At 40.1% G+C, this 72,089-nt stretch overlaps 3 protein-coding genes across 6 annotated transcripts; 1 reads left to right on the top strand and 2 right to left on the bottom strand.

The window, feature by feature from the left end:
• Positions 1 to 29,478: 29,478 nt before the first annotated feature.
• Positions 29,479 to 55,420, bottom strand: heatr4 (HEAT repeat containing 4). Of its 4 annotated transcripts, none has more exons than XM_039787000.1 (11): positions 55,362 to 55,420; positions 50,743 to 51,246; positions 48,928 to 49,026; positions 46,779 to 46,963; positions 41,385 to 41,489; positions 40,208 to 40,326; positions 39,391 to 39,574; positions 37,010 to 37,079; positions 35,723 to 35,912; positions 30,433 to 30,511; positions 29,479 to 29,663 (listed from the first exon to the last, which is right to left on the bottom strand). In XM_039787000.1, the coding sequence occupies exons 2-11, from the start codon at positions 51,179 to 51,181 to the stop codon at positions 29,502 to 29,504; spliced, it is 1,632 nt and encodes a 543-aa protein (XP_039642934.1). In that variant the 5' UTR covers positions 51,182 to 51,246; positions 55,362 to 55,420; the 3' UTR covers positions 29,479 to 29,501. The 4 variants fall into 4 exon arrangements, with proteins under 4 accessions (XP_039642934.1, XP_039642932.1, XP_039642931.1 ...); XM_039786998.1 differs by having other exon boundaries at positions 55,347 to 55,373; XM_039786997.1 differs by lacking the exon at positions 55,362 to 55,420 and adding an exon at positions 55,056 to 55,340.
• A 2,025-nt stretch (positions 55,421 to 57,445) lies between these two features.
• On the bottom strand, positions 57,446 to 58,367 carry LOC120549831 (high choriolytic enzyme 1-like). Its single transcript, XM_039787003.1, has one exon. It carries the CDS (start codon positions 58,319 to 58,321, stop codon positions 57,569 to 57,571), a length of 753 nt encoding a protein of 250 aa, XP_039642937.1. The 5' UTR covers positions 58,322 to 58,367; the 3' UTR covers positions 57,446 to 57,568.
• Positions 58,368 to 60,056: 1,689 nt separating this feature from the next.
• LOC120549830 (high choriolytic enzyme 1-like) lies at positions 60,057 to 60,965 on the top strand. Its single transcript, XM_039787002.1, has one exon. It carries the CDS (start codon positions 60,207 to 60,209, stop codon positions 60,963 to 60,965), a length of 759 nt encoding a protein of 252 aa, XP_039642936.1. The 5' UTR covers positions 60,057 to 60,206.
• Positions 60,966 to 72,089: the final 11,124 nt, after the last annotated feature.

The following is a 72,089-nucleotide window of genomic DNA, read 5'->3' as shown; positions in this document are numbered from 1 at the left end:
CCAATTATCAGTACAAGTAGAGTCAAAAGGGTTGGTGAGTTCCTCCACGTAAGTTTTTGCAACTAGAGTCTATAAAGGCAACCCAGAAACTGTAAGACCCAGTTAGAGTTGTTTATTTAGCCTTTAACCAAGCCCGCTGCAGGGTTTTGCTTTGATGGTCGAGATATGAACAGATGAACGGACTTGGTTAACCATAGCCGGAGGTATACCGTCGCGTGTCAGTGACCTTTTGGAGCAATACCTCCAGCGATATCCTCCAGATCCCGAGGCAAAGAGTTACAGTATGCAGTGGAGGATATATGTTGGTGTTTTGCTTTGTTTTCGGCAGCCAAAGGGTTGGGGCTGCGGGATTTAACAACAGCAGGCTGAATTCAGCTGGCGTAACGGCTAATGTTGACTAAAGCTAAAAGGAGCACAAACTTAGCAGCTTAGAGAGTAGGTTAACTTTGGACCGGTTTTGGCGTTTGCCTCTAGTTAGTGGATGGATGCAGTAAACTAGTTAGCGGTTGACTTTGCCCCAGGCAGGCAGTAATTTATGCCATTAATGTTCAACACATTTATCCACGGTTTTATCCATTGCGGGGCACGCTCCGCGTTGGCCCTCATTTGTAGAACTGAACTTTCTCTTAGGCGATTAACGATTTATTTGTACCATTGACCAGGGATTATTTCGGCTTGTTGTTTTAGCCACCTCTGCTGTGGAGACGGTCAGGTGGTGGTCCAACATGGAGGCCCGGACGCAGCTCCCTCAACTGTTGCCTCGTTCTGACTCATGAAAAACACGAGGTAAAATAAAATGCATACGCGGCTCAGCTACTGTGTGTTTATTTCGTATAAATACCGCTGGAAGCCTAAGAGATTGCAATATAAGCCTGTATATTACTTCTTCTGGGACTATAGAATACGTAATGTCAGGTCTTAGGCTATAAACTGCGATTCCGGATTTATTACGGCTTAACACTGTTGGCGCATGATCTCTTTTCATTCCGCATTCTTTCTACAGCGCTGGCCACCAGTTTTCAGACTTTTGAATACGTGACTGCGTTGGTGCAAATCTCAGACCAATCTCTCCGGAATTACATCTGAAGATTGTGGGTTACAAGCGCCCGGTAAAACACCGCTTCACCATCTTGCTTGTTTGCGGACCTGCTCCATGATAGCGGTTGCTGGGTATTGATTGGACGTGGCAGGTTTGGGAGGGCGGCGAGAGGTCAATTACCCGCTTTTTACAGCGATCAGGGAACGACTTTGAAGTGTCGAGCAGGGACATATGAAGTAAATAAAACAGGCAGGTGATCACAGAAATACATGTGGCATATCTCACTAATTGGCAACATCTAAGCCACATATGACAGCCGCGAGGTCAAAGTGCGTCCTTTTCAGCATCAGACCGGTGACGAGACTGCGTGTGAGATTAAAGGGATTCTCAGTAAGATTAAGAAAATCATAGACATGGGTCTGGATTAAGCTACACACATATATTAAAATCATTGGCGTTAAAGCAATGATATTTTAATGCAATCCAGCCACAAAGTCTGCAATGTCCTGAATAAAATCCTTGTTTAACATTGGAGCAATACACCACACTTGCTTACGGAATAAACGGTTGATTTGTCTCTAACAGCTGCAGCTCAGGTATTGGAGCAGCATCAAACTATACGAATCTACGACACTGCGAAAAGCACCGCAAACCACATGGCGGCTAGTCCTCCACCTCTACCTACCTGGCGGTCCGACGGAAGAACTAAGGAAATACAACAGGAGGGAGGCGTTGAGGAGAAAGGCATGAGCTCGCTATCAGCGAAGCCATGTTTCTGTTAGAGAACGACCCTCCCAACAATTTAACCCGATTACCTTCACAGCAGTAAGGGCAGCATAATTGTTGTGGTGGCGAAGCTCTCACAGCAAAGAAGGTTCTGGCTTCAAGTAGGGCTGTTCCGGTCCTTTCTGTGGCCAGGTTGAATGTTCTCCATGTTTGCGTGGGTTTCCTCGATGCTCGGTTTACACTACCATCAAAACCATACCAGCTTTTCACCAGTCGGTGCCCTTACAGGCAGGCACTGACTCAGATCTGAGTTGGTCCACAGGTGTTTGGCTGCCGCTGCAGGGGATGGGTTAAATACAGAGATGAATTTTTGTATTATGTGAAAAATGGTACCTTTACCTTTTTGAGCTGCGCTTAGCAGAATGTACAGATGCCATTGTTTTATCGCGACCTACGCTGGCTAAACCTCTGCATTCTCATCTTACGCATCACCTTCCACCAAGATGGAAGCTGTTTCAGATAAGATTTGCTACTTGGCGACGTGAAACGGCCAAAACATAGAACAATTGCGTTTACTGCATTACTTCAAATGCCGTTTACTCCTCTGACAAACTGGTATTCACATGAAATAAAAAATAAAACATCTAGACCATTCAACAAAGAACATTGGGTAATACAAAGAAATTCAACTTGGACAATTGGTTTGCTATGGATTTCGTTACTAGGCTTCCTTAATTCGCGCTGTATATTTTGACATATAGATAAAGAAGCTGCGGAGAGCTTATTTATTATCAAACTTCCGAACAGCAGGCGGTCAATGCTTTGGGAGCTTGCATTTGCTGCCGCCTTCCTTCTCAAAATGCTTTGAAAGGGCTGTTGTTTGCACAATTTAAAATGAAATACATGAAAGAGTTATCATTTATGAATTCTTGGCGTATGCACGCAAAGGAAACCAGACTTTGAAATGTGCATCAAACCTTAACTGAAATTGTGAATTTGGATACCCTAAAACGCACACTGTGCATGCCGGGCGGCTTTCATAATGGCAGCTTAGATGCGTTAAAATCGACCCAGAAGGGTTTCTTCCCTGTAAGGCCTATTTCAAAGATGTTAAATGTGTGGTTTTGATTTAATCTATCTGGGAGGACTAGTAAACTGGGGATCTACTTTATAATTTCGTCTAACCTGAGGAGACAAGTGATGATAATTAGTAGGTTTTACGGTTCCACAGCATATGGAACTTCTAAAACCCTTTATTTCTCATGTTCGAATGGATAATTTGGGGATTTTTTAAGAGTTCTCTGAAACACCCAGTTCCTGTAACTCTTTCAGCTCCCCTACTTCAGAGCAGGATGCTTTTCCATACTCGCGCGGTACTTCTTAGATGGCTGTGTTTTTAAACTAACAAAGGGTCAGTTCCTATGGCCCACTTGGCCAGTGTGAATCTGAAATGGAAACGCCGGTTTTACTGGGGAGAGTAGTTAGTAGAGACTATTTAAGGCCGTTTTATGCTTCTGCCTTTACCAGCTAAATTACAAGACCCTAATGGCTTCACTAGCTACATCATGGGGAATTCGCTTCTTTGCACTCCTTATTTTGCTGTACAAAGAAAAATATCCAGCACACCATAGTGGGTTTTCACTACGTCGTTGAACCGACTGCCCATTCACGCCATGAGACTCTATGAACCGAAGATAATCACCTTCTCTCACTTCTCCCTCTCTCTATCACCCTCCCCACACACACACACACACACGCTGGCTCGACACCTTCACACCAGCGCACAACATATAAACACCAGGCCCTTACGAACTATAGCGAGAGCTCTGCGTGGAGCCTCCACAGAACTCATAAGTAAGCCTTTAGAAGTGGACTGTTCCTATAACTACGTTCTTGTAACTACTTGGACGGAAAGAGGCTTAATCTATACACAGAGTGAGAATACACAACACAAGAAGGTTAAAATAAAGTCCAGCATTTGGACTCAGAGCTCCCCTTCAATAAAAGACGGAGCCACAAAATGAGCAAATACGAGACCGGACTCACTTTTTGTCGTATGTTTAATGGTTCAAATTCCTTTTTGCAAATTTGCAATTAATGTGTTGATTATAATCAAAGACTTTAGTGGTAGAAGGGAAAGTTCAACTCTTGTTTATTCTGTGAGACAATTGGTCTTATTTTTCCATTTTTAAATGGTTTTAAAAAAGTTCTCACGAGAACTCTAACTAAAGCGTTCCTCGCGCTTTCGGAATAGAATTAGCGTCCTCTGATTGTTTAAATGTCCTCCCTGACTGAGTTGCTGTACATGTAGAAACACATCTCTCACATATACCGAAAGTTTTCCTCCACCATCAGTTCCGTTTCAGCTGTTTTGTGCATATTTCTAATAGTTTCTGTCAGTTCTAAAAGTGTAATCATCTGCTCTGCAGAATGGGAACTCACCGGTGATGATGACGTGTCCCGTGTAACTTTGCAGCACTTTTACATCGTGGCAGCTTGAGAAAAGTCAATGTGGAGAATGAAAAGAAGCGGCGGCCTCCGACTAGCAGAGCAGCAACACCTGCATCTTGTATCATTACCTGCCTGCAGACACAAAACATTCAGACACGAGTGAAGGAAACGTGTGGTGTGTGTGTGATTATGATGTTTTATTATTGTGGACTCTAGCTTATGCAACAGTTTATCAGCGGTTCCAAACACGCAAACGTTCCAGACACTTAGTGAAGGTGTGAACATCAGGAACTACTGCCGCGACCTAACGCGACACACACAGAACAGAACTGGAAGGTTTGTTGTTTTTGATTCCCAGCATGTGGTTGTTTGCCAGAAGACAATGTTCTGATTTCAAAGAAGCGAGGGGGCAGCAAAAAAAAACCAGCTAGCTAAACTGTTGTTTAAAAACAGCGAGTTTTATAGACCCCCATCTGTCACTTACAGTAGTGATGCAGTGATCAGTGACGATTCTCCGACCAATTCAGTAGTCTCGCACTGGGGTTTTCATGTCACCTTTTGGTTTGCGCCTTAGCTTCGCTTAGAGAACCTCAACGGAGTGATAACTAAACAAAGTACCTGTTAGCAGGTACACCAGGGGACTTTATCAGAATGGAAACAAAAGGCAATTAAGAGAGCGAGGGAGAGTCGAGGCAGGTACCATGTAATGGAAAAGGACATTATATTCAACTATATTCAGCATCACCCCCACCACGAGAGGTTGTCAGTAAGTTGAAAAAAGACGTCCAAAGAAGGGATGATTCGGCTGCCGACCACTGTAATAGCCACGCTAGCCATTGGCTCGCTAGTGGAACACAGGGCCTTCGCTTTTAACTGAGTTCAGGTCTTTCTTCCAACCCAAATTCATACGCCAATCTCTTTCGAAAGAGCAAGACTAGAAAATACTATGACTTTGGCATACTATACTGTCTTTTTTCAACATACTATAATATGACTTTTTGGACATAATATACTATTACTTTTTCGATATACTATACTGTTTTTCTACATTACTATACTATGACATGGGTAGGTGTGAAAACACCTAAAATAATCTGACAATTTCACATTCATGAGACTATTGGAATATAATTGCATGTTTTGTATATTAGTTGTTAAACATTACAACAACGCACATCAAGTAAAACAAATATGAATAAGTTGCTGTGACTTATGTTGCATATTCTGTGTGTTTTCTCCACGTTCTGCAGTCAGACCACTTGCAACAGCAGCGCCCTCTCCACACCGGTCTTACACTGACATCTGGTGGTGAGGTTCAGTACAACTGTGGATTTATTATTAAATTATTTTTTGTAGGTTTTAAATGTTAATTACAGGAAATCTGAGCATTTCTACCATCGTAATGGTCAATGCCATACATTTACTGACCACAAATATATATATAAAATTTTTTTAAATGTAAACAGGAAGTAGAAAGCAGGAAGGAACAACAAGGACAACAGTAATAAATTCAATATATTTCAATGGTTATGATACTATACTGTCTTTTTGATACAACTATACTATGACTTTTTTCAACATACATACTATTACTTTTTGACATACTATACTTTTTTAACATGCAAAATACTATGACGTTGTTTGAGAATACAATACTATGTTTTTGACACAATACTATGACTTATGACACAATACTGTCTTTATTTCGACATACTATGATTTTTCAACATACTATACTGTCTTTTGTCGAAATACAATGCTATGACTTTTGCACATACTATACTAAACATTTCAACTTACAATAATATGTCTATTGTCTACATACTATAGTTTGGTTAGGATCAAACTGAAAAGTCTGAAAGTCCAGACCAAATGAGGGTAGGTGTGAAAACACCCTAAAATAATCTGAACAATTTCACAATCTGCTGTGAGACCGTGTTGAATATAATTGCATGTTTTGTATATTAGTTGTTAAACATTACAACAATGCACATCAAGGACACATAAATATGAATAAGTTGCTGTGACTTATGTTGCATATTCTGTGTGTTTTCTCCACGTTCTGCAGTCAGCGCACTGCAACAGCAGCGCCCCTACCAAAGTTCTACTACTGACATCTGGTGGTGAGTTCATGCAACTGCATTGGATTTATTATTAAATTATTTTTAGTAGGTTTTAAATGTTAATTACAGGATCAAAGCGTTCTCCAAATTGTTAATGCACCACTACTTTACTTACTAATAATATATATAAATTCTTTTAAATAGTAAACGAGAGTAGAAAGAGGGAAGGTACGACAAGGACAACAGTAATAAATTCAATATATTTCAATGGTTTTAAATGCCTTTTTGCGAACTATAGTATGACTTTTATCGACATACAATACTGTCTTTTTTTCAACATATACTATACTATTACTTTTGACATACTATATTGTATTTTTTGACAAAATACTATGACGTTTGGAATCCAATACTGTGACTTATGTAATACATAGTTTTTTTTTCGACAATACAATGACTTTTCAACATACAATTCTATGACTTTTTTTGACATACTATACTATGACTTAAAAATTTCAACATGTTTTTTGACACACAATACTATGACTTTTTGACATACAGTGTGCTGCGGATTTGCATATTGCATATTGTGTGTTTCTCCATGTTCCGCAGTCAGACCACTGCAACAGCAGCGCCCTCTCTCCACACCGGTCTTACACTGACATCTGGTGGTGAGTTCATGCAACTTGCACTGGATTTATTTTTAAATTATTTTTTAGTAGTTTTTAAATGTTAATTTTAGGAAATCTGAGCATTTCTACGATCATAATGGTCAAAGCCACACATTTACTGACACACACACACACACATACTCCATATTGTTTCCTCTCCATCTGCTCTTGCTCGGTTTCCCTCCTAAACACACACACACACACACACACACACACACACACACACACACACACACACACACACACACACACAGAGAGACACACACACAAACACACACAAACACTGAATTGCCTCTCAGGCTTGATTTAACAGCAGAAACGAGCTTTAGGAATCCACAACGTATCCGGCTAGCGGAGGGAAGCTGTTGCTTGTGCTGTGAACGCGTGTTACAGCCTGTGTGTTTCCGGTATCTCCCCCCGTTGTTAGTTACACAGCCTACATTCCTCCCCTCCCCTGTCTCTCTCTACACACACACACACACACACACACACACACACACACACACACACACACACACACACACACAGCCATACATACACACACACACACACACACACACACAGTAACACAGCTTCTGTTTACATGCTTGTTTCGTGCCGTGAGCGAAACAATGCAGCCTGTGTGTCTCCTTATCTCTCTCTTTGTTAGTTACAGACTAAAGTGCTTCCCCCACCCCCATCCTCTCTCTATCCCAGCCGGGGGGTTTCTGGGGGGCGAAAGTACCTCCACTGTGAGCAGGATGGTGAGTACGTCTTTTGTTCTCATGCCTTCAGCACACCAATCCCTGGCTCCCTGACGTAAGCTACTTTGCATAGTTTTCCCATCAGCCCCTGTGAGTTCCTCAGCGGGCACACAGGACATAAAATGTCAGATATGGGTCACATCTGCTCCTTTGGGTCACTAAACATCCAGAGGTCCGCACAGCTGACCCATACCTCTGCTTACTGTTGCTATATGTCCAGATACAGCCAGGGTTTTGGTCCACTTTTACTGCCTATGTTTCCAGTAAAGTGGACGAAACGTCTGGATATAGCAACAGTCTTTTTGAAAATAGTCAGTGAAGCGTATGTAAAAAAGTCATAGTATCGTATGTCGAATAAAAGTCATGTATGTATGTTGAAAAAGTCATAGTATTGTATGTCGAAAAAAGTCATAGTATGTCGAAAAAAATATGTAAAAAGTCATTGTATTTCGAAAAAGTCATAGTATTTTGGGTCAAAAAGTCATAGTATTGTATGTCAAATATATGACGGTAAGAAAGCTTAGATTTCCTAAAATTAACATTTAAAAACTAGGTAAAAAATAATTAAAAAATAAATCCAGTGCGTTGCATAAACTCACCACCAGATGTCAGTGTAAGACCGTGTGTGGAGAGGAGACGGTGCTGTTGCAGTGGTCTGACTGCAGAACGTGGAGAAAACACAAAGAAACTATAACAGTCACAGCAACGTATTCTATTTATGTGTAGGCCTACTTGATGTACGTTGTTGTAATGTTTAACCACTAATATACAAAACATGTGTTATTATATTCAACACGTTCTCACAGCAGTTTGTGAAATTGTCATGTTATTTTGGGGCGTTTTAACCCTACCTTATTTGGTCATAGTATAGTATGTTGAAAAAGTCATAGTATTGTGTTGAAAAAGTCATAGTCTTGTGTGTTGAAAAAGACAGTATAGTATGTCGAAAAAAAGTCATAGTATAGTATGTGGAAAAAAGTGATAGTGCGGTATGTGGAAAAAGAGTGATAGTGTGGTATGTCGAAAAAAAGTCATAGTATTGTGTTGAAAAAAGTCATAGTATAGTACGTTGAAGAGGGTTCATAGTATGTCGAAAAAGTCATGTATTGTGTTGAAAGAGTCATAGTATGTCAAAAAAGTCATAGTTATTGTGTTGAGAAAAGTATTGTATGGCCAAAAAAAGTCATAGTATTATGGTCGAGAAAAAGTCATACTATAGAATGTCGAAAAAAGACAGTATAATGTCAATAGACAAGAATGTATTGTGTGTTGAAAAAAGTCATGAGTATGGTATGTCGAAAAAGTCATAGTATAGTTTTTCGAAAAAAGACGTATGTGTATGGTCGAGAAAAAGAGTCTAGTATTGTGTTGAAAAAGTCAGTATAGTGTCGAAAAAAGTCATAGTATTGTGTGTTGAAAAAGTCATAGTATAGTATGTTGAAAAAAGATATAGTATAGTATGTTGAAAAAAGTCATAGTATAGTATGTCCAAAAAGAGTCATAGTATAGTATGCGTTGAAAGAAGTCATAGTATGGTATGTCAGAAAAAACCAGTATAGTATGTCAAAATAGTCATATATAGTATGTCAAAAAAGTCATAGTATGGTATGTCGAAAAAAGTCATAGTGTGTTGAAAGAAAAGTAGTATTGTGTTGAAAAAAGTCATAGTATATATGTTGAAAAAGTCATAGTATTGTATGTCGAAAAAAGACATAGTATGTTGAAAAAAGGTCATAGTATAGTATGTCGAAAAAAGTCATAGTATTGTATGTTGAAAAAGTCATAGTATTGTATGTCAAAAAAAGTCATAGTATGTTGAAAAAAGTCATAGTATTGTATGTCGAAAAAAAGTCATAGTATGTTGAAAAAAGTCATAGTATAGTATGTCAGAAAAAGTCATAGTATTGTGTGTTGAAAAAAGTCATGAGTATAGTATGACCGAAGAAAAAGTCATAGTATAGTATGTCGAAAAAAGTCATAGTATGTTGAAAAAAGTCATAGTATTGTATGTCAAAAAAAGTCATAGTATGTTGAAAAAAGTCATAGTATTGTATGTCAAAAAAAGTCATAGTATTGTGTGTTGAAAAAGAGTCATGCGTATGGTATGAAAAAAAGTCATAGTATTGTATGTCGAAAAAAGTCATAGTATGTTGAAAAAGTCATAGTATAGTATGTCGAAAAAAGTCATAGTATGTTGAAAAAAGTCATAGTATGTTGAAAAAAAGTCATAGTATTGTATGTCGTAAAAAAGTCATAGTATAGTATGTCGAAAAAAGTCATAGTATGTTGAAAAAGTCATAGTACTTGTATGTCAAAAAAAGTCATAGTATGTTGAAAAAGTCATAGTATTGTATGTCGAAAAAGTCATACTATTGTGTGTTGAAAAAAGTCATAGTATAGTATGCGGAAAAAAAGTCATAGTATTGTATGTCCGAAAAAAGTCATAGTATAGTATGACGAAAAAGTCATAAGTATTGTATGCCCAAAAAAGTCATAGTATAGTATTGTAAAAAAAGTCATAGTATAGTTAATGGAAAAAAAGTCATAGTATAGGTGTACCCACTCACTGATAGTATGTTGAAAAAAAGTCAGTATTGTATGTCGAAAAAAGTCATAGGTATAGTATGTCGAAAAAAAAGTCATAGTATTGTATGTCGAAAAAAAAGTCATAGGTATAGTGTATGAAAAAAAGTCATAGTATAGTATGTGAAAAAAAGTCATAGTATTGTATGTCGAGAAAAAAAAAGTCATGAGTATAGGTGTCCCCACTGCACCACACACACACCACACACCCACACCCCCACCCCCACACACACCCTCAAGTGGTATAGGTGTGTGTGGGTTGCGGGTGTGTGGGTGTGGTGTGTGGGTGTAGGTGTTGTTATGTGGGTGGTGGTGTGTGGGTGGGGGTGCTTGGTGTGTTAGTGTGGGTGCGGGTGTTTGGGTGGGTGTGGGGTCTGAGGGTGTGTGGGTGTATGTAGGTGTTGGTGTGGGGGTGTGGGTGTGTGTGGGTGAGGGTGTGTGGGTGTGAAGTGTGAGTGTGCGTAGGGGTGTCCACCCACCACCCACACTGCTACACCCACCCCCACCCACACACACTAGTGGTATAGGTGTGTGTGTGAGGGTGTGTGGGTGTGGTGTGTGTGTGGAGTGGGGTGTGTGTGGGTGCTTGGTGTGTGGGTGGGTGTGGGTGGGAGGCGTGTGTGTGTGTGTGTGGGGTGGGGTGGGTGTGTGTGTGGTGGGGGTGTGGTGTGTTAGTGTGGGTAGGTGGGTACACCCACACACCACCACACCCCACCACACACCCTCCCCCCACACCACACACCACTACCACACATGGGTTGTTGGATGTGTGTGGGGTGTGGTGGTAGTGAATGAGGTGGGTGTGTTGAGATGGTGGGTGTGGGTGTGGGGTGTGGGTGTAGAGGGTGTTTTTTTTTTTTTTTTTTTTTTTTTTTTTTTTTTTTATTTTTTTTTTTTTTTTTTTTTTTTTTTAGATTAATTTTTTGGGTGTGGTGTGTGTGTGGTGTGGGGGTGTGTCTTTTTTTTCTTTCCCCTTTTTTTGTGTGTGGGTGTATGTAGGTGTTGGTGTGGGGTGTGGGTGTGTGTGTAAGAGTGATGGGTGTGTTACACCCCCCACACCCACACCCACTCCTAACCACCCACAACAACCCCCTCAACCCCACACTGCAGTGTGGTGTGGGTGTGTGTGGGTGTGTGGGGTGCCTCCACCACCCCACCCACCACACACCCCACAGCTCCCACCCACCACACACTACCACCCCAAACCTTGACCATGGGTGTGGTATGTGTGATGGTTTTTGGTGGTTTGTTTTTTTTTTTTGTGTGTTGTTGTGGTGTGGTTTGTGTTGTTTTTTGTTGTGGTTTTTGGTTTTGGGTATCCACCCCCCCCCCCTTTCATATTCTTCCATGTCATTCCATTCATGTGCATTATATACCATTATGTTCTATGTGGTGTAGTGTGTGTGTGTGTGGGCTCCACCACTCAGTGTGGTGTGTGTGTGTGTGTGTGTGTGTGTGTGTGTGTGTGTGTGTGTTGTGTGTTGCTGTGTGTATATGTGTGTGTATATGCATATATGTGTGTGTGTGTGTGTGTGTGTGTATATGTGTGTGTGTATATATATATATGTGTGTGTATATGTGTATATGTATATGTATTATGTATATGTGTGTATATATGTGTGTATATATATGTGTATATGTATATGTGTATATATGTGTGTATATATATATGTGTTATATATATGTGTGTGTATATTATATGTATATATGTGTATATGTGTGTATATATATGTTTATGTGTGTATATATTGTATATGTATATATAAGTATATGTGTGTATATATGTGTGTATATGTATATATATGTATATATGTGTGTATATGTGTGTATATATATGTATATGTGTGTATATATGTGTGTATATATATGTATATGTGTATGTGTGTATATATATGTATATATATGTGTATATATATTATGTGTGTATATATATGTATATATGTGTGAATATGTGTGTATATATGTATATATGTGTATATATATGTATATATATTTGTGTATATATATGTGTATGTATATATGTTATATATATATATGTGTATATGTGTATGTATGTATGTATATATATATGTATATATATGTGTATGTATATGTGTATATGTGTGTGTGTATCTCTATCCAAACACATATGACAAAACCACATACTAACATTCATGACCAAAATATAAAAATATAACCAAATATATATATAATCAAACACATATAAACAAATACACACACACACACACACACACACATGCCACACACGCCTGCACACGCCTTACACGGCACACGCACACACGCACCCGCACACTATATATATCTCCAAACACATATGACCAAAACCAGACTTTCATGACCAAAAACAGACACACCACAGACCAACATATATAATCAAAACCACACACCAACATATTTGACCAAAACCACATACTAACATTCATGACCAAAACATATACCCAAATATATATAACCAAACACATATAACCATATATATATATATAACCATATATATTATATATATATATATATATATATATATATATATATATATAAAATAAAACCAAACACACCCTTAAAATGCTGGGTTATTTCATCTACCCAACCACTGGGTTATGAAATGTTTTACCCATTATGGGTTATTTATATGGAGTTGGGTTATTTTGTGCAACTGCATGTGTTGAGTCAAAATCCATCAACCCAACATGACATCGGTGACCCAGCACTTGGGTTGTTTGTGCTTCGAACGTCATCAGATCATCACCAGAGTCCACACACCGAGCTTGTCACATCAGAGAACCAGTCTGGTCATCCACACGGGCAAATAAATGATAAAAGGTTTGTGTACACTAGCTACATGTCTAATTCACATTGTTGGTGTGTTGCGTACCTATTAAAGTACTATCTTTATATTGTGAGGCTAGTTAGTTGGTTTGGCTAACAACGTTAGCTAGCTAACGTTAGCCATTTAGCCGTTATCATGGAAGCATGGATAGCCTACAGCTTATCCGTTTGGTCTGAATTATATTAATGAATTAATGAAACAAGTTCATAATGCCCATGGGCATATGGTCATGTTTAGTGAGTTCACCAGGCTAATTTGCTAGCTAGTTTCAAGCTAGCCAGGTGACCTCGCCAGTTAACTATCTAGCTAGATAGTTTACTACCCAACAGGCTGTCAGTTAGTTGCTTTGCTAGCTATATTATTTTAACTGGCTATAGATGAACCGCGCTTGTTTTTCCTGAAGCTTTTAATGTGAAATGTGAAGGTATAACAGTGTTTGACTGATTGTAAAAACAGTGAGATAACGTGATATGTCTGACTAAATGCATTTATGTGCATTTATTTAGTAATGTGGTAGCCCCCACAATAGATAAGAACAAATGCTTATTTAAAATGGCCCCCGCTGGCAAACAACAAGGGCCACTTGAGTGAAGGGTTAAGAAATGTTTAATAACAAGTTTGGGAACCACTGCTGTAGACTGTTGTACTGACAGTCGTGCCCTGAAGGCTATGCTGTGAGCAGCCACAAATATTCTTGTAAAAATTTTAAAAAGTAAAAACAATTTACATGCATGCAATTTGTCATATGAATTGTATAGGTAGAGAGGGAGGATTGTGATGCTAAATAAAATGGCTGTTATCTTCACATTGGATTACATTCTTCTGTTAGTCTGCATTGCTTTTACATGGTGATATCCGAATAGTTAATACAATAGCAATTGTATCTTTGCTTGAAGCTCTTTTTGTGTTTGTTTCAGATCAATGGATAGCTTTGTCATTAACACTTTGACAGAGTGCCAGACCTTGTCGAAAGATTTAAAGGTAAGAAATATTTGTTTTCCCATCCACAGCATATCAAGTCTGCATTGCTACTCAAGCCCTTTTCAGACATTAATTCTTATGAAATATAATTTCCCTCTTTTTCTCAATAGCTTCCATGTAATGTGTCAAAGTGACTCCAATAGATGAATGGAGCCAGCCACTGGATTCCTGGAGGAAAGGCTGGAACGCCAGGAAGCGGCTGAGATGAGATCAACCAGCAGGTCGTGAGCACGGCACAGACACCACCACAAACGCCAGATGATGGCGCTCTTGCAAGGGCTCTCATACCAGGTAATTATTAAACTGAAAAATTATTTGATGAAGCAAAACATCCATATTTCAGTGAATGACAACTTTCTTGTTCTTTTTACAGAATGTACCATGTCAGATCGAACGTGAGTCACAGCTTAAAGAATGGTTGAGAAACAGTTCTCAGCCCCTCAGCCAGATAGAGACCTACATGCAGAACACGGAGCTCCAGGGCCAAGTGGATTAGGAACAACAATTGGACCATCGATCAGATCCTCGAAGAGTTCCCTCGATAATGACCAAAGGCATGGTAGGTATAGGGAAATATGATCTTACATATGAGGATGCATTGTTTATAATGTTTTATTAGTGTGCCACATTGAATTGGTTTTAAAAATGTGTTTTCCATTTTATAGATTGCGACAGGCTTGTCCTGCATGGGGATGCAGCATCAAAGTTGTTTGAAACTTGGTCATATGAAATGCCAGGAGGGGAGTCTAAAATGTTAAAAGTTTATTCAAAGTAGCATACTTGCTTGCAAGTAGAGCTAATGGCTCTTAATAGCAGCTTTTTAATAGGAATTTGAATTTGTTCACTATAGACCTGTTGACTGTTGGCCTGTTGAATGTTCAGCCAGTTCATTCGGAATTGTTGTTTTGCTCTGAATGTTTTCCTACCTGAGTGATATGAACTGCACCAGTTCCACTATATTGTTGATATAATAAAAAATTTCAAAGATTCCATTGTTGTTTTGTTTTTGTATTGTTTAAGTGTTTATTGCAATAATATATGCATAAATCTAGCATGTATTCTGTTCTAGGTTTGTAGTTTAACAGTTTTATTGCAATTTATTTTCTTAAATTGTACTGTAATGTGTTAGAATTAATCTGGCATATGGGTTAATTTTGCCCAGCATTCGGGTACACTATATAACAAATATGTAGTTGAATCAACCCAGAATTGTAATTAATTTGATCCAGCATTTGGGTACACTATATAACAAATATGTAGTTGAATCAACCCAGAATTGTAATTAATTTGACCCAGCATTTGGGTAGAATATTTAACTCATCTGTTGGGTTAAAATGACCAACCCATCGTGCTGGGTCAAATTAACTACTGTTGGTCTGGTGCAATAGTGATCCAGCGGTTGGGTTATAAAACAAGCCAAGTTGGGTTATTTTTAACCCATCATTTTTAAGTGTGCATGTAACCAAATATACATAACCAAACATACATAACCAAACACATACAACCAAATATATATAACCAAACACATATAACCAATATATATATAGCCAAATATATGTATATAACCAAACCCATATAACCAAATATATATAACCAATCAAATATAACCTATATATATATATATATAAGCCAAATATAATATATATATATATATATATATATATATATATATATAACCAAACACATATATAACCCAAACACATATAAACAAAATATATATAACCAGATATGACAAAAACCACAGACTAACATTCATGACCAAAACATATAAACAAATATATATAACCAAACACATAAATATAACCAAGCACACATAACCAAATATATATATATATATATATATATATATATATATATATATATATATATATATATATATATAGCCAAATATATGTATATATAGCCAAATATATGTATATAACTAAATGTATAAAAAATATATATATAACCAAAGACCTATAAACAAATATATATATATATATATATATAATATATATATATATATATATATATATATATATATATAACCACATATGACAAAACCACAAACCTTCATGACCAAAACATATATATAACATATACACATATAACCAAATATATATAACCAAGCACATATAACCAAACATATATAACCAAGCACATATAACCAAATATATATAACCAAGCACATATAACCATATATATATATATATATATATATATATATATATATATATATATATATATATATATATATATATATATAAAAAACATCTATAACCAAGGGTGCGGGGGTTGGTGGGGTGTGGTGTGGGTGAGTGAGGGTGTGGGGGTGGGGAGGTGTGTGTGTGTGTGTGTGTGTACCCACACCCTCGGCTCCCACACACCCACACCCTCGCGACCCACACACCGCACACACCCTTGCACCCACCCACACCCACACACACATCCCCACACCCACAACCACACACCCACACATACTATACTGTCTTTATATCAACATACTGTCTTTTTCCACTTTTTCAACATACTATATTGTCTCTTTTTCTGACGTACTATACCATGGGTTCAGTGTCTAGTGTGTGTATTGCATACGTTTCTTGCTTCCTTGCCTTTGTCTTTTGAATTGTTTTCGTGTGTGCCTGCCTACCTCTGGGCACTTTTAGTTCTAAGTTTCGTTCAATAAATTCCTCAACTCTGCATTTTAGGTCCAAGCCCTGCAATATTTCTGACAATAAGTCAAAATTCCAGGAGATTATGTTGTAGTTTTTCAAGAGACAAAGATGTTTTTAGTGGAGGTAACAAGTTTTAAAGAGATATTTAGAGTTTTGAACATAGTTTTAGTGGCTCCCACTCTGCTGCTCCTGCAGTAGCCCCAAATGGCCACAGAGGCGCTCTATTCTGCTCAATAGAGCTTCACACCCACACACACACACACACACACACACACTCATACACACACGCACCATTGCCAGACACATACACACACACGCACGCCACACATATACATTTTCTTTTTTTTTTAAGTTGATTCCCAAAAATAAATTCAACAAACCCACACACATCCACCCACACCCCCACCCACACACACACACATCACCCACACACACACACACACACCCATGTGTGTGTGTGTGTGTGGTGAGTGTGTGTGATGTGTGGGGTACAGTGGCTGGGTGTGTACCCGCCAGCACCCACACTCACACACCCATACCGCAACATTCAAGACACACACACACACACAAAACATCAGGGGTGTGGGTGCGAGGGGTGGTGGGAGTGCGGTGTGTGGTGCGTGAGTGTGCGGTGAGTGCTAAGGTGTTTGGTGTGAGTGTGAGTGTGTAGGTCTTTTTTTTCAAAATACTATACTATGACTTTGACATACTATACTATGACTTATTTCGACATACCATACTATGACTTTAACACACTATATTATGACTTTTTCAAAATACTATACTAAGACTTTTTTGACATACTATACTATGATTGACATACTATACCTATGACTTTTTTCAAAATACTATACTATGACTTTGACATACTATACTATGACTTTTTTGACATACTATACGATGACTTTTTTTGACATACTATACTATGACTGACATACTATGACTTTTTTTCAAAATACTATACTATGACTTTGACATACTATACTATGACTTTTTTACATACTATACTATGACTTCTTTTCGACATACTATACTATGACTTTGACATACTATACTATGACTTTTTTCCACATACTACATACTATGACTTTTTTCAAAATACTATACTATGACTTTTTTCAACATACTATACTATGACTTTATTCAACGTAATATACTATGACTTTTTTCGACATACTATGACTTTTTTTCAACACACAATACTATGACGTTTGCTTCAACATACTATACTATGACTTTTTTCAACATACAATACTATGATTTTTTTCAACATACTATACTATGACTTTTTTAGACATACGCACCTCGCAGTATACTATCGATGACACCGACATACTATTACCGCAAACGCCACTATGAATTTTTAACACCTACATACTATGACTTTTTCCCGACATACTATACTATGACTTTTTTCAGAATACTATACTAAGACGTTTTTGACATACTATACTTGTCTTTTTTCAAAACTACTATACTATGACTTTGACATACTATACTATGACTTTTTTCGACATACTATACTATGACTTTTGTTACTATATTATGACTTTTTCAAAATACTATACTATGACTGACATTACTATACTATGTCTTTAACATGCTATACTAAGACTTTGACATACTATACTAGAACTTTTTCGACATACTATACTATGACTTTTTTGACATACTATACTATGACTTTTTGACACACCCTATAATGACTTTTATGACACACTATACTATGGCTCTTTCTACATACTATACTAAGACTTTTTTGGACATACTATGCTATGACTTTTTCGAAATACTATACTATGACTTTTTTTTAAAATACTATACTATGACTTTGACATACTATATATAATACTTTTTTGGACATATTTACTGATGACTTTTTGGACATACCATACTATGACTTTTTGACATACTATACTATGACTTAAACACCTATACATGACTTTTTCAAAATACTATACTAAGACTTTTTTGACAACCATACTACTGACTTTTTTCAAAATACTAACTTTGCCATTATGACACATTTTTCGACATACTATACTATGACTTTTTTTAAAATATACTTATGACTTTTCGACTACTATACTATGACTTTGACACACTATACTAGACTTTGACACTATACTATGACTTTTTCAAATACTATACTATGACTTTTTTTCAAAATACTATACTTTGACTTTGACAAACTATACTATTACTTTTTCGACATTCTATACTATGACATTTTTGGACATACTATACTTTGACTTTTTTCAAAACTATACTATGACTTTTTTTCAAAATACTATACTATGACTTTGACATACTATATATAATACTTTTTGGACATATTTTACTATGACTTTTTTGGACACACTATACTATGTCTTTTTGGACATACTTATACTATGACTTTCTTGACATACTATACTATGACTTTAACACACTATACTATGACTTTTTTCAAAATACTATACTAAGACTTTTTTTGACATACTATACTATGACTGACATACTATACTATGACTTTTTTTTCAAACTACTACTATGACTTTGACATACTATACTATGACTTTTTTGACATACTAACGATTACTTTTTGGCCTTTTCATACTATTACTATACTATGACTTTTTTCAAAATACTATACTATGACTTTGACATACTATACTATGACTTTTTCATACTATACAGACTTCTTTACGTACTATACTATGACTTTGACATACTATACTATGACTTTTTTGACATACTACATACTGTCTTTTTTTCAAAATACTATACTATGACTTTTTTTCAAAATACTATACTATGACTTTTTTCACATACTATACTATGACTTTTTTTCAAAATACTATACTATGACTTTTTTCGACATACTATACTATGACTTTTATTCAACGTACTATACTATGACTTTTTCGACATACTATGGGCTTTTTCGACCCTTCATTCCTATGACTTTTTTGACATACTGTACTATGACTTTTTTCAACACACAATACTATGACGTTTTTCAACATACTAACTATGACTTTTTTTGAACATACCGCTATGATTTTTTTTTCAACATACTATACTATGACTTTTTTCGACATACTGCACTATCACTTTTTTCGACATACTATAACGATGACTTTTTTTGACATACTATACTATGACTTTTTTTCGACATACTACTATGACTTTTTTGACATAAAATACTATGAATTCACCATACTCGACACTGTCTTTTCTTCGACATACTATACTATGACTTTTTCAAAATACTATACTAAGACTTTTTTGACATACTATACTATGTCTTTTTTTTCAAAATACTATACTATGACTTTGACATACTATACTATGACTTTTTTGACACATACTATACTATGACTTTGCCACACTATATTATGACTTTTTCAAAATACTATACTAAGACTGACATACTATACTATGACTTTTTTTCAAAATATTATACTATGACTTTTTTTCGACATACTATACTATGACTGACATACTATACTATGTCTTTAACATGCTATACTAAGACTTTGACACACTATACTATGACTTTTTTCGACATACTATACTATGACTTTTTTGACATACTATACTATGACTTTTTGACATACCATACTATGACTTTTTTGACATACTATACTATGACTGTTGTTGACATACTATACTATGACTTTTTTCGACATACTATGTCTTTTTTTCGACATACTATACTATGACTTTTTTTGACATACTATACTATGACTGTTTTCGCATACTATACTATACTTTTTATTCAAAATACTATACTATGACTTTTTGACATACTATACTATGACTTTGACACACTTTTACTATGACTTTTTTTAAATACTATACTATGACTTTTTTTTCAAAATACTATACTTTGACTTTGACAAACTATACTATGACTTTTTCTATACTTTCATGACATTTTTTGACATACTATACTATGATTCTTTTTCAAATACTATATGACTAAAATACTATGACTTTGACATACTCATATATATAATACTTTTTGATATATTTACTTATGACTGTTTTTTGGACATACTTAATTATGACTTTGACATACTTTATACTATGACTTTAACACACTATACTATGACTTTTTCTAAAATACTATACTAAGATCTTTTTGACATACTATACTATGACTGACATATACTATACTATGATTCTTTTTCAAAATACTATACTTATGACTTTGACATACTATACTCATGAGAGACTTTTTGACATAATTTTATATTTTATTATTTTTTGACATACTTTATACTATGACTGGGATATTTTTTTTTTACTATACTATGATTTTTTTTTTCAAAAAATACTATACTTTATGACTTTTGACATACTATACTATGACTTTTTTTTACATACTATACTATGATTCTTTTCGACATACTATACTAAGTGACTTTGACATACTATACTATGACTTTTTTCGGCTATACTACGTATTTGTTGCTCCAACCGCAATACGTAATCTCTCGGAACGAAGCGCATACCAACGGTTGTTGCAGCCAGCTGCTTTATTTTGAAAAACTTGGAATATTACAGGAATAAGAGTCGAATCATTTTACAAAAAGATGGAATGTTACAGAAAAAAAAGGATCAATACTATAAATAAAGTTGGGGAAAAAGTTAGAATATTATGGGAAAAAGAACCGCAAGAACATTTTACCAAAGAGTTGAGACATTTTACTGGCTTTTTTTTTCACTTTAACTTTTAGCAAGAAAAAAGAAATTCTACTTGCCCAAATAATTTTTACGTAGCCCCAAGGAAAAACACCAAAGGTTTTGGGAAAAATGTGAAAAAAGACTTAAAATACAACAAAACAACAACTTTAAAATAAAAAAGAGCCAAAAATGTGAAAAAAAGCATCGGCCAACTCAGATCTTGATTGGGCTATGACACATTCACATCAAATGGCCGCCTGATGGTAGGCTGAGTGGAGTTGTGTCCCTTTTACTCGCGATGTGGCGTTTAGCTTACCCGGGGCCTCCCGGGCTGCACTTACTGTTTTTTAGAAAAAAGGTTGCAATATTTTTGCAGCGTATCCTAGTCCACACCCCTGTCAATCAGGATGTTTTATTACGTTGTTATATAGCGTCAAATAACTGATAAAACCCAAAATGAACTGTGAACCAACATCAACCTGATCAAGCTGAGCTGCAGGTCAGTCTGACTTATAAAGTCAGTTTCTTTTTATTTTCATGACTATTTACATTGTGAGATTCTCACAGAGGCATCAAACTATGAATGAACACATATGGGATTATGTATTTAACAAAAGTGTGAAATAACTGAAAACTATGTCTTATATTTTAGATTCTTCAGTAGCCACCCACTTTGCTTTTTGATAACTCTCCGCAAACCCTTGGATTGTTCTCTCAATGAGCTTCATGAGGTAGTCACCTGAAATGGTTTACCTTCACCTTTTTTTATTAATAAGGAAAAACTTCCACTAATGAACCCTGACAAGCACACCTGTGAAGGGTAAACCATTTCAGGTGACTACCTCATGAAGCTCGTGAGAGAACACCAGGGTTTTGAGGTTATCAAAAAAGAAGAGTACTACTAAATCTAAATCTAAAGGTATCATTTTCTGTATAAGTCATAATTCCCTAATCTCATGAAATAAAAAAACTGAATGAAGGTGTGTAAGCTTTTGGCCTGTACTGATATGGTGATTTCATGGTGGTCCAGCCTACATTAACTGACAGCAGAGTTCTATGAGTTACAGTTCTCAAGGATGCACGCCTGGGGAAGATAACAAGTTTACTTATGAACACCTGCAGGGAGACAGCAGGGGCGTGGAGGGACACACCAGAACCAGAACCACATCTCTCTGTAGTGGGATATTAGATGTGAGAAGGAAGGAAATGGTTCTAAGCGTTGCTCTTTAAATGTGTGTGGATGTCCCACACCAGGGGGTCATTATATAGATCTATTATATGGTGATCCATTATCTGGTCAACTCATGTGTCTATTGAAGAAAAGATAGAAAATACATATTTGTGGGTGCTGTAAAGTGGTTAGAAAATATGATCGAATCCGGCTAAAGTCGGTGTCGGCCTAGAAAGTTGTATCCGGTTGCATCTCTATTTGTTACGTGTTTGGGTTTCTGTGTGTCAGGTTGCGTTGGTGAATGGTAGCGCTGCTGCTGGACTTCATCCGAGACTCTGGAGGAGAAGATGGATTTCGGTCCACTTTCACTGCTCCACCGCCAAACCCCCCTCCTCAACTGTCAGTCACAGCTCTACAGTAGTTATATCTCACACTCACACACACACCCACACACCACACACACACACTCCACACACCACAACAACACACACACACACACACACACACACACACACACACACCACACACACACACACACACACACACACCATTTTGTGCACTATCTTTGTAAGGGGACCACGTCATTCGACATAATGCATTCCTTAGCCCCTTATCCTAACCTTAACCACTACCTAATTCTATCCCTAATCCTACAAACCAAGTCTTAACCCTCAATCACCTTTAAAGGGTTGTAGGGTCCAGCATTTTGGTCCCAAAACTGTCCGGGACCCACAAGTATACCTGACTCCGGTTGTTGGACTAGAATAAGTTAAACACGGAGCCACTTCACACACCCACACACACAACACACACACACACACACACACACACACACACACACACACACACACACACACAGAGACTTTACCCCCACACACACACACACGGCCACACACAACACACTACACACACACACACGCCACACCTCAACGGGCAACCACATACTCTACACTACACACACCCTATATGCAGGGCACCACACACACAATACGTACGTACACACACACACGTCTACACTGCCCCACACACGTATACGCCACACACATACATACACACACACACACACACAACTCCCACACAAGACCCTTACTACCGGGACGCACAAACCCACACACACACACCACACAAACACACTACACACACACAACTACACACACAACGGGACACACACATGTCATACGTACACGTACACCATATATACAGGGAACCCCACCACACACATACTCACGGCCACACACACACACACACAAACGACGACACACACTGCTGCATACACACACCACATATACGGGAGACCACCTACATACACACACACACACACACGGGGGCACACACACAAACACACACACACACACGAGAGACACGACAACCACACATACATACGACCCACACCAATAAAATGTAGTTTAGCCACAGTCTTAGCATTGCTAGCGGCTCTGTCCTGATTGTCCTTATCTATCGATCTGTTTTTAAAAGTAATGGAGACGGGGACTTTATTTCCTCAACCAGAGATTTATCTCTCTCTCTCCCTCTCTCTCTCCCTCCTCTCTCTCATCCCTCTCCCTCTCTTCCTCTCCTCTCCCTCCCTCAATATATGTCATGTATGTATATGTATAATGCGTAAATAAAATATGATATGTGTGGTGTGTGTGTGTGAGTGTGTGTGTAAAGTAAGAATGTGTGTGTATGTGTAAATAGTAAAGTAAGTAAAATATTGTGTGTGTGTGTGTATGTGTATGTAAATAAAATATGTAAAATAAAATATGTATGTAAAATAATATGTATGTTTGTGTGAATATGTGTAAATATGTATGTGTAAAATATGTGCTGTAAATAAATTGTGTGTAAAATAAATGTGTAGTAAAAATGTGTGTGTGTTGTGTATGTGAATAAATAAATATGTGTGTGTAAATATGTAAAGTAAGTAAAAATAGTAAAAGTAAAATAGTAAAAATGTGTGTATGTGGTGTGTGTATGTGTGATGTGTAAAGTAAAGTATGTAAATAAAATGTAAAATAAAATAGTATATGTGTGTGGGTGTGTGTGTGGGTGTGTGTGAAAATGAAGTAAATGTAAAAATGTGTAAAGTAATATGTGTAAAATATTGTGTGTGATTAGTATGTGTGTGTGTAAATAAAATAAAATGTAAAGTAAAATAATGAAATAATAATATGTGTGTGGGTGTGTATGTAAGTAAAATATGTGTTGTAGGTGTGTGTGTGTGTGTATGTGTGAATGTAATAATGTGTTGTAAATGTAAGTAATAAAAATATGTAAATAAATATGTGTAAATGAATGTGTGTGATATGTGTGTGTGATGTGTGTAATTAAAATAGTAATAATGTAAATAAAAATGTAATATGTAAATATGTGTGTATATGTCAGGATGGGTTTGGCGTTGTGGGTTGGTTTGTGGATGGATTTGTGATGGGTTGAGGGAGTCCAGGCAGTGACACGACAAATTGACCTCTCTGCATGGCCAATGGACCAGTCTTCAGCTGGTTCCGTTGTTGGTTTCTGTTTCCATGTTCTTTTTTGTGTGTGTTGTGTTGTTTTTTTGTTTGTTTTGGTCGGTTTTGGGATTCTGTTTTGTCAAAGCTCTTCCACTCCTTCCTGCCTTCCTACTCTTCATTTCTTTACTTCCTTTTCTCCCTTCCATACTTTTCTGCAGCTGGGATGGGATCGAGTCACCTTTTTCCTCATTATCTATTTCAGTCTGGGTCCATAGTTTCTGATTGCGGTGTGTGGGTCAGCTTGTTAATATATATATATATATATATATATATATATATATATATTTATATATATATATTATATATATATATATATATATATATATATATATATTATATATATATATATATATATTAATATATATATATATATATATTAATATATAATATATATATATATATTAATATATATATATATATATATATATTTATATATATATATTTATTAATATATATATATATATTATATATATTTATATATATATATTATATATATTAATATATATATATTATTAATATATATATATATTAATATATATATTAATATATATATTAATATATATTTATTAATATATATATATATATTAATATATATATATTATTAATATATATATATATATATATATTTATATATATATATTATATATATTAATATATATATGTTATTAATATATATATATAATAATATATATATATATTAATATATATATATTAATATATATATATATATATTAATATATATATATATTTCTTTTTAACACATCGGTATCGGTTCGATGTCAAATTATATATAATTATATAAATATTAATTTTTTCTTCTGAAACTCTGATGATCATATTTTGCACACAGGTAAAGGTGCCCAATATCAGTCATTTTGGAAAATAAATCACAAAAGTATAAAAAAAAAAAAAAAAAAAAAAGTTTTGGAAAATAGTTCTTTATTTGATTATTATAACAATTTGTTTTCTATACAGAGATATCGACATAGGTAAAGATCGGTATCGGCCGTAACAGCAATATTAATATTGGTTATCGGTATCGGCCACAACATTTTCTCATCGGTGCATCACTAATAAGGACACAGGTCAGATATGCTGCCATGGATATAAATATTGTGTGTGTCCTTTACTTTAGTTATAAGACACGACAAAAAAATTGGGACACTACCAAACAATATTTAATGGGTCATGGTCAGCCTTGACAGAGTAACCTGAGACTCCACAGGGAGCCAGCTGAGATCAACAAATTGTGACCTCCCTACATGAGACCTATGGCCCAAGCTCAGGATTACTCGTATTAATGTATTCTGTGCTGTTTGCAGCCTCCCTTTAAGTTAAGATCAATCAATCCGTAATGAGAATAGATAGATATATAGATAAGTTTGGGATGATATGAATCCATGAATGATCATCTCAAGCTCAGAATGCAAAACAACAGCTCCAAGTTTGGCAATATTTCTTAATTGAAAGAAACATGTGCGGGTCAGTGATTTGATATAATATATCAAATATATGTTAATATCAAATATAAACCCCAAGATTCCTCAGTGTGGACTGTACCGCTGAAGAAAGGGACACCAAGAGCTGAGTAACCTTGGAAGCTGTAGTGTCTGGAGCAACAATAAGGACTTCGGTCTTATCATTCTATACACAGAGTTTAACCGATTATGTTCTGAACGAATGGATTGGTTGTCTGGTCTCTTCTATAGAATGAGGGGAATAACTTGTTGAGCGATCTGAATGCAATCTGGAGTTGATTGACTTGATAAACTGTGAGGATGCCTTATCTTATATTATATTATTATTTTGATATAAAAAAGTAGGAATATTTTGATATAAAAAAGTAGGAATATTTTGATATAAAAAGTTGGAATATTTTGATATAAAAAAGTAGGAATATTTTGATATAAAAAGTTGGAATATTTTGATATAAAAAAGTAGGAATATTTTGATATAAAAAAGTAGGAATATTTTGATATAAAAAAGTAGGAATATTTTGATATAAAAAGTCGGAATATTTTGATATAAAAAGTCGGAATATTTTGATATAAAAAGTCGGAATATTTTAATATAAAAAGTCGGAATATTTTAATATAAAAAGTCAGAATATTTTGATATAAAAAGTCGGAATATTTTAATATAAAAAGTCGGAATATTTTTGATTAAAAAAGTCAGAATATTTTAGTAGATCACTCGTAAAGGTGAGCTACCCTGGCACCAAAAAGTCGGGATATTTTGATTTAAAAAGTCGGGATATTTTAATATAAAAAGTCTGAGTATTTTGATATAAAAAGTCAGAATATTTTAATATAAAAAGTCGGAATATTTTTGATTAAAAAAGTCGGGATATTTTAATATAAAAAGTCTGAGTATTTTTATATAAAAAGTTGGAATATTTTAATATAAAAAGTCGGAATATTTTTGATTAAAAAAGTCGGAATATTTTAGTAGATCACTCATAAAGGTGAGCTACCCAGGCACCAAAAAGTCGGAATGTTTTGATATAAAAAGTCAGAACACAAATAGACAAATAGGTGGGTTTCAGTCACGTGATTATGATGACTCGCAAAGTCGGCGCGATTTTCAGCTGGAGGTCAGGAAGTAAACATGGAGAATACATATATGGAGGAAACCGTTGCAGAGAGTCCGTATTGTACTGATTTAGATCCAGTTTCAAGACACAGACACAAGGAGTTAATTAACAGATATGTTAATTAATAAAGTTTTCGGTAGAACTTAAAGATTTGCCGACAGTCTAGGCTGTTGACATCACCAACGATCTGGTCCTTCAGACATCGTACTACACCAGACAGCAAATGAAGGCCTATAAAAGTCTGGAGACATACAACTTGTTTTTGTCAGCGGGTGGGTCCACAACCTCGGTACCAAACGGCTCCAAGATGATCATCGTTTGGTCTTCGCCAGGGTGAGTGTTTGTTCTTATATTGTTATATTGTGTTAAGATGCTAGCAGTAGCGGCTATAATGTCAACAAACATGCAACGCAACACAACTCAACGACAACGTTAGCCGTTAGACTAGGGCTGGGCGATATGGAGAAAATCAAATATCACGATATGTTTGACCAAATACCTCGATATCGATACCGCAACGATATCGTAGTGTTGACTATCGGTGCTTTCCCTAAATAGTTAGACACTGAGAGTTTAGATCAATAATCGTCAGTAATGTGGATATAATGACTAAGTGGGTAAAGGTGAATAATAGAAGAGCTACTGTGGTGGCAAATTTTATTTTAACCATTTGTTTAATGATATTAACCATTCGTTTAAAGATTGTTTTAAACCTCCACATAATCCTTCTCCTTCCTGTAGACTTTTAAAGCACCAGAGAGGGAAACAGCTACAGCCGTCAACTATAGCCCAGTAAAATTATTTAGTTTTACTAGTTTGAAGCTTCTCACATTGTTGTGTTTTGCTTAGATAGAAGTGGAAAAGGCCGATGACTGTTTACGACAGTGAGAACTACGTAGGTTTCTGTCTCCTGAGATAAAAGTGTTGTTTAGGCTAATGAAAAGAACAGAGAGCAGAGGGCAAGGTGAGACAATGGTGTGTCTGTTAATGATGTCCTCTTTTCAACTATGGCCATGCTAAGAGATAGGTTTAGAGGGGTGGCTTAACAGAGGTTTTCACTATATGATGTGTGGATGTTTAGACTTTAGGTTAGAAGACTTTTTCAGACGTGCTGCATTACTTGTGAAACTTTATTTTCTCCATTTGCAAATGTAAATAAATACTCAAAGACCAAACTTTGGTTTAATTCTCAAACAGTCGTTATTCGTTTTGATTTTATCATGAATATCACTAACTCTGCAGCTTCATCGGAAAACTTCCACCACACTACAACAGTCTGGTAAGTTCAGGACATGACATCACTTTACTGTAATGCAGCCTTTAGAACCAGGAAAAGACACTTATGTCATATTACGGTATCCAAAATCTAAGACCATATCACGATATTGATATAATATCCATATATTGCCCAGCTCTACGTTAGACGTCCACTTTTTACGGCGTTGTTCTGGGAGCTTTTTACATTTCTCACCTTCACGAATGACAATCTTCGGTACTCTATAAAACGCCTTTCCCTTTTCTCGGTTAGAACGATTGGAGCAGCCGTAAACTACACAAAACACGGGCATTTTTTCAGACGGCCGATCCTCAGCTTCTTCACTTCCTGCCCTCTATCTGAATTTCGCGCTCTTGCGAAGCAGCAATGTGACGTCATGTGAAACCAACCAATTGTAGTAAAATAAATGTTTTCCTTCCCCTCGTCTCAAGAAGACATGTTCTGGACGATAAAGAGAGTTAAAGCTCTAAACTGAAACGGGTGTCTTGTTGAGTTAAGTGAGCAGACAGAACAGAGTTAGCGTGGAGGAACCTGAACCTTTATTTATCCCGATCAGCTGTCTCGTGGGAACCGATCTTGTATTGCTGACTCAGCAGCCGCGCTAACGTCCCGCGGCCGAGGCGCCGCTTTCCTCCGGCCTGCAGCTTCTCCAGCAGCAGCAGCTTCTCCGTGATCACTCTCTTCTCACACAGACGCTTCACCTGCAGCCACAACAACCAAAAACATTCGGAATGAGCCTCAAACACCTCAAAAAGAAATGGAAACCTCGAAAAAGTGACAAAAATGTTGAAAAAAGCAACAGAAAAACTAAAAAAAAATGACAAAAACGTAAAATAAAGTTAAATGAAGTTGAAAAAAGCAACAATCACTTACAAATACTTGAAAAAACATTCTAAATGAGCCACAAAACCTCTAAAAAAATCTATTTTTTTTTGAAAAAAAGCACTAAAAATCGAAAATAATTGCAGAAATATTGAACAAAAGCAACAAAAGATTTGTTAAAACTGACAAAAACGTTGAAAAAGCGACCGAAATCTCAAACATTTACAGAAACATCGAAAAAAAGGCGAAATAAATCTAAAAATGGGACAAAAACCTCAACAAATTTGACAAAAATGTCAAAAAATTACAGAAATATTTAACAAACAACAAAGAACTTGATAAAAGTGACAAAACCCTCGAAAAGTGACCAAAAAAACAAAAACTAAAATGTTTAAAAAAAAAACGACAACAAACCCCGAAAAAAAGTGACAAAAATTTTGAAAAAAAGCACCAAAAATCTAAAACAATTACAGAAATATTGAACAAAAGCGACAAAAGATTTGTTAAAACTGACAAAAACATTGAAAAAGTGACAGAAAACTCAAACATTTACAGAAACATTGAAAAAACTAAACAGAAATGTTTTAAAAAAGCGACCCAACCGTGGAACAGAAGGAGAGTTTAATGCGTCAGAAGGAGAAGTGTTACCTGCAGGCTGACTGAGTGCAGCGGGCAGAGATCTTCCTGCTGGCCGCCGTCACACAGACGCAGCATTTCCTTCATCGTCCTGAACACACGATATTAAAATATTAAAATATTAAAGCGCCCATATTCTGCTCATTTTCTGGTTCATAATTGTATTTTAAGGTTGTACCAGAATAGGTTTACATGGTTTAATTTTCAAAAAACACCATATTTTAGTTGTACTGCACATTGCTGAAGCTCCTCTTTTCACCCTGTGTTCAGGTCTCTGTTTTAGCTACAGAGTGAGACCTCTCTTCTTCTTCTGTACTATCTTTGATTGCACTCGCACATGCTCAGTAGCTCAGATGGTAGATCATGTCAGCTAGCTCCATAGACAGTAAAAGAAAGGCTGTTTCTCCAACTTCAGTCAGTTCCAAGGCAGGATCAGCTGGGAGACTTCTTCTAAACCAGGGAGCACATGGAAGTAGTTCTTCTGGAGATTATGGTGAACTAGTGTGTGTCGCAGCAGTGCTTCGCTATTGAGAACGAGCTAGCATGCTAGCGCTAGGATGCTAACGGTTGCGGTTAGCCAGCTCGTTTCGGCTAGTGATGTCACAAGCCGTGCAGATGTTGACCAGCTCACCAGGAGACTGAAGGCAGGACACATTCAGAAACCGGATCTCACTCAGAACACCATGGATGGATGTTTTTCAAAGTGTGTATGTGTGTGGAAGCACCAGAGACACAAAATAACACCCCAAATCACCAGAAAAAGTGTTTTTTTTCATAATATGGGCACTTTAATACCGGATCTTATTATTTGGTTATACAACAGGGCTGGGCGTATTATAGGCAGGATAGGGGAACGCTCGGGGCGCCAGCCGGCGGTCTGAATGACGGAAGTTAAAAGATAATGAGAGAAAAAACGTCCGAAAAACAAAAACATCAGAAAAACATCCAAAATGTAAAGGAAATATTGGAAGTCGAAAAAGCGACAAACGTCAAAAAAATGTTGTCAATCCCAAAATATTTTACAGAAATGAAAGCGACAAAAACCTCAACAAAAATATAACAGCAAAAGAAACGTTGACATCTTGCCTATGATCATCCCGGACCGAACCGTATATTGCCTTGGTTATACATGTCTCCATCATATAGCATGCCTATGGTATATATAACGTGGTATATATGCCTTTGTGTGCCTATGTCATACAGTTGTGTGCGTTGGTCATACTGCCTAGTACATAACGCCTGTCATATACCTTCATACATGTGTGTGGCTCTGTTACATTGTGTGTGTCTCGATCATATTCTGTTACATATGTCTTGTCATATGTGTGCGCCTGTTATATACATGTCTTATCATAGTGTGTCTGAGACACTACAGGTCATATGTGTCTGTCATATGTCTGGTCACCATCAGTGTGTGCTCATACACACATGTGCCTTGAGACATGATCACATATGTACCATAGGCCCCATACATATGTGTGGTCCACATATCAGGCGCCATGACATGTGGTCTCATAGTGCAGATACATCAGGTGGTCAGAATCAAGAGAGAGAGAGAGAGAGCAGAGAGAGACAGAGAGAGAGAGAGAGAGACAGAGACAGACACAGGAGAGAGAGAGAGACAGAGAGAGGAGAGAGAGAGAGCAGACAGAGACAGAGAGAGAGAGACGGAGAGAGAAGAGAGAGAGAAGAGAGAGACAAGAGAGAGAGAGAGACAGAGGAGACAGACAAGAGAGAGGCACACAGGCAGAGACAGCCAGAGAGAGACAGACAGACAGACAGAGCAGCCAGAGGAAGACAAGAAAGAGAGAGGCACAGAGCGGGAGAGACAGAGCGCAGCATGGACACAGGAGGAGGCAAAGAGGAGTTGACCCAGAAAGATAAGGAAACGACATCCAAATGGAGACACTTGAGGAAGGAAGGAAGAACGCAGATCCATAGAAAGAAATAGCATATATGGTAGCCCAGCCCCAGAAATAAAAGCATAATCTTAGTGAGCCCCTGAGGTGCCGAAGGAGGAATATCCTGAGCAGAAGAAATGAAAGAGTTTAATGTAGCCTTGTAATAAAAAGCAGTGCTTGAAGCCTCCTGTAGGCACATCTTAGTTGAAATGGAGCATGGACAGATTGAAATGACAGACTTATGACTGCACTGGAATAGAAGACACAAGGCAGCGTTTGTCTGAAACCTAGGAAAGCCCTTAGGGGAGCTGCCATGACAAATGATAAGGAAATGGAGGGAATGGAATGAAAGAGAGGGGAATGAGACTGATGGAGCCCAGGTAAGGATGGATAAATGGAATGGAATAAAGAATGGACATAGGAAGGAGAGATAGGGAAGGAAAGAGATAGGAAAGGAAAGAGAGAGAGAAGGAAAGGAGGGGAAGGAGAGAAGGAAAGAGAGATAGGCAGGACAGGGAAGGAAAGAGAGATAGGGAAGGAGAGATAGGAGAGAGAGAAGGAAAGCAGGTATAGGAAAGAGACAGGAAAGAGAGAAAGGAGTAGGAAGAGAGATAGGGAAAGGAAAGAGAGTATAGGGAAGGAAAGAGAGATAGGAAGAGAGGGGAAGGAAAGAGAGAACTGTGTGTCCTGGTTACATATGTGCATACATACACTGTGTACTCACATACACTGTGCCTTTGGTCATACATGTGCATACATACATACACATACATTGTGTGCTCCATTACATTAAAGTGCCTATTACATATGCATATACATATTGTGTAAGCCTAATATATATGTGTATATATATATTGTGTGTTCTATATATATATTGTGTGTTGTTATATATGTGTATATATATATATTGTGTGTTTGGTTATATATTGTGTGGTTAATATATATGTGTATATATATATATATATTGTGTGTTTGGTTATATATGTGTGTGTGTGTGTGTTTGGTTATATATGTGTGTATATATATATATATATATATATATTGTGTGTTTGGTTATATATGTGTGTGTATATATATATTGTGTGTTTGGTTATATATGTGTGTGTGTGTTTGGTTATATATGTGTGTATATATATGTTTGGTTATATAGTGTGTGTGTTTGGTTATATATTGTGTGTTTGGTTATATGTGTGTGTGTATATATATTGTGTGTTTGGTAATATATATGTGTGTATATATATATTGTGTGTATATTATATTGTGTGTATATATATTGTGTGTTTATTATATATTGTGTGTTTGGTTATATATGTGTATATATATATTGTGTGTTTGGTTATATATGTGTGTATATATATATTGTGTTTGGTTATATATGTGTGTATATATATATATTGTGTGTTTAGTTATATATGTGTGTATATATATATTGTGTGTTTAGTTATATATTGTGTGTGTTATATATATGTGTACATATATATTGTGTGTCTTATTATATTGTGTGCGTATTATATATGTGTGTATATATATATATTGTGTTTATTATATATTGTGTCTATTATATATGTGTGTATATATATTGTGTGTTTATATATATTGTGTGTTAATATATGTGTGTATATATATTGTGTGTTTAGTTATATATGTGTTATATATATATTGTGTGTTTGTTATATATTGTGTGTTTTATTATATATGTGTGTATATATATATTGTGTGTTTATTATATATTGTGTGTTTGGTTATATATGTGTGTATATATATATATTGTGTGTCTATATATATTGTGTGTTTGGTTATGTTGTATATACATTGTGTGTTTGATTATATATGTGTGTATAATATATTGTGTGTTTATATATATATTGTGTGTTATATATGTGTATATATATTGTGTGTCTTAGTTATATATGTGTTATATATATATTGTGTGTTCTTTATATATGTGTGTATATATATATTGTGTGCTTTATATATTGTGTGTTTATTATATATGTGCGTATATATATATTGTGTGTTTGGTTATATATGTGTATATATATATTGTGTGTTTAGTTATATATTGTGTGCGTATTATATATGTGTATATATATATTGTGTGCCTTGGTTTATATGTGTATATATTGTGTGTTATTATATATTGTGTGTTATTATATATGTGTATATATATATTGTGTGTTATATATATTGTGTGTTGGTTATATATGTGTGTATATATATATTGTGTGTTTATATATTGTGTGTCTATTATATATGTGTATATATATATTGTGTGTTTGGTATATATTATGTGTTTGGTTATATATGTGTATATATATATATTGTGTGTTTATTATATATGTGTGTATATATATATTGTGTGTTTTTATATATTGTGTGTTTGGTTATATATGTGTGTATATATATATTGTGTGTTTGGTTATTGTGTGTTTATATATGTGTGTATATATATATATTGTGTGTTGGTTATATATTGTGTGTTTGGTTATATATGTGTGTATATATATATTGTGTGTTTGTTATATATGTGTTATATATATATATATATATTGTGTTTGGTTATATATGTGTGTATATATATATTGTGTGTTTGGTTATATATGTGTATATATATATTGTGTGTTTGGTTATATATGTGTGTATATATATATATGTTGTTTTGTTATATATTGTGTGTTTGGTTATATATGTGTGTATATATATATTGTGTGTTTGGTTATATATGTGTGTATATATATATTGTGTGTTTGGTTATATATGTGTGTATATATATATATTGTGTGTTTGGTTATATATTGTGTGTATATATATTGTGTGTTTGGTTATATATTGTGTGTTTGGTTATATATGTGTGTATATATATATTGTGTGTTTGGTTATATATGTGTGTATATATATATTGTGTGTTTGGTTATATATTGTGTGTTTGGTTATATATGTGTGTATATATATATTGTGTGTTTGGTTATATATGTGTGTATATATATATTGTGTGTTTGGTTATATATTGTGTGTTTGGTTATATATGTGTGTATATATATATTGTGTGTTTGGTTATATATGTGTGTATATATATATTGTGTGTTGGTTATATATTGTGTGTTTGGTTATATATGTGTGTATATATATATTGTGTGTTTGGTTATATATGTGTGTATATATATATTGTGTTTGGTTATATATTGTGTGTTTGGTTATATATGTGTGTATATATATATTGTGTGTTTGGTTATATATTGTGTGTTTGGTTATATATGTGTGTATATATATATATATTGTGTGTTTGGTTATATATTGTGTGTTTGGTTATATATGTGTGTATATATATATATATTGTGTGTTTGGTTATATATTGTGTGTTTGGTTATATATGTGTGTATATATATATATTGTGTGTTTACCTGCAGACCAGCCAGTCAGACTCGACGTTGACGCGCTGCAGCAGGAAGTCCTGCAGCCTGGCGGAGGGCACGCCGGCGCTGAGCAGCAGGCGGCAGGCAGCCAGACGAAGCTCCGCCTCCTCCTCCGTCTCCACACAGCGTAGCAGCGTCTCCTGCACGTCCAGGGAGGACAAACCCAACGCATCCACTGCTGCAGCCACAACAACAACAACAACAACAACAACAGGTTCATCAGCTGAGATTCTGTTAGCACAACAGACACATTCATACTGCTACACTTTCATTGTTTTAATCCAATTATTCAATACTGCCATGGTATCCTCTTCCACTACTTTGTGGAATATGGACCAAAATAAAGAAACTGGATAGACTTTGGGGGTTAGAGGTGCAACTGATGGTTTTGAGTGTGTGTGTGTGTGTGTGTGTGTGTGTGTGTGTGTGTGTGTGTGTGTGTGTGTAGCTAGGCGGAACGAGGGAGAGACTTCCATGGTTGTATTGAATAATTGGAGCTCAGACGCAATTTAGTAATTTTCTAAATTTCTGATCCTCGGAATAAAAAACTGAAAATTTAAAAACAGTTTAAAGATCAAATTTTTTAATTTGTCAAGGCGGAAAAAAGTTTCCCCCTCTCGTTCCCCCTGCTCTGGTGTTTCCCTCTCTCATTCCCCCTGCTCTGGTGTTTCCCTCTCTCATTCCCCCCTGCTCTGGTGTTTCCCCTTCATTCCCCCTGCTCTGGTGTTCCCCCTCTTCCCCCCCTGCTCTGGTGTTTCCCCTCATTCCCCTGCTCTGGTGTTCCCCCCCTCATTCCCCTGTCTGGTGTTTCCCCCTCTCATTCCCCCCTGCTCTGGTGTTTCCCTCTCATTCCCCTGCCCTGGTGTTTCCTCCTCATTCCCCCTGCTCTGGTGTTTCCTCTCATTCCTGCTCTGGTGTTTCCTCTCATTCCCCCTGCTCTGGTGTTCCCCCTCTTTCCCCGCTCTTGCCTGGTGTCCCCCTCATTCCCCCTGCTCTGGTGTTTCCCCTCTCATTCCCCCTGCTCTGGCGTTTCCCCTCTCATTCCCCCTGCTCTGGTGTTTTCCCCTCTCATTCCCTCCTGGTTCCCTCCCCTCTCTGCCCATTCCCTGCCTGGGTTCCCTTTCCCCTGCTCTGGGTTCCCTTCATTCCCCCTGCTCTGGCGTTTCCTCCTCTCATTCCCTCATTCTCATTTGAAGCCTTTAAGAAACTGAATTTAAGAAGACTATGTGTTTTGCAACTTCTTTCCATTTGTGTTGTATTTGGCAGAATATTCACCTCTGATGGCCGACAGTCGAACATCTCGAGCTGCGTCGTTCTCCACCACCTGCAGCAGACGCTTCACCACCTGTCAGCCAGAAAACACCTTCATTCATTCTCACAACAAACTACAGTACAGCTGCTGAGATTAATCAATTTGTTGTCAAATATTACTGATAATCATATACATAGGGTTGGGCATCGTTTGGATATTAACGATTCTGATTCTGATTCTTCCTTTTGATTCCGGTTCTTATTGATTCTCGATTCTGATTCTTTGAGGGGTGGAGTTGAAACGGGTCATCACAAATAAGAGGAAAGTTTTATTTTGATTCAAGGGTGGGTTGCAGTTTGACGGGGCTTTTTCAACGTAAAGTTAAAATTTTTTTTCCTATCATTCAAAAATTTTTTTTTGCACATTGCAAGCGTCTTCTTTCGAATTTTTTTTTTTGTTTTTTGTGACGGGTAGTATTTTAAAATAAAGCCCCCGCAGAGCGCTACTGCACACCTGTCAAGTATCCCGTATTTTAGTCTTCTTTCCTGCCGTCCTCCCGTATTAGTATTTTCCCGTAAATCTCCCGTATTTTAACCTGCGTTATTAAAAAATAATAATACCCCGGGCCAGAGCGGAGTAAAAAACAAAAAACATTCCCAATCTGAGCTCTGTCACTAGCCTCGCGATAACTGCCACCTGCAGTAGCCTACTACAGGTACGTAGTACTGCCTACTACAGGTGCTGTAGGTGGCAGTTGTGGCGAGGTCAGTGTGTGAGGTCAGATGATGATGGACGCTACGACAGAGACGGTGCGCTGCCAAAACTTCTGAAGGCTTTACTCTGCATTCCCCACAGCAATGAGAGTTCAGAAAGGGTGTTTAGCATGGTACGTAAGATTGTTCCAGAGAATAGGAGGACGTTAGACAACAGAACTGTTTGCGCTCTACTCTCAGGTAACATGAACCGCTCTGGCCCCGCCCACTAATACACTCCTTCCTAAAACAGTCTTAAAGAATGCAAAGTCTGCAACACATTTGTACAATAACTCACTAAAAGAGTAAAGAAAAGTTATGTGAAATGAAAAGAAAAACTGTAAAAGAAAAGCAATATGAAATGAAAAGAATGTGTGGAATGAAAATAAAATGTAAATCTAAAGACAAGCAATATTATAAATTGTAAATGTTTTCAGCATTCTGCATCAAGTGGTGATTTTAGCTTTCTTGTGCACCTGTCTTAAAATGTAAGGGATACTGGAGCCTGGTTGGGGGACTGCTCGCGGTGGGCGCCGGAAAATGTCCCTTATTTTCAAATCCAAAACTTGACAGGTATGGCTTACTGTGCTCCATGGCTGCAACACAACAAGTGCCTGGTCGCTACGGAAACCCAAACTTGCGCATGTTAAATTAGGAACCCGTGATCAGATTTGAAACCAAATCCTCCAAATGATTCAAATGATTCCAATAAAGAAACGATTCCAAGTAGGAATCGTTTCTCGATGCCCAACCCTACATATATATATAATTTCCAGGGATGCACCGAATCCAGATTTGGGCTTCTGATTGGGCTGAATATTGGGCTTTTTGACTGGGTTGGGTTTCTGCTGAACCTTAGAATTTTTTCCCAGGGAACCAAACCCTACGCTTGCACTCGGCGCGCTACGCTGGTCGCCGTAGTGACGGCGCCGTTGATTACGGGAAGGTGTTTACGTAGGTGGAGCGTTCAATGCAGCAGGCTGTGAGGAAGTGGACATGGAACTGGTGAGCAGAACAAGTTGTAGTTTGGCAGAACTTTCAGTCAAAAGAAGGCCGTTCAAGTCCAGCTACATGTTCAGTCTGTTCAATGCTGATTGGTCTGGTGGTGGCGAGGACCCTAAACTATACACAACATGGCCGCTGTTACAACATCTGGTCTGAAACATCTGAAAGAATACGAGTTGTGCACGAAGGAATCTCCAGACAGCAGCCAGAATGCAGCAACTTCAGGTACGGCAAAGGAAGGACAGTCCCTGTTTACTTCATTCATGTGTTTACTGGGTTCATGGACTGAGGATGGGAGGAGGAGTCAGCACCATCTCAACCAGGGGGTTCAGGATTCGGCCGAAACCCCAAAAAATCTGGATTCGGTGCATCCCTATTAATTTATGATAGAACAGGTAAACTTGTGTGATGTCAGCGTGTTAAATGATGAATATATTCTAGTGTCTTCTCTCCTCTGGGACAGGAAACTGAATATCTTTGAGTTGTGGACAAGACAAGACATGTGAGGACGTCATCTTGGGCTTTTTGGGAAACACTGATCCACATTTTAGAGACCCAACTACTCATCCATGAAAACTGCTCGGTAGCTGCAGCCCTTCTCTACGGACATTATACGTAACCCAATAACTATCTTGCTCCTCTCTCACCGTGTCGTCCTTCAGCAGCAGAGAAGCCGCTGTCAGACAGGCTTGTTTACGGACGGCAGTGAACTCATCACCGAGGCAGCTGACGAGCGGCTCCAGCAGCGTCGCTGTCGTTAACTTCAGATGGCTGATTAGACCCAGAGCCTCCATCCGGCCCTGGAGACCCTGCCCCTCCTCAAACTTTAACCTAGGTAGGTAGATAGGTAGGTAGGTAGGTAGGTAGGTAGATAGATAGGGAGATAGATATATAGATAGATAGATATATGGGTAGATAGGAGGGTGGATAGATGATAGATCGATAGATATATGGGTAGACAGGAAGGTGGGTAGATAGACAGATAGATAGATAGATAGATATATATATGGGTAGATAGGAAGGTGGATAGATGATAGATCGATAGATATATGGGTAGACAGGAAGGTGGGTAGATAGACAGATAGATAGATAGATAGATATGTATATGGGTAGATAGGAGGGTGGATAGATGATAGATCGATAGATATATGGGTAGACAGGAAGGTGGGTAGATAGACAGATAGATAGATAGATAGATATATGGGTAGATAGATAGATATATGGGTAGATAGGAAGGTGGGTAGATGGATGGATGGATAGATGATTAGATAGATAGAGATAGAGAGATAGAGAGAGAGATAGATAAATATGAAGGTAGGAAGGTGGGTAGATATGTAGATAGATAAATGAAATAAGATAACAAAAGATACTGTTTTTTTGTGTGTAAAATAAAACTAATCAGAGCAGAAGCTGCCTCCTTTATGGTAGTTAGCATGTAGTGCTAACTGTAGTTTCCTGCAGCACCTGAGCTCAGTGTGGACTTGGTGCATCTTCCCCAGCTTCATGAGCGTCTCGGCAGCAGCGAGGCGGACTGTGTCACTGTGGTCGCTACACATCAGGTCGCTCAGCTTCTGCACCACATCCTGAAACAGAACCGTAACTCAGAGTCAAAGGCTAACTTTGGTTTGTTTTTTTTATAATCTGGACCCTATTTTCCCATGTTTTTGTGTCTGATGTGAACAACAATCTGTGAAACTGGTCCAGTATTAAACCAGAACCAAGCTGTAATTTAACCCTACAGGACTAATGTTCAGCAGCAGTTAGAGTCACTAAAGGTTCTGTTGTTGCTGCTGACAGACTCACATTATTATTCTAAGTGTCTGACAACATTATGGGATGGATCCCTACAGAGACAGACCTTTTAGTTAAAGAGTAAGATCCTTTTAGTTTAACATGAAACAGCCCCGAAATCACCATCACCAAACTCCACCAGACTCCATGTAAATAATCAGGACTTTTATCATCGTAAAACACACTTCATTCAAAGTGGACAGAAACTAAATAAAACTATCAAAAGCCGTCTTGGTTCATCTTTCCACTGTTCCAACAATCACCACTCTGGTTTGGTTGAAATAAACCCTTAATTCACCCATTTACATGTGGAGATATGCTGGCTCTATACACGCTAAAAGTCCTGATTATTTACATGGAGTCTGGTGGAGATATGCTGGCTCTAATACGCTTAAAAGTCCTGATTATTTACATGGAGTCTGGTGGAGATATGCTGGCTCTATACACACTAAAAGTCCTGATTATTTACATGGAGTCTGGTGGAGATATGCTGGCTCTATACACGCTAAAAGTCCTGATTATTTACATGGAGTCTGGTGGAGTTTGGTGATGGTGATTTCGGGGCTGTTTCATGTTAAACTAAAAGGATCTTACTCTTTAACTAAAAGGTCTATCTCTGTAGGGATCCATCCCATAATGTTGTCAGACACTTAGAATAATAATCTGAGTCTGTCAGCGGCAAAAACAGAACTTTTAGTGGACGCTGACTGATGCTGAACATCTGTCCTGTAGGGTTACTTTGCGGCCTGGTTCATGGCTGCCTGGTTACAGCGTTCTCGCTTAATACTGGACCCACTGAAACACAGAAACTACCCTTTGACTGGAGCCAGGGGCAGCCTGGTGTCTTTACCTTGTTAGTGGGTCCTTTGAGGCTGCCGAGTGTACTACAGGATATCAGTCTGTCCCTCCAGTCAGAGCTGTTGAGCTTCTCAGCCAGCAGCGAGCGCACAAGAGTCTGCAGGAGGAAACCAGGATGGAGACCGGTTATAGATGAGTCACATTAGAGCAGTGTTTCTCAAATGGGGGTACGTGTCCCCCTAGGGGTACTCTGGAGGACTGCAGGAGGTACGTGTCCCCCTAGGGGTCCTCTGGAGGACTGCAGGGGAGGAGCATCTTGCTGCAGCCTGCGGGAAGGCCATCAAGCCCTGCCCACATCCAAGTCAGTCATTTATTTATTTTTTTGCCTACGTCACTCCCCATACGCTCGAACAGACCAAGACAGTAGAGAAGCTGATTTAGCCTCTTGTTTCACATTAGGTGATAGAAACGGATGTAGGCTAAACACAAACGACATTTCATGCAACAACAGTGACCGGTAATTGGGCCCGTGTACTTTTTCGTTCATTTGCTTTTGCGATTTTGAAACGAAAAGAGTGGTTCGGAATGTAAGACTGCTCCGGTGAAAGCCTTGTTTTCATAAACTTCTGGGGCTAGCTGCTAACTAGCTCGGAAGCTAACATCTAATGGCAGGCAGGTTGCTAATTAGCCAATGCTAAAAAGTATGGGGTTTTTTTTTTTCTTTTTTTTTTTTTTTTTTTTTGTTTTTTTTTTTTTGGTGTAGTTTGCTAACATGCTCGTAGACATGTAAATTAACTGTTTGCGTGCCAGCTAAGTCAACGCTCAACACCTTTTATATTGTAACGTGAAAGCTCAGGCTGCGTTAGCTTCAGCTAAACCACAGCAGCAACTTGCACTGCACTAAAATGCAACTTCAACCCTCAGATACAACGGTAATCACGTAGCTATTTTACTGTATCTAGACATCTGTATGTGTGTTCGACCTTTTGAAATCCTTACATTAGGTGTGTTACTGTGCAGGTCACTGAGTGAAGCCGAATATCCGAGGAGCATCTACTGAAGCATTCTACTGAACCAGACTGAGAGACCGTTTAAAGGCTCAGGAACCCTTTGCAGGTGTTTTGGATTAATTAGCTGATTAGAGTGGGACACTTTGAGCCTACAATATTGGACCTTTTCACAATATTCACATTTTCTGAGGGTTTTCATAAACTGTAAGCCATAATCATCAAAATTATAACAAATACAGGCTTGAAATATCTCGCTTTGCGTGTAATAAGTCTATATAATATATTAGTTTTACCTTTTATGTTGAATTACTAAAATAAATGAACTTTTGCACGATATTCTAATTTTATTAGAATAGTAGTATGCTTCTGGTTCACCTGTTAATGAACCAGAAGCACCTTTGTACATTTGGTTGTAATGGAGACTGAATTCTTGCTGTTAATATTAAAGTCCATATCCAAACAACACACCATTCTACTTTTGAGGGCTAAATTAAATGAAATATGGCTCGTTTTCCGTTTTAACACATTGTCATCAATATTAACTAGCTTTAAAATGACCAATTTTTCAAATTTGGATATTGTTTCAAAAATCGGAAATCAAAACGAAAAAGTACACGGGACCAATTACACTAACCACATGAAAACTTAACTGTAGCATGAAATATCGTTTGTGTTTAGCCTACATCATCAGTTTCTATCTAATGTGAAACAAGGCTTTTCTAAAAACTATTATTCAAGTACAGATACATAAACACATTGAAAACATTAAATTCAAACATACATACATGAAAAAGGGGCGCATTAAATTTACATTAAAGAGGTGTTAATTGTAAATGTTCAGAGTCTGGATGGCTTTCTTATTTGTCATTTTAAAGTTTAAAAATATAATTTCACTTCATTTTTGAATTGGTGAATATTCGGTTTTCTTTCAGATCATTTACATTTATGGATATAACATTTTCAAATAAAATTAAAAGATTCAAAATGAAAACATGGCATTTATCCAAATAATTTCCTTCATAGTAAAAAATGCTACCAGGCTGCCTTGGTCCGTTCGAGTGTTTGGGGAGTAACGTAAGCAAAAAAAAATGTCTGACTTCCCGCAGGCTGCAGCAAGATACACTTGCTGCAGGGGGTAAGTGTCCCCCTAGGGGTACTCTGGAGGACTGCAGGGGGTAAGTGTCCCCCTAGGGGTACTCTGGAGGACTGCAGGGGGTAAGTGTCCCCCTAGGGGTACTCTGGAGGACTGCAGGGGGTACTCTGGAGGACTGCAGGGGGTAAGTGTCCCCCTAGGGGTACTCTGGAGGACTGCAGGGGGTACTCTGGAGGACTGCAGGGGGTAAGTGTCCCCCTAGGGGTACTCTGGAGGACTGCAGGGGGTACTCTGGAGGACTGCAGGGGGTAAGTGTCCCCCTAGGGGTACTCTGGAGGACTGCAGGGGGTACTCTGGAGGACTGCAGGGGGAATGCGTGTCCCCCTAGGGTTACTCTGGAGGACTGCAGGGGGTACCCTGGAGGACTGCAGGGGTAAGGTTTTCCCCTAGGGGTCCGTACTCTGGAGGACTGCAGGGGGTACTCTGGAGGACTGCAGGGGGTAAGTGTCCCCCTAGGGGTACTCTGGAGGACTGCAGGGGGTACTCTGGAGGACTGCAGGGGGTACTCTGGAGGACTGCAGGGGGTAAGTGTCCCCCTAGGGGTACTCTGGAGGACTGCAGGGGGTACTCTGTAGGACTGCAGGGGGTAAGTGTCCCCCTAGGGGTACTCTGGAGGACTGCAGGGGGTACTCTGGAGGACTGCAGGGGGTACTCTGTAGGACTGCAGGGGGTAAGTGTCCCCCTAGGGGTACTCTGGAGGACTGCAGGGGGTACTCTGGAGGACCGCAGGGGGTACCTGTCCCCCTAGGGGTACTCTGGAGGACTGCAGGGGGTACGTGTCCCCTAGGGGTACTCTGGAAGACTGCAGGGGGTACTCTGTAGGACTGCAGGGGGTACCTGTCCCCCTAGGGTTACTCTGTAGGACTGCAGGGGGTACCTGTCCCCCTAGGGGTACTCTGTAGGACTGCAGGGGGTACCTGTCCCCCTAGGGTTACTCTGTAGGACTGCAGGGGGTACCTGTCCCCCTAGGGGTACTCTGTAGGACTGCAGGGGGTACCTGTCCCCCTAGGGTTACTCTGTAGGACTGCAGGGGGTACTCTGTAGGACTGCAGGGGGTACGTGTCCCCCTAGGGGTACTCTGGAGGACCGCAGGGGGTAAGTGTTCCCCTAGGGGTACTCTGGAGGACTGCAGGGGGTACTCTGGAGGACTGCAGGGGGTACTCTGGAGGACTGCAGGGGGTACGTGTCCCCCTAAGGGTACTCTGTAGGACTGCAGGGGTACCTGTCCCCCTAGGGGTACTCTGGAGGACCACAGGGGGTAAGTGTCCCCCTAGGGGTACTCTGGAGGACTGCAGGGTAACCTGTCCCCCTAGGGGTACTCTGGAGGACTACAGGGGGTACGTGTCCCCCTAGGGATACTTCTGCTGTCTTTTTATGGTCACTGTTTTTGGAAGGTTTTGTCGTTTGTTTTGACCCATTCTTGCCTTTCTTCCTTCTTTCTACTGTCTTTTTTCCATCCGTTTTTGTCTCCTCTTTCCATCAGTATTTAAATGTTTTCCAGGTCCAAGGCTGTAGTTTACTATCGCTGACATCGCCGTATCCTTCATCTTTATAGACTTTTTTTTTTTTTCTACCAAAAATTATTCACGCTGGTCAGGGGGTACATGTCTTAAAAAAACTGTGGGGAACATTATTGAAAAAAAAAATATTGAGAACCTCTACATTAGAGGATAAACTGGCCCAGCTTGGGTCAGAGTCGCCACCGAACAATCGCAGCGGTGTTCACAGTATGCTTAAAGTGATGGTTCGGAGTAATTCACCCTAGGGTCCTTTGCACCATGACCTCAAGCCAAACACCCCCCCAGAAGCTTTTTTCACCTGGGTCTAACATTGGGAGAGTTAGCTAGAGTAGCGTTAGCCGCTGAATAGCTTAGCGCAGGTGCTAATGGACCCACGTTTGTATCTTGTAAGTTACCCCACTAATAATGCCCAAAATGATATACAAACGTCCTACGTAGTAGTTATATAGGTTATGCTCTCATAAAACGATGGATTGGAAAGTTTTACGTCACCAGAAGTTTATGAACACTTGCCTGCTGGCTTCTGCTCTCGCTGCTGCTGCTGCTGCTGCCTGCAGTTAGACGAGTGCTTAGGGACCGTCTACAAATTACTACACCGAAAAGATACAACAAAAATATTTATTAATTCAATGATTAAATAAGGTAATGTCTCCAAACTTACCTCAATTATTACTTGTCTCCTGCTAGTTATACTACAGCACTTACTTAAAAAAAAAAGTTAAATTAATAAATATTTTTGTTGCATCTCTTTTCGGTGTTGTAATTTGTAGACGGCCCTAAGCACTCGTCTCACAGCAGCAACAACAGCAGCAGAGAGCAGAAGCCAGCAGGCAAGTGTTATTTACATAAACTTCTGGTGTACTTACAAACTTTACAATCCATCGTTTTATGAGAGCATAACCTATTTGTACTACTTGTAGACGTTTGGTATAATTTCGGGCATTATTAGTGGGGTCATTTAGAGATACAAACGTGGATCCTTTAGCCCCTGCGCTAAGCTATTCAGCTGATAACGCTACTCTACGCTAACTCTCCCAATGTAAGACCCAGGTGAAAAAAGCTTCTGGGGGTGTGTTTGGCTTGAGGTCATGGTGCAAAGGACCCTAGGGTGAATTACTCCGAACCATCACTTTAGTTTATAAAGCTTGGTGCCACCCCCTCTGTTAGAGTTTATTAAATACAGACAGACTCGGATCAGCAGAGCTGTTGTAAACAGGGACAGTGAGGTTCCTCTTAGAAAAACCTCCTTCAGCCATAATGCACTATCTATTAAAGGTAGTGCATTATGGAACACACTACCCCCAATTATAAGGGAATGTCCCACTCTGGCCACCTTTAAGAGCCAGGTAAAGGTGTGGCTTAGAGCTAACCAAACGTGCTACCACCTCTAACTGTATGTTGTACCGTATTAGCCCTGTGGAGCGTACTAATGAATTGCGTCTCCGTTTTACTACTGTATATCTTTTGTGCTCTTTAACCTGCTTGATGGACTGCAGATGGAAATTGGCATTTTTTACATTTACATTTTTTATGTTCATCAAATGTGCATTGTGCTGAAAAATAAAATAAAAAAATAAATAAAATAAAAGCTGGACAGAGAGACAGACAGGGAGAGAGATAGAGACAGAGAGACAGACTGACAGGGAGAGAGACAGACAGACAGAGAGGCTGACAGACAGACAGGGAGAGAGAAAGAGACAGACAGAGAGAGACAGACAGACAGACAGAGAGAGACAGACAGACAGACAGACAGAGGCTCTGACCGTCTGGCTGCTGATGAAGCTCAGCAGTGGAACAACCAGCTGGCTGTCGACAGCTTGTTCCTCTCTGTCTGTCTGCTCGTCCCGGCAGAGGAAGAGTTGAGCTACGAGTCTCTGGATGACGCTGTGACTGTAGTCTCCGTCCAGAGCTGCACGCTGTGCTGCCAACCAGCTGTCAGGATCCAAACCTGCACAATATCAAACACACAGGGACAGCAGGCCAACAAGCTCGGGTTATAACGGAGGCACTTCTCACCTTCATTAAGCAGCAAAGGACAAAAGCTTGGTTAACTTATTTTCGTAACAATCAAGTATCAAAAACTGAGGAGGACACGCTGCTGGATGCTGTCCTCCTCTCCTACTTTAATACCTAACAAATCTCTCGTTCTCTCTCTCCCTGACCCTGTCTTACACTGGTTGAAGCCTGAAAATATTGTAAACAAAGTAATAACATAACTAGTTCCACTGGTGGGACTGTTGAGCTCTGTGTCAGACTGATAGCTCCGGTTCAGGCTGGTCCTCCTCCTCAACACAAAAATACTTTTCAATACTCATCTGGATTGAAGCAGGAAACATTCAGTGTAAGAGTAAAAAAAAAATGACATAACATTAGTTATAATATGTTTATTTGATTCACAGCTGCTACATATGGTGTTTTCACCTCGACAACCCAACTGCATTTTACCGCAAACTTGCGACTAGTTAACTTTCTAAAGCGGGCGCAATCGCTGGTTTGCTGAGAGTCGGCTCGGTGATTGTGAACGTGTGATTGTGTGAAGGTGTTCACCAGATAGAGATACCAACCTTAGGTGAACTTGTGAATTTCGCCAGCTGTCTTCTCTCCTTGATGGAGACAGACGCTGAGTGCACGGTGGGCTCGATGGTGTTTTAAGCCCCCAGTGTCGCCTTACAGGCAGCTAACCTGAACATTACCATTGCCGCGCTGCCTGGAAGGTGGCGTTGGGGGCTAAAACACAAAAAACACCGCTGTGTGTCTGTGTGTGTGTGTGTGTGTGTGTTGTGTTGTGTGTGTGTTATTGTGTGTATGTGTGTGTGTTGTGTGTGGTATTGGTGTTGTGTTATTGTTGTTGTGTTTTTGTTGTGTGGTATTGTGTGAGTTGTGTGTGGTTGTGTTGTGTGTGTGTGTGTTGGTATTATGTGTTGTTGTGTGTGTTGTGTGTTGGTATTGTGTCTGTGTGTGTTTTTGTGTGTGTGTGTTTTTGGTGTTTTGTTGTGTGTGTGTTTGTGTTGTGTTGTTGTGTGTTTGTGTTTTGTGTGTATTGTGTGGTGTTTTGTTGTGTGTCTGTGTGTGTGTTGTGTGTTGTGTGTGTGTGTGTGTGTGTGTGTGTGTGTGTCTGTGTGTGTGTGTGTGTTTGTGTGTGTGTGTGTGTGTGTGTGTGTGTGTGTGTGTGTGTGTGTGTCTGTGTGTGTGTTGTTTGTGTGTCTGTGTGTGTTGTGTGTGTTTTGTGTGGTTGTGTCTGTGTCTGTGTGTGTGTGTGTGTGTGTGTGTGTGTGTGTGTGTGTGTGTGTGTCTGTGTGTGTGTGTGTTCTTGTGTGTGTGTGTGTCTGTGTGTGTGTGTGTGTGTGTGTGTGTGTGTGTGTGTGTCTGTGTGTGTGTGTGTGTGTGTCTGTGTTGTGTGTGTGTGTCTGTGTGTGTGTGTGTGTGTGTGTGTGTGTGTGTGTGTGTCTGTGTGTGTGTGTGTGTGTGTGTCTGTGTGTGTGTGTGTGTCTGTGTGTGTCTGTGTGTGTGTATGAGCGAGACACAAGTGAGAGAGACAGAGGAGAGCAGGGAAATGAAATGCAGAACGTGTTTTAAATAGCGTTTAAAACATAAATTAATAACGAAATGCAACGTGCGGCGGCCGGTGTTGATAGCGAGGCACACCGCCACACAATAGTCTGTGTGGGAAACACTGAGGAGACGTCTCTTACGTTGTAAAACCAGCCTCTGGAGACTCGACCAGCTGAGTCGCAGCCACGCCACCAGCTGGTCTGAGTCGAGCTGAAACTGTTCCCGCAGCGCTCTAAAACGGTTTTGTCTCGTTGCAAATCTTTGGTCCAAACTGGGCTTCTAGGTGCCGCTGTAGGCGCAGACTAAATCTGCGAAAAACATAGAGTTATCTGTCACACAGAGCTTTGTGCAGTTTTCTACCTGACTGTGGAGACGTTGGTCTGCTGCAGGTGGGGAGGACTTCAGTCTGGACGGGGTCTACAGGATCAGACCGGTCTGTCTTCAGGCTCTCTGTGGAAACTGTTGTTGTGGTTAAACAGCAGCTAAAAGAATCAATTAATTTCCTCTCTTACCAGTTAACAACATTCTTATTTTATTATTTTTAAAAAGGTCCAGTGTGTGGGAGTTTCTCCCGTCTAGCGTTGAGATCATATATCAATCAACTCTCTTTCACAGTAGGTATTACAGCTACGGTAGCCTTCACGCTTACAAAAAGCCGCTCTCTTTTCAGCTCTTTTCAATCTCCTTTTTCTTATTCTGGGAGAAGAAGAAGAAGGAGACTCCTGTTCCTGAAATTTGGATTTTGAATATGTGTGCTCCTCCATGTTTCCTTCTTCTAACTTGCTACCGGGGGCCGGGAAGCTACGATACCTGTTAGCAGCAGCTGGGAGTTTATCATGTGACAGAGAAAACAGGAAAGGTGGAGTATGTTCTGTATGTCCCATATACACACACACACACACACACACACACACACACACACACACACACACACACACACACACACACACACACACACAGTAGTATGTCCTGTATGTCCCATATACACACACACACACACACACACACACACACACACACACACACACACACAGTAGTATGTCCTGTATGTCCCATATATACACACACACACACACACACACACACACACACACACACACACACACACACACACACACACACACACACAGTAGTATGTCCTGTATGTCCCATATATACACACACACACACACACACACACACACACACACACACACACACACACACACAGTAGTATGTCCTGTTGTCCCATATATACACACACACACACACACACCACAAAGTATGTCCTGTATGTCCTTGCACACAAAACAAACACACAAACACACAAAATATGTGTATTTTTAAAAAACACACACACACACACACACACACCACACACACACACACACACACACACACACACAGTAGTATGTCCTTATGTCCCATATACACACACACACACACACACACACACACACACACACACACAACACACCGTAGTATGTCCTGTATGTCCCATATATACACACACACACACACACACACACACACACACACACACACACACACACACACACACACACACACACAGTAGTATGTCCTGTATGTCCCATATATACACACACACACACACACACACACACACAGTATGTCCTGTATGTCCCTTGCACGCACACACACACACACACACACACACACACACACACACACACACACACACACACGATGTCCTGTAGTCTCTCTTACACACACACACACACACACACACACACACACACACAGTAGTATATCCTGTATGTCCCTTACGCAGCACACACAAAAAAAAAAAAGATTAACACACACACACACACACACACACACACACACACACACAGTATGTCCTGTATGTCTCTCTTACACACACACACACACACACACACACACACACACACACACACACACACACACACACACACACACACACACACACACACACACACAGAGTTTGTCCTGTATGTCTCTTACCAGCTAAGATGGAGTATGAATATGGAGCGTCTACCCCAGTTCATGCAAACGTAAATGTAAAATTTCGTAAAAGTTGATGGTGGAGGTAAATATTCATGAAAAAGGACGAGTTGGTGAACAGGCAACACAGATTTAGAGAATGGACAACTAAACACGTTACACACTGGACCTTTAATAAACCTATAGAAAGACCAGTGCTGCCTAACTTACTGTTGTCCAGGCCAGTCCCCCTCTGTGGGGCTCTGGAGGACCACCTCTGCATGTTTTTGTGGTACTTTGATGACTTTTGCAAGATGATCTGGTCCTGTTGGACTGGTCTGGATAAACCTGAAGCCCTCTTCGGACAGTGCCCAGCTGTCAGCCTGGTTCTGCTGCAGGACTCTGCCGTCTGCAGCTCAACAGGCGCCTGTTCCTCAGACTCCTGTAGACCCCCGCATCGCTCTGGAGGCCTCGGAGCAGGTCTACAACGTTTCCCCTCCTGTGTCTTCCCCTTGGCGGACTGTTTCAGGGCTCCGCTGGGCCTGAATAACTGCTGGAAGTCGGACTGGTTGAAAGAGACGCTGCCTGCCACCACCAGGTCTGGGGAGAAACTGAGGCTGGCTGCAGCTTCAGTCAGAAGCTTCTGGTAGACACGCTGAGATCTCTGCATCCTGATGGAGTCTGGACAGGAGACTTCAGAGCCACAGCGTTAATCCGTTTCACCACCTGCAGGATCTAGATCAGGGGGGTCAAACTCAACTTCACTGAGGGCCACACTGGACAATGAGAAACACATCAAGAGCCAGACATGTAGAGCTTACTGACATGCTTTTATTTAATCCAAAAAGTCAAATATCTATGACTGTATTATTCCATGTCTCGTATAGTCTTCTCACGTACAGTTTGGTCCACATAAAGTCCTGGAAAAAGTAAGGAAAACGTTCCTAAGCTGTCATAGAAAAATAGCGCCCAAGAGGTTGGAAAAAGTGCCAAAAACGGCAAAAAAAAGTGACAAATACGTCAGAAAAAAATGTATTGGTAAACTAAATTGATTTGCTGCCTGGATCAAACTCTGCGAGAAGCCAGATTTGAGTTTAGACAAGTGATCTAGATCTACAGAGAGAATAAGTTGTGTCTGCACTTCAGATGGTTGCTGATGAACAGGGAGAGTCAGAGGCTTAAAAAAAAAATACTATATACGAGTCCGACTACATATCTAGGGCTGGGTACCGAATTCAACACTGAGATAAGATAAGCCTTTATTTTCTCCTGTTGGAGAAATTCATCTTTCAAGAGAAACAAAAATAGCGACACATCGCACATAAAACACACAATAAACATACAGTTAACCTACATAGAAACACAATCATACATTATCTCATTCAGTGCTTCAATAAACATCTAATAACCCACACACAATAACCCCCCCCCCCCTCTACCCCCTCTACCCCCTCGTATCGCACTTCATTTGATGATTGCACATTTCCCGTTAACTCATGCTGTGGTCAATAACTTCTGTTTTGCACAACGCCCAATTGAATAATACCATATCAAATATAACATAGCTCATATATACATACACATATATATATATATATATATATAAAAAAGGCTTAAGTCAAATCATAAATGAAAATGAAACTCAAAATGGCTTTATGGCTAATCGGCATATAAGCTGTAACATTAGGTTGATTCTTGACTTAATAGATTATTCTGAATATGTGGAATCTGACGCTGTGATATTATCGTTGGATTTTTATAAGGCATTTGACACAGTAGTGCACCAATTCTTATTTAGGTCACTTCAATCTTTTGGTTTTGGGGAAAATTATATCTCCAGTGTTAAAATGCTTTATAAAAACATCAGTAGCTGTGTCATGCTATAGGCTATACGAATACCACCCAAAGCTTCTCAGTTTATAGATCAGTCCGCCAAGGCTGCCCTTGTTCTCCATTTCTGTTTCTTATCGTTGTTGAAATGCTTTCAATACATATTTTACACTGTAATGATTTACAAGGATTAAGGATTTTTGAAAGAGGGATCAAAATTTCTCAACTAGCAGATGACACTGTTCTTTTTTTAAAGGATAGACAACAAATTGGAAACTCACTCAAAGAAATACAGTCCTTTTCTCTGGCATCGGGTTTAAGACTTAATGTTTCAAAGTGTGAAATTTTGTGTCTGTATAACACTGATGAAACTCTTATGTGTGATATACCAGTGAAATCTAGTATTAAATACCTTGGAATTCATATCTCTAAAGATCTAAAGGAACGACAAGAAAAGAATTTCAAGCCCAAAATACAAAAAAACTAAAAATATATTCAATATGTGGCTTCAGAGAGATCTGTCCATGTTAGGTTCTTCTGAGTAAAGCAGATGGAATCTCTAGATTTATTTACCCTATCCAATCTCTGTTTATCCATCAATCCCTCTGTAAAGAAATAAATAACATTTTAATTGATTTTATTTGGAAAAACAAATGCCATCGTTTAAAAAAGGAGATTTTAGCAGCCCTGAGAAATGCAGGTGGCATGGAAGTAATAGACTTTGTGGATATGATCAATACCTTTAGAATTAAATGGATAAAAGAATGTTTAAAAGCTCCAAAATCCTTTTGGTACTTTATTCCACAGACATTTTTTGGGAAAAATGGGAGGCCTCCAATTTATATTACAATGCAGTTATAATGAAATTAAGTTATCACAAAAGTTATCTAAATTTCATCAACAGGTGCTTAACGCTGCAAAATTATGTTTTATACACAACTTTTCTCCACACAGAACTATTAAGTATATAGTATAGTATAGTAGTATAGTATATAAGTCTTTATATCTACAACATTGGGTTGATAGGAATATCATTTTTCTTGCAGACTTACAAAATGAAGAAGCTCAACTTCTTAGTTATGAGGAATTTCTTAGATCTAAAATATTTCCTATCACCCACAAAGAATACCAAATGGTAATAAATGGTAATAAATGCTATACCTAGTGAAATTCTTCAACTAATGAAATGTCACTCTGAAAGAGAAGAATTGCAAGAATTGGATCCGTTCTTCTTTGTTAATGGAATAAATATTAAAAGTCATAAATGTACAAATAAACATATAAGGAATTGCTTTTACAGCAAAAGGAAAATCACTCCACGGGGGAAATTAGTTTGGAACTCTTTATATTCTAACATTCACTGGGAATCAACATGGCTTCTATACCGTATATACATCTGTTATACCCAATAAAGTGAAAGAATTACATTTTAAAATACTGCATAATATTTATCCTACGAACAAATTTGTTTCAAGATTTGCGGCTGTGGATAATAAATGTGAATTTTGTAAAATTGAAGAAGAAACTATTATACATCTATTCTGGGAGTGTCAATATTCTGTGGTGTTCTGGAACAAAGTTGAAAACTATTTAAATATTCAACAGAACCATGAAATTAAATTGGAAGCAAAATATGTTATTTTTAATTACGATAACAAAAACAAAACAATACACAAAATTGTCAACTTATTAATTCTACAAGGTAAATTTCATATCCATAAAGCAAAATTTTCTAAATCTCGACCAGCTTTTACTCACTTCAGAATTGAATTCCGGAACTTTTTTGAGTCTATCCAAATTATTAATAATAACAAAACTATTTATATAGCTGATCTACTGCAAGATTTTTTCAAGGAAATGTGATAGCCTTGATTCCTTTTCATATTGTCATTATATTGTTTTCTATGTATGTATTTATTTTTTCTCATTATGTATTAAGTGCCAATTTCAATTTTATATATACATATTTTTTTTTATTTTACTGCTATTTATCTTTTACTTTATCAAAGATTTGTGCTTTTGTGTTTTGCAAAAAAAAAAAAAAAAAAAAAAAGAAAATCATTCAAAACATTCAGGACAACATATTTCTGTATATATCTGATACGTTTGGCATTTTATCTCATATATTGTGTTACTTTTATCGAGAAATAAGCACCGGAGAATTTCTGTTTACTGTTGCCAAGCAACCAGGAGTAGGCAGGATTACTTAATAAGGGATTGGTCTTGGTGTTTTTGGTGCGTAACAATAAACAGTGAGAGGAAAGAAAACGTTACAATCGCATTAAAATAGGGTTAAAATCTGCCGTTTAAGATGTGAAAATAACCCGAATACTGTGAGATAACGAGTTTGTTTCACCCACCAAACCTTGTTCTGAAAAAGTAGTTTTTAACGTGTCTCTCTGTCACCGACCTCCGCTGTGTATATAGCTAGGTTGTACGGATAAACGTTACAATTAAATTAAAATAAGAGATTATAGGTGTGTTTGTTGTATGCCGAATATACCAGTCAAACCTCCTGATTAAAACAAACCCTAATTCATGTTTGGTGAGGAGAGAATTATTTGTAAAAAAGTGAAACAAATATACATTTTCACATTGTGTTAATGGAATATGGTTTGGATTTTTTTTTTACCCGCATACAATCCTACAATATATGTCCTAACTGCTAACTTACCGTACCTGGCTCCTTGAAGAGTTAAAATCAAATGTCTTACCTCTCCAAAAGAAAGCTGCCTCGTTCCCACACGTTCAGCAAAGTAAACTATTTACGTTGTTTGATCTGACGCCATTTTTGAGAGCTTCTTTGTAAACAAACATTCAACACGTTCCCGCCGCTTTCCGTCTCTGTTGCTACAACCTCCTAACCCTAACATCAGTTCCTACAGTGTCCCAAAAGTCAGTATTAAATAAAACGTTATTAACATATCATAAGGTCAGTAACCAGGAACACTGGGCGATTAAACTGGGACAAAATAAACACCAGTAACCAAGATACTATAACATACGCTGTTTAATGTTACCTTACGTGGGTTTGCACCCGTCTCTGCGACTGGTGTTGTCGCCATAGCAACAGTGGTTGAGGCCATAGGTTGAGGCTCTCTCGTATAAGTAAGGGTTAATGCCCGACGAGGTGTCCATTGTCAGGTATTAATGGACGACGGCGAGGCGTGAACCGTCCGACGGCGCAGCCTCCGCCGAAGTCCATTAATACCTGACAATGGACACCTCGAAGGGCATTAACCCGCTTATACCATGGTCACTTGCCATATAACATATTTTTAAAACATTAGTTCATATTTTAATTAGTTTTACAATCGAAATCTAAAGTTTATCCAAACAATAACTCCGTTTCCCTGGTTACGCCTGACGGTTTGACTAATACCTGGAACAATCATTCCTATCCATCAGGTTCTTATTATATGCAATGCAAACGTTGTTCTATTCTCTCCACCAGGAATTAGGAAGAACCTTAGATACGACTTGCCTCCCTTAGCAACCGGAGATATTTATATAGTCCGCTCAGCTGATAGAACCCTTCAGTTTAGCTACGAGCCAGAAAGCTAACGCTATGCTAGCAAGATCCAAAGTCAATAACATTGTGTACAGTTGGCAATCAGTAAAAATAATTTGACAGTATGTTGAACAACAAGACAAGCTAGCCATCAGCCATGTCATTGTCCCCAAAATAATATAACGACTTTTACGAAGAATTTGATCCGCGATGTGTAACGTTGCTGTAGGGTGCAGCGGCGCAGCCTGAAGCAGCGAGCTGAACAGTGAACGGGATGTGAGATAACATTATTCTCTGTGAAACTGAGTCAGTCCAGAGGGCCAGTAGAACTGACTTCTTGCAGCCTGTGTGTTTTAGCGCCATCCTGTGGTGTTCAGAGGACGAGTTGGAAATAATAAATCCACATTTCCTTATTGATTTAATGTAGCGCGTCAGTTTCACCGAACTCCTTTACTAGGTGTCCTATATCACTTTTTAATGGACACCCTGCAGCCAATCAGAATCGAGTATTCACCCAGACCATGGTATAAAATAATAATAATTGTATGTGCTGACTTTTTGGACAATATAGAAACTTATTTTTGCCAACGTGATAACAAAAAAATAAGTAGTAAGTCAAGTAAGTCTTTATAATGAGAACTTTTCCAACAATAATGACAAACTTTTTCAAAATATTGACTTATTCTTCTCAGAATAATAAGACATTTTCTCCAAAAAAAATGAGTTATAGACTATCTCAAATTAATTAGATAGTACCCATAAAACTGGCAGCAATTGACAAGTAATTTACTGGGGAAAAAGAAATCACAATATTTTGCTTTGTTTTCATTTACAGTAAGAATAATTAAACTGTAAAATAGTAATTAAGGAGAGGTAAGAGGAGAGCAGGTCAAACCATAGACATAATGTACAGTGGGGGGGGGGCTTTTTGTAATGTTTTACCATTCCGAGTTTTTGTTGCCTTTTTTTGGACAATTATATGACTTTTTTGTTGCCTTTTTCGAGATATTTTGGGATAATTTTTTATATAAAAAAAAAAAATGCTGACGTTTTGTTGTTTTTTTTCAATATTTTTTCAATATTTTTTTCTAAGTTTTGGTCAACAATTTTTCAGATGTTTTTTGTAGCTTTATTAATGTTTTTTTTGTGCTTATTTCGAAAAAATGATGTCTCCCATTATTATTATTATTATTATTATTATATAATATTAATAATTATTAATTATTATTATATAATTATTATTATGATAATAATATAATATAATAATATATATTATTAATTACATATAAATATATATAATTATTTATCCCCAGGATCCCCCTGCACCTCCCCTGGTCTCCATCAAGGAGCTGGCCCAGAAGGGAGGGGTGGTCTGGAGCTGATAAGTATAGATTACCTGTTGGCTCAGACTGTAGTTTGAGTTTTGCACATGTGACTCCCACTGTCGTTTCCCAATCGAACAAAAACTGTATGCAAGTTTAAAGTGTTGCCAATGTATGTGTGTGAGTTGATTTACACAAGATTAATAAGTAAGTTTTACATGTAGAAATAGATAAATGAACAACACAAACAAATGAATGATTGAGTGCATGTTTTAATTAGTTAGCGAACAGTATCAGAGAATTCACAGATTCATAGTCTTCTGCTGTCTGCTTAAAGAATATTTGAACAGAAACTTGTTTTCATAACTGATAACTTAGGATAAGATGTTTTTTTTTAGCAGCTGTAGAGCTTATTGATCCTTATGATGTCCCAGTAGGACAAGCCCTGCCTCTGGCCGATCTGGACGTTATGGTTGGGGATGGGGGTGATGGTGTCCTGCCCGTTGATGGAGAAGGCTGTTCTTGCATATTCCATGATGGAGTTGTAGTCGTAGGGAGTGTTCAGGTTGTTGCTGTCCTGCTTGTTGAAGTTTTTGGCCTCCTCAGGCTCGATGTTGGTCCAATTGATCCTGACGTAGGTGTCGCGATCGCTCCTGGTGTGTTCGTGCCGGAAGCCCAGAGCGTGGTTGAACTCGTGCTGGATGATGCCGTAGTAGACGCAGCCCGGCCTCTGCAGAGAGAGAACCTGTCTGCCTCCCAATTTGCCCACACTGGAGAAACATCCTGCTTTGTTCTCCACGCTGATGTAGTTGGTCTCGTTGTTACGGGGCACGAAGCGGATGCAGGTTGTGCTGTGGAAGCCCTGCAAGGCGTTGACAATCTGCTGATTCTCTGATCTGGTGTACTCACTGCTCACGGTGTAGGGGACCGGCACCAGGCCGCTGGAGTTTTTCTTCCAGAAGCAGTTCTGGTTAGTGCATATGAGGGCGTTTCTGGTTCTGGGAACCAGCAGGTCTCCTTCCAGCAGGAACTCATCGCTGCCCTTGTTGGAGGTGAGAATCCCGGTGGTGATGTCGACGGTGTCTGGAAGAGGAAGGGCCTGAGAGAGGCCGAGCAGCAGCAGCAGCAGGCTGGCAGAGGGACTCATCTTCAGGGTCGGTCTGGAGGCTGTGGGGCTTCTCTGGAGAGCTGCTGTGGAGAGACTCCTCGGAGCTCGATGTTTGACTCAGTTCAGTCCAGGGTCTTTATACTCTCCTCTACAGGTGTGTCTGCAGGAGGCTTATGGGTAAACCTCTGAAGGGAGGGACTCCAGAGACAAACAAACAGTCCTCTGTCCAGTTTATCCTCATTGTGTATAGACACACACACACACACACACATACACACACACACACACACACACAGATACACACACACACACATTCAGAAGAGTTGGATGTGTTTTATAAACTCCTCTGAAGCAGAAATGCAGAAATGGCGTGGAGTACGTGGAGTATGTGGAATATGTGGAATATGTGGAGTACGTGCAGTACGTGCAGTACGTGTAGTATGTGGAGTATGTGGAGTACGTGGAGTACATGACAGGTGGAGGTGTGTTTAAAGGTGGATGTGTCAGCGCTACAGGTTTCTCTCTCTGCTGACCTTTAACCTGGCACGTAACCGCGATCAGCTTCGTGGGAAATTAAGAATCAATGCCACCAACATAACATAACACTATGACAGACGCTCCATAACTGCAGCCGCGCGCCGCGTCATCATATCTACGGTTCCTGCGCACGCAACAGCACTAAAATCATAAAGTTAACTCCTCCTCAATATCAGAGGGGGAAAAATATATATTTATTAAACAGAAAATCAAGTCATTTCAAGTCATTTGACTCAAGTCTACGTCAAGTCTCAAGTCATGAATATCAAGTCAAAGTCAAGTCGAGTCTTTTATGAATGTCTAACTCGAGTCAAGTCGTGTGACTCGAGTCCCCCATGTCCCACACACACACACACACACACACACACACTGAAGGTCTCTGAGTCAGGTGGAGTCCAGAGGTCAGCTGACCTGAACCCTGAGTGCTGGTTCTGACCTGGTTGTCTCTTTGCAGAGAGTCTGGAGCCAGACAAAGGTGGAGGATGCTGTGTTAAACACGGAGAGGTTAAAGGTCAGCAGAGAGAGAAACCTGTAGCGCTGACACATCCACCTTTAAACACACCTCCACCTGTCATGTACTCCACGTACTCCACATACTCCACATACTCCACGTACTGCACGTACTCCACGTACTGCACGTATTCTACATACTGCACATACTGCACGTACTCCACGTACTGCACGTATTCTACATACTGCACATACTGCACGTACTGCACGTACTCCACATACTGCACGTATTCTACATACTGCACATACTGCACGTACTCCACGCCATTTCTTTATTTCTGCTTCAGAGGAGTTTATAAAACACATCCTACTCTTCTGAATGTGTGTGTGTGTGTGTGTGTGTGTGTGTGTGTGTGTGTGTGCAGAGCAGCAGCTACACAGTAAGAGGACGTAGAGAAGGAAAGAAGTATGTAGGGAAGAGCCTACATTCTTCCTTTCCTTCTTATTTCCTTCCCTACCTTCTTCTTCAGCTTGTCATAAAAGGTGCACATGGGGATTTCAATCACGCAGCTCATCAGAGAGTGAAGAAACAGTATTTCGGTCACACACATTTAATTTGTACATATAGACTTTGATACAGGTTGATAAAAAGCCATTTGTAAACCAAAGAAAAATAAAAACCAGCTGAGCTCAGTGCAGCTATGTTCACAATGAGGATAAACTGGACAGAGGACTGTTTGTTTGTCTGTGGAGTCCTCCCTTCAGAGGTATGTTCAGGCCTAGCGGTGTTGACCCTGACCCATAAGTCTCCTGCAGACACACCTGTAGAGGAGAGTATAAAGACCCTGGACTGAACTGAGTCAAACATCGAGCTCCGAGGAGTCTCTCCACAGCAGCTCTCCAGAGAAGCCCCACAGCCTCCAGACCGACCCTGAAGATGAGTCCCTCTGCCAGCCTGCTGCTGCTGCTGCTGCTGCTCGGCCTCTCTCAGGCCCTTCCTCTTCCAGACACCGTCGACATCACCACCGGGATTCTCACCTCCAACAAGGGCAGCGATGAGATCCTGCTGGAAGGAGACCTGCTGGTTCCCAGAACTAGAAACGCCCTCATATGCACTAACCAGAACTGCTTCTGGAAGAAAAACTCCAGCGGCCTGGTGCCGGTCCCCTACACCGTGAGCAGTGAGTACACCAACTCAGAGAATCAGCTGATTGTCAACGCCTTGCAGGGCTTCCACAGGACAACCTGTATCCGCTTCGTGCCCCGTAACAACGAGACCGACTACGTCAGCGTGGAGAACCAATCAGGATGTTTATCCTTTCTGGGCAAAGTGGGAGGCGTTCAGGTTCTCTCTCTGCAGAGGCCGGGCTGCGTCTACTACGGCATCATCCAGCACGAGTTCAACCACGCTCTGGGCTTCCGGCACGAACAGACCAGGAGCGATCGCGACAACTACGTCACAATCAATTGGGCCAACATCGAGCCTCACGAGGCCTACAACTTCGACAAGCAGGACACCAACAACCTGAACACTCCCTACGACTACTCCTCCATCATGGAATATGCAAGAACAGCCTTCTCCATCAACGGGCAGGACACCATCACCCCCATCCCATACCATAACGTCCAGATCGGCCAGAGTTGGGGCTTGTCCTACTGGGACATCATAAGGATAAAAAGGCTCTACAGCTGCTAAAAACAACTCTTATCCGTATCGTATCGTATCCTAAGTTATGTCAGGGTTTTGGTATTTTGTTCCGTGTTCTGTCTTATTGTGGTAGTCTTGATTTTCTGTTTTGCTCTGTTCCCTCTTTTATTTTGAAAGTCTGTTTTTACTTTGTGACATTACATTACATGTCATTTAGCTTTTATCCAAAGCGACTTACATTTGCTGTATATGTCAGAGGTCGCACGCCTCTGGAGCAACTAGGGGTTAAGTGCCTTGCTCAGGGACACATTGGTTGATGTATCGCAGTGGGAATCGAACCCAGGTCTCCCACACCAAAGGCACGCATCATACCCACTGCGCCATCACCACCCCTGATGTGATTGTCTCATTTGTTTCAGCTGTTGTGCCACCTGTTCATCGTTAGTCCTCGTTACCTGGTGGATTTAGTCTCTGACAGCAGAAGACTATGAATCTGTGAATTCTCTGATACTGTACGCTAACTAATTAAAGCATGCATTCAATCATTCATTTGTTTGTGTTGTTCATTTATCTATTTCTACATATAAAACTTACTTATTAATCTTGTATAAATCAGCTCACACACATACATTGGCAACACTGTAAACTTGCATATGTCACGTTCCGCTCCTGTGTCACGCTTGTGTTTTGTTTTTTGTTTCAGGTCATGTTAACATTTCTGTTTTATTGTGAAGGTTCCCTGTTGTTTCTTGTGTTTTCTGTTTACTTCCTGTTGTCAGTGATTGTTCATCCCCGCCCTAATGTTCTGCACCTGTGTCTCATTATCCTTTCTGTTTAGTGTATTTAAGTTCAGTCTTCCCCTTACCCCAGAGCGAGATTGTCTGCTTCACCTGAGTACAGCCTTCGAGCGTTATTCCCTGTGTGTCCCTATCGTTTTGTGTATTCCTTGGATTTCGACTTTTGCCTGTGTTTGGATTTACCCTTTTGCCTGCCACTTTTGGGATACCTTTGCCTGTGAGTGTTGTCTGACCTTTTGCAATAAACATTTTGCAACCCCGCGATCCTGAGTTGTGCATTGTGGGTCCATTTACCTGTGGTTGTGACAGTACAATTTCGCCACAACATGGACCCCGCCAACTCGCGACGAGGTACAGAACGCTCACGAGCCCAAGGACAGCGGATTCATCAGTTTGAGGAAGTGCTGTCTGCTATCCAGCGGGAGTTGCGTGGGATGGCGGAGCCAGCAGGGGCTTCCAGCGGGCCGTTGCCGATCAGGTTTCCCTTCTGTCAACACAGTTCCAGGCTATCCAGTTTGTGTCCGACCCCGCCCACCGCTCAAGGCTCCTTGGACCCGGTTCCTGCCACTGGACTCTCGGGAGGTGTGTGGATCCTGCTGCTCCGCCGTCCAGTCATCTGCTGGTTCTCCTGCCATACCTCACCTGTTCTCCGAAGCGTTTCTCCGGGTGAGTCTGGTGACTGTCGAGCACTTTGACGCGTGTGGTTTTACACTTTGAGCTCCAGTCAGTCCATTATCCTACGGAAAGAAAAATAAAATAGCCTACCTGATTTCTCATCTGACTGGACGGGCTGAGGGATGGGCTACGGCGGGCCAGGAATTCGCTCTCTGTGTAACTCGTTTGCTCTCTTTTCTAAGACTTTTACCCAGATATTCCAGCACGCCACTCGGTAGAGAGGCGGCCCGGATGCTGGTACATCTTCGCTAGGGTCGGCGGGGAGTGGCTGATTACGCCATTGAATTCCACACGGGCGGCAGAGAGCGGTTGGAATCAGACTGCTCTTATGGATGCTTTTCTGTGTGGTTTGTCCAGCTGCGCGAAAGATCACCGGCGCATTAGATCTTCCTGAGGACCCTCGACGCCGCTCTCATCGGCTGGCCATAAAAATCGACAAACGGTTGTTTGAACGTGAGAAGGAGAGAGGCCGCCGAAGACTTCATCACGGAATTACGACAGGGTTCTTTCCGGTGGGCGTGGCATGCCCTCATCGCCTCTAACCTGTGGGTTCACCGTCGCAGGCTGCAAAGGGGAGGAGCCTATGCAGCTGGGCAGAGCACCCTCTCGCGGAGAAAGGAGAGATGGAGGAGGATCCAGACGGCGGCTCTGCATCTACTGTGGACAGCGTGGCCATTTCATTGGACGGTGTCCAGTAAAAGGAGAGGCTCGCCAGTGAAAGAGAGGGTCCTGGTGAGCCATACTTCTGTTACTAACAGCCCCTCTCGCCCCTTATTTACTGTGACTGTTGCCTCCACGGAGATCTCCAGGCCTCTGAAGGTTATGGTGGATTCTGGGGCTGACGTCAGTCTCATGGCTATTTCTCTGGCTAGAGAATTGAGACTGAGGTCTATTCCGATTCCTGTTCCGCTGGGCTACTGCGTTGGATGGTCGGTTTCTATGGCAGGTAACTCATCGAACCTCTCCTGTCACTCTGAGTTTTCCTGACCATCATACAGAGACTATGACATTTTTTCCTGGTTAACTCCTCTCCCCCTCCAGTTATTCTTGGATTTCCCTGGCTCCTCGTGAACACAACCCTCTTATTGACTGGACCATGGGGTTGTCACGGGTTGGGGGGTGGATTGTTCCAGCAAGTGCTTCCACTCCAGACCGGCTGGGGGCTCGGAGGGGGTCGTTCCCTCACCCTCCCCTGGGTGTGTTGTCTATGGCTCTGGTTTCTACCCCGGATTGACCCTGAACCTTCCGTTCTTCCTGCCCAGAACCCGGAGGTTACGGTGACGGAGAGGGTTCCTGACCTGTCATCTGTACCGCGCCCTGTTACATGGATTTAGGGGAGGTGTTCAACAAGTCCAGAGCCACTGCCTTGCCCCTCATCGGCCTTATGACTGTCCTATTGACCTGTTGCCTGGGACCGCACCTCCCAAGGGACGTCTGTATCTCTGTCCTCGCCTGAGATTCGGGCGAGAGGATTATATTGATTCAGCTTTGGAGGCTGGTATCATCCGACCCTCGTCTTCACCGGCCGGAGCTGTTTTTTGGGATGAGAAGGACGGGTCTGTCGACCCTGTATCAACTACCGTGGACTCAATGACATCACCGTGAAAAACAGGTACCCCTCCCCGTTACTCTCCTCCGCTTTTGAACTGTTGCAAGGCGCTACTGTGTTTACCAAGCTTGACTTACAAAACGCGATATCATCTGGTGAGGATTAGGAGGGGGATGAATGGAAGACTGCCTTTAACACTCCTACTGGACATTATGAGTATTTGGTTATGCCTTTGGTTTGACCAATGCCCTGCTGTTTTCCAAGCTTTTGTCAATGATGTTCTTCGAGATATGCTAAATGTCTTTGTGTTTGTGTATCTTGATGACATTCTGATTTTTTCACGTGACCTTGCAGAACATATTAACCATGTCCGTTACGTTCTACAGAAACTGCTGATCAATGACCTGTGTGTCAAGGCGGAGAAATGTGAGTTTCATGTTCCAAAGGTTTCTTTTTTGGGTTTTGTGGTGGCCGAGGGGGTGATGAGCATGGATCCAGAGAAGGTCAAAGCTGTCAAAGAGTGGCCTGTCCCCACTAACCGCAAGGAGGTTCAACGGTTTCTGGGGTTTGCTAATTTCTATTGGAAGTTTATCAGAAATTTCAGTTCGGTAGCTGCACCATTGCATAAACTGACCTCTTCCAAGTCCAGGTACGAGTGGACCCCCTCAAGCAGACTCTGCCTTCGGGTCCTGAAGGAACGTTTTGTGTCGGCTCCTGTTCTATACCATGCCTGATCCCGGCCGATAGTTTGTGGTGGAGGTGGACGCCTCAATGTTGGGCTGGGTGCTATCCTGTCTCAACGCCTTGCCTCGGATGGTAAGCTTCACCCCTGTGCTTTTCTCTCCTGGAGATTGTCAGCGCTGAAAGGAACTATGATGTTGGCAATCGGGAGTTGCTGGTGGTGAAAGTGCGCGTTGGAGGAGTGGAGACACTGGCTGGAGGGGCGGAGCATCCTTTCTTGGTGTGGACAGACCACAAGAACCTGGAGTATCTGCGATTTCAGGAGCCTCCCGTCAAGCCAGGTGGGCTCTGTTTTTCAATCGTTTCAACTTCTCCCTGTCATATCGTCCCGGTTCCAAGAATGCCAAACCCGATGCCTTGTCTCGACTGTTTGATACTGACTCTCTCCCTAAATCAGACGGAGACCATTCTTCCTGGGTTCCTGTGTCATTGGTGCTGTGTCATGGGAGGTGGATGAGCGGAAGTGAAACGTGCTACCGTTGACTTACCTTACTCGGTCGGCTGTCCGCCGGGACCGATTAATTGTCCCTCCCGAGCTCAGGTCTCAGGTCGGCCATTGGGCCCACACCAGTTTGCTCTTGTTGTGTCACCCAGGAGTGAGAAGGACCGTGTTTGTGGTGCGACAACGGTTCTGGTGGGCCCGGCGGGGTCGTGGCCATCTGTCAAGGAGTATGTGGCGGCGCTGCCCTGTGTGTGCCCGACACAAGTCTTCGTGATCGACCCTCTGCTGGACTACTTCACCCTCTTCCAGTGCCCTCTCGACCTTGGTCGGACATATCTCTGGATTTCGTCACAGGTTTGCCCTTTCTGAGGGGAAATACTGCTATCCTCACCATTGTTGACAGATTTTCCAAAATGGTTCATTTTGTTCCATTGCGTTGTTGCCTCCGCCACGGAATTGGCGGGAGGTTATGCTTTCCAATGTGTTCAGGCTTCATGGACTTCCCAAGGACGTGGTGTCAGATCGGGGACCCCAGTTCATCTCTCGCTTCTGGAGGGCGTTCTGCAATCTCCTGGGGGCTACAGTTAGTTTGTCCTCGGGATATCACCCCCAATCTAATGGCCAGTCGGAGCGCCTAAATCAGGAGTTGGAGGTGGGGTTAAGATGTTAAATTAAAATAAGAGATTATAGGTGTGTTTGTTGTATGCCGAATATACCAGTCAAACCTCCTGATTAAAACAAACCCTAATTCATGTTTGGTGAGGGTTGAATTCTTTGTAAAAAAGTGAAACAAATATACATTTTCACATTTTGTTAATGGAATATGGTTTGGATTTTTTTTTTACCCGCATACAATCCTACAATATATGTCCTAACTGCTAACTTACCGTACCTGGCTCCTTGAAGAGTTAAAATCAAATGTCTTACCTCTCCAAAAGAAAGCTGCCTCGTTCCCACACGTTCAGCAAAGTAAACTATTTACGTTGTTTGATCTGACGCCATTTTTGAGAGCTTCTTTGTAAACAAACATTCAACACGTTCCCGCCGCTTTCCGTCTCTGTTGCTACAACCTCCTAACCCTAACATCAGTTCCTACAGTGTCCCAAAAGTCAGTATTAAATAAAACGTTATTAACATATCATAAGGTCAGTAACCAGGAACACTGGGCGATTAAACTGGGACAAAATAAACACCAGTAGTATAGATATATATATAATCGGGGAGCCAAAGTCTCAAAAATGGGTTGAACCTGACATGGTCTGCCATACTTTTTATTTGTGTTTTTTCTGTTAACTTTGACCCTAAGAACCAATAATTGGAGGGTCTGCTCTACCGGAAATATCGCGAAAAAAAATTGTGGCCATTTTAGTGTATGCATCCTTTAAATTTTATCAGAAAAATGTGAAAAATAATTGTTTTCCTCAAATCCTCAGTGGGTTGGGTAAGCTGTCAATAAATGCATTCCAGATGCACAGAACACATGTGCTGACAACATCCACTGAAAAAATAACTCTTAAAACACATTTCTACATGATTTTGGCTCAATTTAATGCAAAAAAAATAGGCGTTTTCTCACTTTTTTCCAATATTTTCATCTTTACTTCATTGGCAATCCACTATTCCACCAAGTTATGGCATCAGTCAATATGCCATTCTTTTCACCAAACAGTATACTCATTCCACAGAAAAAATTATAAAAATCCAACCAAAATCAATGGATCTGTGATGATTTCACTACTGGCGATCAAAAGGCTCACAACCTCAACAGAATTTTAGGCTATTCTCAAAATTCCGAAAGACATACTGGATATTTAACATTTTTTTTAATGTCCACATCATTAAACATCATGGCCCAGTCATCTTTTTAATTTAAACATAACCCTGTTCTCCCAATGGAAATGTGTCACACAAGAAATATAATACAGAAAAATAACTTTCATTATTTTATTGCCTCAGATGACAACTATTGCTTTAATGGAACAAAATAATTTAACTTAATTAACTAGGTGCAGGTCCCTGTGAGGTGGGATAATCAGGAGGGTGGCACACTGCAGATATTGCTCTGGGGACAGACCTTCACCCTCACCACCTAGGAGACAACAAACAAGACCGGCAGGGTGGGTTATACAGCAGCGCGATAAAAGATGCACCCACCCCCTCTCTCGAACACACACACACACACACACACACACACACACACATATACGCACACACATATACGCACACACACACACACACACACACACACACACATGGCCTACTTACGTGTCCCTGTCTTCAAGCGCAAGTTCAATCCTTGAACATCTGTTGGGGTCTCCGGTGCAGAGACATGCAATGCCACACTTCACATTGGCTCTTGCACAAGAGCATCCTCGGGCACACATGCTTTTCTTGCAGCGGCAGTATTTGCTTTGTTTGAGTTCAGAAGGTTTTGCCTCTTTTAGCATCATGGTTGCCACCAATTTGCCATTGACAAGTTGTCTCCCAAAATCAGTGGCAGCTGGGTAGGTTGGGTGAATCATGTGTGCCCGCTTACACACAGCCAACTGATGCAGGGCTCGGCGAAGGTGTAATAGGAAGGCCTCTTCGGTTGGTGGAAGGCAACGCATGTCTCCTTTGATGCTCACAAAGAGATGGGCTCGCAGTGCATCTAGAATACCACCAAAGTCACTCCTGTCATAGAGTGACACCATGTATCGCCGTGCTGCTGTTATAACTTCTTCGTGAACATCCAGGCTTTCCTCAGGGTCACCGTACCTGCACAGCGGCAGAAGGTCTGCCAGGTGTTTAATTGCAGTTGTGTAGGCCCGCCTTTTTCCTCTTCTGTACAGATAGCTCATTGTGTCACATCCGGTAAGTATGTAGGTGCTGAGGAGAAGGGATGTAAGATCTGAAGCTCCAACATCATACTTCCCCGCCAGAGCTTCTGTGATGACATGAACAGGTAGAAAGATCCATCGTCTTCACCCACAGCTCCTGCAGCCCATCCATGTGTGTGATGTAGTACATGCACATCATGACTACATCTGTGTCAGTCGCAACCACTACAGCCCGTTTGTGGTGCAGAATTTGTACTGAGTATGCAATGTGAGCAAACATCCTGGTATCTGCCTCCTCGTGTTTCTCACAGGAAAGTTCTGGAAGTTCAACCTGATAATCTGCTGACAACAGGACAGTGCGACCAGGATCGCAAAAGATTCCACCAAGAATAAGTGTGCATCCTGCAGGAAGTGACTTGTTCTGAGCTGCCCATGCTTCCCCAATGTAGTTCAACAGATTAGCTTTATTCAGTGGATTGTGAATGAAGCCTTTTCATTCAGGTATAGGGAGAGTATCATGTGGCTTGTACTCCTTCATTTTGCTGGGGCAGGTCTTCATTCTCTTCTCTCGTTCCTCACCTTTCAGACTTTCAGCAGGGGAGACATCATATCGATCCCCAACAAAGTGGATGCAGTCACACTTGTCTGGGAGGATTCCAAGGAGCTGCCTCAGGTATTTTCCTTGCAGTTCATGGAAGGTGCTGCTCCCAAGATATTGGTAACGTTGAATGAATGCCATGGCATCTACTACCATTACAACAGGCTTGTCAGACGGCGGTAGTTTGTCCACTTCCCCCCATGTGCTGCCAAGGGCTGTCTTGATTGCAGCCAGGTAGTCTGCCTTGTTTCCTTTTACGCATTGCGTAACTTTGGTCAAGGGACGGATCTGGCTCAAACAGGGAGGCTGGGCAGCTTGTCCATTCGTGGCCAAACACTTCCACCTTCCTGTCTTCCTCTAAGTCCTGAACAAAGTACAGGTTCCGCACAACTGCACTCTCCTCCTCATAGACCTTTTTGGCTTTGAATGCCATGGACATTGACTTCTTTGGCTTTGCTGCAAAGGTTGAAAGTTTAATTTGGGCTACTTTCTCACTGTCTGTTTTTCTTGCTGCAGCCAGTGCCTCCAGTCCTTTTTCATGAGCGCAGATCAAGTCAGCAGATGTAGCTTTGTGGCCTGTTGAAATGTTGATCAGCTCCTGTTCTTCACATGTGAAAGGATTGATCATCTGGTTATTGATGACATCTGCTATTTTCCTTACACCTTCTGCCTCCTTTGCACCTTGGCTGTCCTTGTCCTCGTGGTGTTTAGTGACATTTGCATCCAGGTGTGCCATAGCCTTTGTCTGCTCTGAAACAGCTGTCAGAACTGGAAGAGCTTTCAAGTATTTCTCCATGGCCGCTGGCTGCTGACTGATGCCAGTGAAGAGTTTTGTCTTGGCATCACGGTTGTAGGTTTTTTCAAGTGCCATGTCTGTCCAGACACCATTGAACCATCCTTCTGTTTGACGTACAGTGAACTTCCCATCCTTGAATGCCCTATAGATGTTTGTAGCCAGTGTAGGCAAGCTTCTCATAGCTTCTAGGTAGTGGGGCAGGCAGGATACATACTTGTAGTGGCCAGCAGCTACAAGGTATGGTAACATCTTTTCCACTTCAGCCAGGTGTTCCTCCCACAGACCTGCACGCTCAGCATGGATGAACCTTCTAAGAATCATCACCATATCCATGTACATTAGCCATAGCTTTGTGGTAGGTGAGGTACATGCCTTATCAAATTCAGCCATCAAACATAAAAGCTTTTTCAGTTGGTCAGTTGCATCAGCACACGCAGAAGTGGCCTTCTCTACATCCTCTTCTGACAGGGCATCTAGGAGTACCTGGACATTGTTGCTAAGCACACACATGTACTCCAGGTCCTTCTCTTCATCGACCAACCATATGGCAAATGCTTCCCAGTGTAGGGAAAACATGGCTGCATACACCATAGTGTGGGCGTGGAGCATTGCATAGTAGTCTTTCCCATTGATGATTTTGTTTGCTGTTCCACGGAGACAGACATCAGCTTCGACCATGATCTCTTCAATTCCAGTGGACTGCATCAAATGCCCAATAGCTCCAAGGAAATTCTGAGCAATATGGAAGCCACCCATGTGCAATATACGTTTTGTATACTTCTCTTTGTTCTTCTTTTGCAGACTCAGAACCACCTCATAGATTGCTTGGTCACATGTGATGATGGCATATTCTTGACCATGTTTTCTCGACACATCCATGCAGTACTGAAAAGATTGTTCAACCACATCTGGGTTTGTTGGTAACTTGGGGAAGAAGGGGCCATAGCTGATCACAGTTGCAGGGGTGGTATCTGGGATGAGAAATGCTTGGAATTAACTCCATGTTGGAGCAGCGCAACTTGGTTTCAGGTCCTCCAATAGTACAGTAGGGCAGCTATGCACCAAATGCCAGAGGATGCTCAGGTGGTCAAGAGGTTCTGCTAGACACAAAGGAAGCTTAGGCTCTGTTTCAACTCCAACCAGGGAGCGACTCTTTTGATGATCTTTTAGACTGAGGTGGCTTTCCTTGGTTTGAAAAGACTGAGAAGATTCCAGGGCTGGTTGGCGGGTTTTCAGTAGAGGTAAACTAACCATTGGTGTGGGGTCTTCATCTGGATTCTTGTACTGGAATATGACGTGTGTTGTGCCATGCAGTGTTCGTCCGTCCTTTGTGTACTCTTGGAAGTCAAGGTTATCAAATGCAAACTGTGTGAATCGTCCAACCTTCAGGTTCGTTGGTATGAAGGCACCATCCCTAGTCTGCTCTTCAACTGCCATCGCCATTGTTGTAATATATCTCTGTGCTTCTTTGTAGCTGATGCAGTTCCCAAATCTATTTAGGAGTGACACAGTCGACTTGCTTCTGGTTTCCTTAAGGATGTGCAAAGCTGTCCCAACGTGTTTCAGTGTTGGGATCTTGGCAACTGCTTGGCAGACATCCTGGGCAAGGTTGAGAACTAGTTCTTGCTGCTTAGGACTGACTTTCACCCGGCCGTCCTCACCTAACTCTGGAGATGAATCTGTTATCATCCATGCCAGGTGGTTATACAGGTTAGAGCTCACTCTTCGGGATGCCTCCAGGTATGATATCTCTAGCTGCAGTGAAAGGTCTTCAGTCATACTTCCAGGCATCTGGTGACTTCCACTGGCTTGAGCTGTTCTGGCTTCTCTTGCTTCCTTCAGGGCCTGCTTACGTTGGTCCTGGAGCTCCTTCCGTATTCTCTTTGCAGTGTTGTAGGAAGAGACCATGATGTCATCTGGTGTCAACTCATCATCACTTTCTTCTTCATACTCTGCCTCTTCAGTTTCCTCCTTAAGTTCCTTCAACTTTGAGAGCATGCAGCCAACATTCATTTCTGCTGAGCATATCAGGCTAGAACATCCTTTCTGTGGCACAACCATTATTTTACAATTGCCACCTACTTCATAGTGCCTTCTAAGGCGGGCAATCAAGGACTGAGATCTGTATGAAGTAACATTGTGAACTCCATGGCTTTCCAAGTATTTACGGAATTCATCCCTCAAAGCTGTAACAAAGAATATGGCATTCTCTTTGAACAGGGGCCCATCTATCCGAGATATGAGTTGGTTCAGTGCAGCATCATATGGGGTGGTGGCAGTACTAGTCTTTTCCTGTGAACGAAGACGCTTTGTCAGGTAGTTGGTCATGCATTCCTTGTGGTACCGGAAGTCCTCAGCAATCATATCAGTACACTTGTTTCCATAAGGACCACGAATCTTGTGTAGCATCTCTTCATCTTCAAGTTTGTTTGCTTTTCCCCATACTGCATTCTGTCTGTCATAAGTGACAAAATAAGTGATCTATTCCCCTTGGTTGTGCGTGCTGTTCTACAAATGAAGCACTCTTCCTTGTGTTTGATGGGCTGTGGGATTGACATCCGTGTTTTCTTAGTAGGCCTGCTGCTTTCTGGCTCAGGATTAAGTTCTGCTTCAAATGAAGTGCCTTCTGGCTTTTCAACTTTTTTCCTCTTCTGGTCAACGGTTTTACGATTTGTGTACTTCGCACGACATTGTGTGTGCCACAAAGGATTCCTCCCCAGAAAGTCACATTGAGGTTGCAGCTCATTGTCAAGTC

Source organism: Perca fluviatilis, chromosome 20 (assembly GCF_010015445.1).
Source record: "Perca fluviatilis chromosome 20, GENO_Pfluv_1.0, whole genome shotgun sequence".
NCBI classification, from domain to species: Eukaryota; Metazoa; Chordata; class Actinopteri; order Perciformes; family Percidae; genus Perca; species Perca fluviatilis.
This window is presented reverse-complemented; position numbering and strand designations above follow the sequence as displayed.

Bases quoted from the DNA above. Each gene is read 5' to 3' on its own strand.
- heatr4 (XM_039787000.1), bottom strand. From the start codon at position 51,181: ATGCAGAGATCTCAGCGTGTCTACCAGAAGCTTCTGACTGAAGCTGCA. The intron at 37,080-39,390 runs GTGAGAGAGGAG...TCTGGCTGACAG, and splicing joins TGCTGCTGAAGGACGACACG to GTGGTGAAGCGTCTGCTGCA. The intron at 29,664-30,432 runs GTAACACTTCTC...TTGTGGCTGCAG, and splicing joins TGCACTCAGTCAGCCTGCAG to GTGAAGCGTCTGTGTGAGAA.
- LOC120549831 (XM_039787003.1), bottom strand. From the start codon at position 58,321: ATGAGTCCCTCTGCCAGCCTGCTGCTGCTGCTGCTCGGCCTCTCTCAG.
- LOC120549830 (XM_039787002.1), top strand. From the start codon at position 60,207: ATGAGTCCCTCTGCCAGCCTGCTGCTGCTGCTGCTGCTGCTCGGCCTC.